Genomic DNA, 72,089 nt, shown 5'->3' on the forward strand with positions numbered 1-72,089 from the left:
CATTTTCCTTTTACATGTTATTGAAAACATTTATGGAGCTACTTTACAATTAAACTTATAATGACACTCCCAAAGGTAGGGCATTAGTGGGATCCCCACCTTGTTGGGCCCTATAAGGGTTCTAAGGGATGTATTGATTATTGAGTTGCTAATTACGTCCATAGTTTTAAAGTTCCATTTGGTCAATTTGACCATGCAAACTATGGTTAGTATGAGCTTTAAGTGTGTGTTAGTAGTAGTTTAAGAGCTCCTAATGTGTTCAGGGTTTAAGTTTTTGTTTGCTTGTGGAGGTCCTAAATCTTCTTGGCTTTTTTTTTTTGAGAGTAAAACAAAATTTATTAAGAGTAAGATTTTTACAAAGAAAGTATAAAGGCGCCTTTAAAAGGCTAAGCTAACGTCATAAACGGCTGAGCGCACTGTATGGCTCATCTCGAGTTCCAAAAAACTTAACTATTCTTCTAATCTCTTCCAGTTTGCTCTCTACTGGTAACCTTTGAAAGGAAACATCATTTTTGAAGTTCGCAAGATGCATCAATACTAAAGCTATGAGAACTTGCATCTTTTTGTGTATGAGATCATTTTGACCACCCTTGTCCCCAAACAATGCCACCTTCCACTTCAGCTTCATCCTGATATTTAGGTTGTATAACCCCTCATCTTGTACATTAGGGCGAAGCGTTTTAAATAACAGTTTATCTTATTTTCCAGTCTTGACCAGAGTTACTTAGACACTAAAATAGGTGCATGTGGGTTTCTAATATGGCGATACTCTATGGTTCCACTTTGTGATTCTGGATTTCAATGGCATTTTGCTCACCAAAACTCTCCACAGTAGTGAGTTAAGCCTAAACGATGGAGTTGCTTTCCATACTTTGGTGACCTGAGCCACCAGGTCGTGGATCTGTCTATGGGGGTCAGAATTCCAATTGGTCTCGGCTCATCCCTGAAGTCTTTGAGTGTCAGTTTGGTAAAGGTCTTACCATTTCGCCAGATAAATCCCTTGAAGTCTATTGCCTCTCTGTATATGTGACCAGTCGACCAATTCTCCATCACTCTTCTCAAGATGTCTCTAATCAGCTGCGTCTCTGACCTACTAAGATCAAATAATTCTTCCACTTGCTGTGGCGTCCTCCATTTGCATCCCCCTGGGTTCCATACTTGTCTCTGATTGAGGTATTCTGATGACATTAGGACATCTTGCTAGGGGTCTGATATACCTTTCGGGGCATTCCTACAAATTAATTCATTGGGCTATAATGGCCCATGGCTAATTAGTTCCAAGATGGAGTAGACTTTTAAAGCATAGAGCATAAAATTTTGATTTCATACTAGATAATCCTATTCGTCCTCCTTGTTTGGGAGTAAATAACATATCTGAGCTAAATGCACGCCATCTCCCCTCTCAGATGAAATCAGTGACTTTCCTGTCAACATTTTTCAGGCAGGCACTAGCGAACGACAACAAAGATAAGACATACACTAGTACTAACTCAAGCACATACTTCGCCATCGTGATCCTCCTTGTTAGAGAGATTGGCTTGCCACTCCATTTGTCTATTTTGGAAGTAATCCTCTGGAAGGCCCAGTCAAACTTGCTCTTAAGTGAGGTGTCCACCCCTAGGGGCATCCTAGATAGTGAATCAGTTGCCCAGTAGGTATCCAATTGGTTAGGAGGCTCTTTGCCCAGTCTGGTTTCAGCCCCAAGTCTAGCCATAATGCTTCAGTCTTGGAGTTATTTGACTTTCGAGTATGAAAGTAAAGCAAACTCATTGAACGTCTTAAGGAATTTGCCAACGTTTTCTCGCGAACCTTTCAGAATACTTGTGTTGTCATCCACAAAAACTGTGTGCACTTTTATGCTTCCTTTGCTTAACTGATGGTCGATTTGACAAAGGAGGGGTTCTGTCACTACAGTAAATAAGAGGGGGGCTAGTGGGCAGGCCTGCCTCACTGACCTTTGCAGAGTGAAACTCTGATAATGATAACCGTTTAGGGACACCGTTGCCCTTTCATTTGCGAATAGCATTTTAGTTATGTTGCACAATTTATTGCCTTGAAAGCCCAGCATTTCCATCGTTCGAAGGATGAAGTCCCAGCTTATCCTATCATATGCTTTCTCTAGATCCATATTCAGCATGCTATACTTTTCCTTCTGTGTCAAGGCATAATCAATAGCTAGTAATGCATTTAGGACCGCATCCTTGATAGTCCTTCTCGAATGAAACCGTACTGTCTAGGGTGAATCAATCTGCTAAGTAAAAATTTTACCCAATTTGCATGTATCTTGGCTACTGTCTTATAAATATTGTTAAGCATGGTCAGTGGTCTCCACTGGTCTAATCTGCTCCTATCGTGGCTCTTTGAATAAGTTTTATGATTCCAGTATTTAGATCCCACGACATCTCTTTTCTGTTACAAACCCACTGGATTAAGCACAGTTCCCAATAGTGTTGATAGAATTCCACTGGAATGCCATCGGGTCTAGGTGATTTATCCTTAGGCATTTGCATTACTTCATACTTGATCTCATCCTCTAAGATGGGTCTTTGCAACTTGTTCTTCATGTATCATTACCCTTCTAGGCATATCTTCTTAGGTATTCATTCATTCTGTCCTCATAGTTCGTGGGGTGAGAGGGCTCTGAACCTGCAATACGTTCCAAATACTCAGCAAATGCCTTAGCAATTGGCTTATCTCTTGTAATCAGTCTCCCATTATCCTCTTTGATTACTATGATGCACTCTCTCTGTTTCTTTTCCCTTATAGCTCTGAAGAAAAACGCATTTGGTTTGTCCCCATCCTCAAGCCAAACCAGTCTTGATTGAACCTTTGCTGCCTTGAGCTTTTCATGTTCCTAGAGTCTCAGAAACTATTCAACTTCACTATAAAGAGTTGAGAGAATAATGTCCTTGGGGTTCTCTCGAATTGCTCTTTAAATAGAAAGCCTAGCCTCTCTTGCCATGTTTTCTGAGAGTCTTCTGTTCTTTGCTCGTTGCCTACCGTACTCCTTCACAAAGGCAATTGCTGCATTTATGATGTTCTACCATTTCCTGACATCGCTGACTTCCTTGCGTCCCTGCTCCATGCATATGATATTCCTGCGTCAAACTCCCTTTTTCTTTTATCATAGATGTGTTCATCTTAAACGGTAATGGGCCCTTTTTGCCTTGTTCGATTCCCTGCAAGTCAAAGAATACTACCAAAGGAGAGTGATATGAGTCGAGTGCATCTCTCAGGATCTCACCCTATATGATAGGCATAATCCACGCACCCATTCTGCTAAAATAAATTCTATCTAATTGGGCTACTCTCCATGAAGCTGTTGTGCCACATGAAGCACTTCAAGTCTTGCATCCCTTCAAATTCACTCCATTCAACCAGTTCACAGCTTGATTCAAAGAGCCTCCAAGCTAATTTCTCTTGATACAGCATCTCGATTCCCTCACGGGATCTATCGTGCACACTTACAGCATTATTCCAGTCCCCTAAAAGAATTTCTCTCTTTAGGCTTTCTTTGTCTCTTTTAAGAGACCAGCTTTATATTACTCTTGCCATAATAGACATGTCCCCCTTTTATTTAATGGTCCATCCACCCCACACCTCTTTCACTTCTTTTCTCTCCTCTCTTTTACTCATAGACCTTTCCCCCATAGTCTTCACCTTCACTTGCTTTTTCTCTTTTCCTTTCCTTCCAATTTACACCTATCCTTTCCTTTTACAAGTTATTGAAAACATTTATGGAGCTACTTTACACTTAGACTTATAATGACACTCGGATCCAGACCTTGTTATCTCAAATAACCATGGCTCTAGCCTCGACGTATTCCTCACGAGTCACACTTTTAAAGTGTACACTGTACCTCCTACCTTGTTATCTCACCGACCTTGTTATCTCAAATAACCATGGCTCTAGCCTCGACGTATTCCTCACGAGTCACACTTTTAAAGTGTACAGTGTACCTCGTGGGCCTGGCACCTGCTTTGGACAAATGTTGGCTCATTACGCCAGAAGCAGTGCGGGGTATTATATGATGGATGACTTCGTGGACTTCCGGTCAACTTAGAGTTTATGAACATTGATCTTTGCGACGGACCGAGCGAGAGAGATGCGCCGAACACGCAACAGAAAACCTGGCGTATTGTACGGCATGTCTATTGCACATCAATCGATCAGATGATCAAGAACATGACGCTTACCGCAGCAGGATGAACTAAGGAGGGAGTGGCAATTATCGCGGGCTCCTGAAAGCCGAAATTAATGGACTCTTTCACCATCTGCACCGAGCCCACAGACTTGTATCTGCTGGCTTCTGCTGTTCGATCATTCTTGTTGGTGATCGGCACGCATCTGCTAGCTGGAGAAGTCGATACTACCTTGGTCGATGTTTCGTTAATCAACAAATTATCGTGGCTGCTCAGATACTTCAATCCCGTGAACCTTTCATGGCGATATTACTCCATCCTTGCATACAGAGTGGCTGCCAAGGAATGGGGCGAGAAACAAGAGGCGCTGATTAATTACGAGGCTCATCCATTCAAAACGCCTGTTCCTTACATCGTTACAGAGAAATTGGAGGGCTACCACGTGCGACGGCTGGAATCCTCCGGCGTCTTCAGCTCACAAGGATTGCTTACCGTCAGTGCTGCATATCAGGGGGTTCTTGCTGTGTACTACACCATCTCCACGGCGGGCATTGCATTTCTTCCTAACATGGGCATGGGCTTCGCAATGATGGGTCTGGGCAGAGTGATAGTCTTCCCCTGGATAACAAGCAAAATTTACGTGGAAGTATATGCATACCCCTCTGACGTGGAGGGGGAATCGGACTACAAATCGAGCAAATGGGTGATGGTGTTTTGGATTTGTGTTCTGGCAGGTCTACTGTCTCTCTCTTTCTGGCCATACATCGGATATCCGGCCTTTCATCTGCCAGGACAACTGCTACAATTCGCGATTCAGGTTTTTTATCAGTATGTGGCGGTCTCAGAAGTTGTGTTTCACGCAGCCCTGCTCTCATATGGCCCAAGGGCATGGGCGAACAGGATATTGTATTTCGATCACTGGCTGTATAAGCTGCAGACTGTGGGGTTTATGGGTCTCCTTGCATGTCTGATGGTGCTTGGGGTCGCCGACTTTGTGAGTAACCATTTCTATAGATCCTGTCTGTAGCGATTCGACTCGGAATAAGTTGTGGGCAATAAGCATCGAGAAGATTCCGAGCAGAATTTCCTTGACAAGTCAGACAATTCATAGGCAGAAGTTTACATGCTTACTGATTATACTGATTATATATATATATATACACTGTACATCACATGATTATGTAATAGCTTAGTACTTTGTTAACTAGCTGTTGTCAAGTATTGTGTTTGGGAAAGAGTGTTACTAGAACATGATCCTCGATTGGGGAAGCATGGGGCTTTTACAATTGCTAGTTTCAATTCTTTTTTTTAAAGAGCATGGTGGACATCCAAATAAGGGTTGGTAAAAATCTTGGAACTACCATCTATCTAAACGTTGGTATCCTAGTCCTTTTTCATTTTCCCTTTCTTTTGTCATTGGAGAAAGTTAAATACATTACACATTTTTATCAATAAATCTCTAGTAGGGTGCTCATGGGTATGCATTAGCTTACCTTCATTGCTACTTTTACTTGTACTTGCTCAATGGAAGTCCTATAGTCTACCAATATCAACACACCATTTAACATTTCAAAGTAGGAGACAAACATCAAAGAAGGAGACACACCATTTAACATTTCAAAGAAGGAGACAAACATCAAAATTTATGAGGAGTTTTTACCAATCCCTAGAGCTTAACACTTAGGAAAAGGGAACAAAGTCATCAAATCCATCAAACACACCTTGGGGTGAGGTTCTACACGATCGAGCAAGCATTTGGATTCTCATTACTTAAGAGTTGAGAGTTATGGTGCACACATGTTCTACATTTTAGGACACTGCTCATGTAGTCCAAGGAGGTATTCTTATTTTCTTGATCTTCACCTTTATTCTCTATTTTTTAAACATTTTTTGGCCACCTTGGGGGAAGGTCTAAGTTATGGTTTGAGCTATTCTCAAAGGAAAAATTAGGGTTTTTCTTATTTTCTAATCAGGACATCCTCTTCCCCATGTGCCTCTACAGTTATCTTGGTTCTCAAATCTGATGGTTCTTAAAGGTTGTGCATTGATTATAGAGATTTGAACAAGATTATAGTGAAGAATAGGTATCCACTTCCCAGGATTGATGACTTATTGGACCAAGTTCAAGGAGATTCTTATCTACTCCAAGACACATGAAGAGCACTTGGATCACCTACAGCAAGTATTTTCTCTACTGCAACAACATTCTCTTCATCTCAATCCCATTTGGCGCCACTGTCGAGGAGACTAGCGTCTCAAGTAACGAGTAAACATACGCAAGTATGTGTAAAAAACTAACTACTATGAGCTTTCATGAACATAACACTCAAGGGCAAGGAGAGTAAAATTTCTTTTCCAACTCTAACCAAACATATCAACCCCAAGCATCAACCTTGGGTTACTACCTTAAGAAATTTTGTTTATTTCTTAAAAAGAAGCCATTTGAAAAACAAAATAGGCTAGGTAATGGACATGAATGCGTAGAGCTTGCAATTTTAATCATTTCACCTTTTTACAAAAGAGCGATCCGAGCTGACCATGAAAAGTTATGGCTCGGGAAGAGCTTAGGGTTTGACCCTAACCCTACACCCATTCCTATAAAAACCCACTCCACCCCACATATAGCCTCCATCCTCTTCCCCATTCCTAGCCCTATGCAAGACCTTCCTCCCTCTCCATCGACCACCACTCTACTCCCATCCTCACACGGTGAGTTATTTCAAGCCCTTCTCGTAGCGATAACCTAGCCATCCGCCCACTGTCCATTCGCCCTCAACAATCTTGTTACATCAAGAAAGACTTGGAGAGCGTTAAGGTGACCATCTCTTCCTCTCCTTGGATTTCCGTCAAAGTTTTTCGTCTGTCAAGTTTCCTCCACTACCATCCCCCCCCCCTCTCCATCCCCCCCCTCCACCCCCTCCCTCCCCCTCCACCCCCCCATCCATCCCCTCCACCCGCCCCCCACCCCCGCCCCCTCCACCCGCCACTCCATCCCCTACCCCCCCCCCCTCCCTCTCCACCCCCCCTCCATCCCCTCCACACCCCCCCCCACCTCCCCCCGCTCCATCCCCTCCAACCCCCCCTCCTCTCTATCCCCTCCCCCCCCCCCCCTCCCCCTCCACCCCACCATCCATCCCCTACCCCCCCCCCCCCTCCATCCCCTCCACCCCCCCCCTCCCCCTCCACCTCCCCTCCATCGCCTCCACCCCCCTTCATCTCCTCCATTCCCTCTCCCCCCCCCCCTCCCTCTCCACCCCCCATCCCCTCCACCCCCCCCCTTCTCCATCCCCTCCATTCCTCGCCCCCCCCTCCCCCTCTTCTCCATCCCGTCCATTCCTCCCCCCCCGCCCCTCGCTTCCTCTCCACCCCCCCTCCATCCCCTCCACCCCCCCCTTTCCCCTTCTCCATCCCCTCCATTCCTCCCCCCCCCCTTCTCCACCCCACATATAGCCTCCATTCTCTTCCCCATTCCTAGCCCTATGTAAGACCTTTCTCCCTCTCCATCGACCACCACCCTACTCCCATCCTCACATGGTGAGTTATTTCAAGCCCTTCTCGTAGCGATAACCTAGCCATCCACCCACCATCCATTCACCCTCAACAATGCTGTTACATCGAGAAAGACTTGGAGAGCGTTAAGGTGACCATTTCTTCCTCTCCTTGTATTTTCGTCAAAGTTTTTCGCCCGTCAAGTTTCCTCCACCATCATCCCCGGCCCCCCCTCTCCATCCCCCCCTCCATCCCCTCCACCCCCCCCTCCCCCTCCACCCCCTCGTCCATGCCCTCCACCTCACCCCACCCCCCCCTCCGTCTCCAACCCCCCTCCCCCTCCACCCACCACTCCATCCCCTACCCCCCCCCCCCGCCCTCCCTCTCCAGCCCCCTTCCATCCCCTCCACCCCCCCCCTCCATCCCCTCCACCCCCCCCCCACGTCTTGCCCCTCCATCCCCCCCCACCTCCATCCCCTCCACCCCCCTACCTCTCGCCCCTCCATCCCCTCCAACCCCCCCCTCTCCATCCCCTCCCTACCCCCCCCGCCCTCCCCCCGCCCTCCATCCCCTCCACCCCCCCCTCCATTGCCTCCACACCCCCACCCCCCTCCATCTCCTCCATTCCGTCTCCCCCCGCCCCCTCTCTCTCCACCCCCCATCCTCTCCACCCACCATCCCCTCCACCCCACCCCTCTTCTCCATCCCCTCCATTCCTCCCCCCCTGCTCCCTCTCCACCCCTGCTCCATCCCGTCCACCCCCCCCCTCCCCCTTCTCCATCCCCTCCATTCCTTCCCCCCCCCCGCCCTTCTCCATCCCCCCATCCATGCCCTCTAGCCCCACCCCTGCTTCCCCCTCCACCCACCCATCCATCCCCTACCCCCCCGCCTCCATCCCCTCCACCCCCCCCTCCCCCTCCCCCTCCCCCCCCTCCTCTCCCTCCCCCCCCCTCCACCCCCGCCTTCCCCCCCTGCCCACCCCTCCCTCTCCACCCCCCCTTCCCCTCCACCTACCCTCCCCCCCCTCTTCCACCCCCCCTCGCCGGCTGCCCTTCTCTCCCTATCTACCCGAGTAGGTATAGGTTACCTAGATCTCGAGTGTAAGATAGAGATGTGTACTTGCCCATGTGATCTAATTTTGAATGGATATATGACCTTTTGGTTGCTAGGATCATACAATTTGTATGCTTTTCTTTCTTCATTGTAGCCAACCATGATGCATTTATGTGACTTAACATCCAACTTTCTACAATGATAATCATGTATGTGGCCATATGCTATGGAGCTAAATATGTAAAGATGCCTAACACCTGGCTTATATGTAGTGAATGCCTCATAAGGTGTCATACCTTGAATCAATTTGGTTAGAAGTCAATTAAGCAAATAGTTTACAGTGGCAATTGCCTCTATCCAATACTGATTTGAAAGATGCTTATCACTGAGCATTTCTCTAGCAGTGTCTGCTAAAATACCATTCTTCCTTTTGGCTATTGCATTCTGCTGAGGAGTATTTGCACAAGTGAATTATCTTTGAATGCCATTACTTTTGCAAAATTTTGTGAATGCTGAAAACATGTATTCACCTCCTCTATCTGATCTCATGACTTTGATTTTTCTTCCTATCTGGTTCTCAACCATGGCTTTGAATTCTTGAAATCTAGGAAATACTTTAGGTTTCTCTTTTACAAAGTAGACCCAACAATATCTAATGTGGTCTCATCGATGAAAGTCAAGTAGTAAAGTCAACCATTGATGCTATGGGTCTGTGCATAACCCCATACACCTGTATGTATCAAATCAAGAATTCCTCTTGCTTGAGAGGTGCTTCCGCAAAAATTGCTTGTCTTGTTTTACCAAAGCAACATGCTTTGCAAATTTACTAAATGCTAAAGTTTTGGAATTCCAATTGCCATATTTTGATTTCATAGCTACAGCTTTTGAAATTGATGTGTCCATATTTCTTGTGCCATACTGTGGAAATTGGCATCGGTTGCTTTTGAGCTGACATGGCAACAAATCGGTACTAAATCTAGCATCTTGAATAAGCCTTCTTCCTTGACTTCTTTTCCCACTGGTTGATATCCTCTAGATATGTCTCTGATTGTGCATTCATCTCCATCAAAGATGACTTGATAGTTGTGTTATGTCATTTGCCCAACTGAAAAGAGGTTCTTACTGAGCTTTGGATTTTCACCAATCCTTTTGTACAAGTGAAATTATTCATAGGGACAATGCCTTTCCCTTAAAGTGGATTCAGTGTGTTATCTATCGTGTAGATAACATTCATCGGTCCTTCTAATGGTCTCACCTCCATGAACTAATTTGGCTTTGAAGGTGTATTTATGTGGGTTGCGAGAGTGCAGACTCCCAATTCACTTAGAGGTATGGCCTAACTCCCCATTCACTTAGAGGCATAGCCCTGAGTTTTAAAGTGATGACTGCTTAGGGGGAAATATTATAGATGGATTTTGGATGGTATGTTGATGTGCATAACTTAATTTTATGATTTGGTGATAATTTGGTGCACATAGAATAAGATATTCTCACCACATGAATTATGCATCTCTCTATCTTTCTCTCTCTCTCTCTCTCTCTCTGTCTCTCTCTCTCTCTCTCTCTCTCTCTCTCTCTCTCTCTCTCTCTCTTCCTTCTACCTTAGCAACTATGACACCCATCCATAAATCTCAAACATGAGATAAAAAAGCAAGAAAATTTTTTGGTTAACATTTGACAATCCTATTGGGGAAGGGTAGGGAGAGTGTTTGAGAGTGGGCATGGAGAGGATATACAAAGAGTCCTTTTCTGGAGAGTAGGCTAGGAAAAATGAATGGCAATCATTGGAATAGGTAGATAGATGTCAATGGAAGGAAGTGGGCTATGATAACTAGTGGAAAAGGAGCCCAAATCAAGTTCACGAGGCACTCTAAACTACCATTCCTCCAAAGCAAAATAGAGCCAAAGTTTTTGGAAGCAAGGAGATGAAAAGGGGGGCAAATTGGCCTAAAATGAAGGAGGAATTAGAATTAGCCAAGGGAATGCATCACATATGAAGTGGTTCTAGGGCATGCAAAGTAGCCAAGAGGGTGCAAGTCATGCACAAAATGATGAGGGCAGACAACAACATATGAGCAAATATGAAGAGGGAGAGGAGAAGGGTGGAGATGAAGAGATAGGCAACAACTAGGGAGCAGACCATAAATGACTAACTATACACTATATTAGTTGAAAATAATGAATATATGCATAACCCTTTGGGGGTAGAGCTATGGTTTCCAACCCTTTTGTCTTTGAGCCTTCTTGGTGTTAGTGTTATGCACAATATAAACAGATGATGTTTAGATGAATCCTCAATGCCTTCCCTCAAGATTAACATCATGAAGTAGGCCTTCTCTCAAGGTGATGATTATGGGGAATGCAAGAGGGACGGAACATTACATTCCATCACACCCCTTTAATGGGAATTTCTATCCTTTGAGTCAAACCAAGATCTTGTCAGAGTTTTCTTTCCTTAGTGTGGTTTGGTGAAGATGTCTACAACATTCTCTTTGTTGTCACAATGTTGCAATGTGATGTCACCAAGTAACACTCTTTCTCTAGTGAAGTCCTCTCTGCCATCAATGTGCTTTGTTCTAGAGTGATATATTAGACTCTTTGCTAATTCTTGAGCCAATTGATTATCATAGCATATTCTTGTTGGATTTGTCTCCTCAAAGTAATCGATTTTTTAAAATAGTATTCTGAGCCATATAGCCTCACGTGCACTTGTTGTGCCCTGTATTTTGCCTCTATTGAAGACAAAGAAATAGCTGGTTGTTTGTTTGACAACCTTGATATAGCACCTTGACCAAGGAAAAATTCATATCCTTATGTGGATCTCCTCATCTTAAGATCTCTTGCATAGTCATTGTCACAGTATCCATGCAACCTTGGATGACTTGCTCTATAATCTATTCCAAACTATCTTGTGCCTTTGACGTACCTTATAACTCTCTTGACTGCATTTCAGTGAGACTATTTTGGATTTGACATAAATTGTGCTATTGAGAGTACTACATAATAGATACCTAGCCTTGTGGTAGTTAGATATATAAGAGATTTGATGAGTTGCCAATAGTAGTTATCATTGGCTATAGTTTTTTTGGGATCTTTGGTGGTTTCAAGGATTACTGCTTTTATTCCAAACACAAGGCTACAGTGTGTGCAATTGGTCATGACTTTGTATGCCTTGCAATGAACCCGGAGTGCAACGAAAGTAAGTTTGTGTTCCCAGTCATTCCAGCTAGCCTCTATCACGTGAGTCATTGTTAAGCACACAGTTTGTTGATTTGTTATCTTATTCTTGATTTGTTGTCTTATGTTGATTTTTTGGTGCTATGGATACTTGGTTGTACCCAGAGAATCCATCCAGGAAGCTATAAGCTTCCTTCCTCATGACTCTCTCTAGCACATGTTGTGTAAAGGGCAGCAGTGACAGCGACGGCAGATAATGGTCCTTACGTGTGGCATCTCTGACTTTTTTAGGATCGACACATACTCAAAATTTGCCATTCTTTTTAAGCACAATGACAATGGGGAACACTCGGACTGTATGTTTGATCTCATAAATCAATTCGCATTGATCAATTTTTGCATTTCCTCTATCACAATCGCATATTTGGGATTCATGAGATAGGGCCTTTGCCTCACAGGTCTCATGTCATCCCTCAGTGGGATGGTATGTGGCATGACTTAAAGGGGCGTGCCCTTCATGTTGATATAATTCCAAGCAAAGCGGTCTTCATATTCTTGTAGGATGGCAATTAGGGCCTCTTCTTGCTCGACTATGAGGTCATTGGCTATATAGACCGGTTTCGGTGTTCATCCTCTGAAGCAAGGTCTACTTCCTTGACCACAACTAGACCATCATAACCATATTGGTCTCCCTCCTTGGAAGTACTCTTGGCTTGCTCAAGAAGTATCTTGCAGTCTTGAACCATGTAGGCTTTAAATTGCTTAGGGATTTAGTGGAGGTTAGTCTCTTCTTCTTCTCTTCCTCCAAGCCTTTTAGTTTGGGTTGCTTCTCCTTAGGAGAAGTCTTCTTGCTTTGGCCCCTTAGGGCCTTATCCTCATGCATGGTTTTGGATTCTAGAGGGCTCTTTTGCCTTTAGAGATACTATGGGGGCCTTAGTTCTGTCTAACCTGGATCCCTAGTTGGAAGAGAATTCATGGTGCGCCATCACAGCATCGACGTATCTCAGCCAATGGAGATTGGACTTGACCTTCCTTACCCCCTTTCTATCCTCAAGTTCCCTCACACACTCAGTTGGGTACTCGTCTTCGATAGGGTGCAATTGAGGGGTAGAGAGTGCTTTCTAGGGCTCCCACCCGAGCTGGGTATAGAGGAGGGTGAGAAGCCATTATTCATGGAAGCATGTTCCCCTCAAAGTCCATTTGTTCATTCCCTTGCATCTCAGGACTCGACAACTAGAAGCTAGGTATTCTGGGGTCAAAGATTCTAATGAAGGATGGCTCTCCCTCATAAAACTAAAAATGAGGCCCCATAGGATTCACTGTTGAAGTGGGCATTGGGATACTCTTTGCGCTTCCTGATGCAAGAGCTGTGGGAGGACCTTGTGGCTCCTCAAGCACACTAGTTTGCCTTACAAAGGGATTTACCAAAGTGGGGTCAAACAAACCAAACCTTCCCATAAAGTTTGAGAATGATTCCCTTAGCCATTAGGCTATGGTTAATGCTCGGTTGATGGTGTGGGAGATTGAGGTCTGACGGAGCTAGACTTAGGAGCCATGGAGGCCTTGGGATTTGAGTTTTCACCTGCTGTTGTGTCAAAGCTCATTGTGTCCTCCGAGCTCAAGGTGTCCACGTATGTGGGACCGTGAACTGAATATGAACTTAAGGTCGAGATCCCAGAAGGAATTGACACTGAGGTGGATAGAATATCATTAGAGGCATTGTCCTCTAGCTCTAGTTTGAATCCTAGCACTCTACCAGACCTCAAGTAGATGTGTTGGTAACCCACATTGGCTGTTACAATCAATTTTAGTCACTGTGCAATTCTAGCGTTAAAGCAGCAAGTTGTTGCATTAGCCTTAAATCATCGACTTGTAGATCGTTGCATTATCTGGTCACTACATTGCATTAATGGTAAAGTAGCCTGTTTTTATAGAGCAGCGACTTAGAAGTCATAACATTGTCCTTAATGTAGTGACCTCAATATAGTAATGAATCTTAACATGACGAGAGCCTTAAAGCAGTGGGTCAAACATAGCAATGACTGTTGTAGTAGTGACTTGGTGGTCGCTGCATTAACCCTAAAACTACAAGTTGACCTTGGATCTGGCACTTGTCAGTTCATATAATGTCACATGGCAATGAGTGGGTGAGGTGGATGAGGTGTCAGTGGTAGTTGATTGATAACAATCAAAGCAACAGGTCACTGCGTTATTAACATAGCGACTTTGAGACTTGTTGTGTTAACCTAAACACAACAACACACAGACATGCTCTGTTGACAATTGGTTTTTGGTGATTGTTAGATATTTGAGTTTCTATGCAGGGTTTGGAGGCTGTAGAGGACACTACTCTATCTATTCTACCTACTCAAAGTAAAAAATAACAATAAACAACAACTTGAAAGTGCGAAATAAGATATTTTCCCAAAGTGAGTGTCCACGCACTTCGAAATCTGCTTGTGGCTTCATTTCTTAGTGTTTTTTGTGAGATTTGACTACACACACCACTTAGCAATCATCTCTACTACCTATTCCTATGATTTAAATAACCAAAAACAACCTTCAATCAATCAAAATGCTTGAATGATAAAAAAAGACAACTTCTTCTTTTCCACACCCAACTTTCCACCACACCACCTATACTCCAGAATCAAAGATCCTAATTAAGCTAGAAACATTGAGCAATGGGTGGAAAATAAGAGAAAGCTTATGCATTGCAAAAGCATACCTTGAACTCCTCGGCAATAATGCCAAAAATGTGTAGTCCTATGGTGACTCCTTTGTTGTGGGGATCTTGAAGGAATGCGGAGGGAACCTCTCCTCCTTGTGGGAGCAATGCAAGCATGAGCCATCCTTAAGTGTCACTGCTGAGACTCCCGGATTATCACAATGTGTTTCCATGCGAAGGGGAAGGGGAAGGGGAGATGGAAGAAGAGAGGGAGGAGCGAAAACAAGAGGGGAATGAAGGAGGATGGAGTGACAAACACAAAAAGAAAACAAGAGAAGACTCAAAACGCTCTTAAAAAGAAAGAGAGAGATCTTATTCCAAACTTGTGCATACAACATTGAAGAACAAAGTCAACCATTTGGCCTTTTATACATTCCACTTTTTGAAGGGAGGGCCAACCCTCTCTCTCTCTCTCTTTCTCTCTCTCAATTTTTACAACATGGATTCTCTTCTATGTTGTGATTCGATTCCATGTAAGAAGCTTTTTCCTTGTGAACATGGTAAGCCATGTGTTAAATCACAATCTTATGGTGAAAACAATGATTACTTGTCTAGCACTAGATCATTTTATGAAATTCTCAAATCCATGTGGCACATTCTAAACCATTAGATCAATGGGGCCATTATGAGCTACTTTTCAATGCCCATACTAATATACTTAGTTATTATTAGTTCATGGAATCACAAGGATTTCTGTCCTCAATAGCATTTGGAGATATAAATATAAAGGTAGGCAACTAGTAGAGCGCCAACACTCAAATGTAATGAAGTACATTCAAGTGATTGAATGGATGAGGTGGAGAAGCAAGGAGAGTACAAACAAGTTGTTTTCCAAATCAAGAAGTGTTTTGCTATGGGATTAGGGGTATGTGTGTGCGTGTTGGGAGCTTCAGAGGGCTTGAGGAAATCATATTGTTGGAAGAGCCTTGCCGATGCCCACCATCTTGCTCTATTTTGATCTTGTCAACCTAAATTGAGTCATTTGAATTGCAGAGTCCTTTTTCTTGTTGGACGCATGGAGTCCTTTTTCTTGTTGGACGCATGGGACACTCACCTGTGGGTTTTCTCCACAAGCATTGTCTTCTTTGTTTCATCGCCTTGTTACATGGGGATGTCCTTGCCAACTCCCTGCACCAGGGCTCTCCATTGTTTTGGATTGCTTGTGAAAAAGCTAACACATGACAATCTGTGTTGAGAGCTTGAATATTTGTATTTTTCATTGCAACTCTCATAGTGTCAGTAGCTTCTAGATATCTCTTCTTGTGAGTTCTTCTTCTTTTCAGATGCAGTCATTGTGGATGAGCCACACACAATTCATGCGTATACATATACTTCACTCGCATGACATCCTGAGAGAGTAGTAGCAATCGATCTTGTGCCAGAGATTTAGTGAATACATACATTTTGGAACCCTTTGCCACCCCGCTCCAAGCTGAAGAGAAAGTGTCTATTGTGTGAAGTTCTTCCTAATGTATTCATTTTCTGCTTGCATGGATTGTTATTGTTCTTAGGTGAGCACTCTCTTTTCTACTTTGGACATTCAAAAATGCTCCAAGATGTTTGTTTCTACACCTACATTTGACTTATGGAACTTTCAACGCCTATTTTAGATGTCAATTGCGTCTCTAGCACACATTTTAGTAATGGAGTCAAATCGAATGTAAGCAGTTCCAATGTGCGAAGAATGGGTGGGTGGTGCACCTATACATCACAATTATTGCCAAATTAGCTTACAGTTAAAAGGAAGCTACGAGATTTACTGCAAAATATTTCAGCAAAGACCAGCCAAAGAGACAAAAGAATTCCACACCTGGTAAAGCCACGTGAAAGTAAAGCCTTGCGGGGCTACCAAAGCTCCTTCAACCCCAAAGGCATGTTGGTAGCATGCCATCTATTGCCCCCCAAAGCACTAGGGGTCAGTTGAGGCTTGAGAGGTTCTAGTGTCTCATTAGGAGAATTGTTACAATGCAAAAATCATGCTGCATTGGCTATGGAAAGTGGCTTATCAAGTGTTTGTGCTTTGTGCCTATCAGACTAGCGGTGAGCATTGAGCATGGCACTGGTAGACTAGGCTTACTTGTTGAGGAATGAATGAGCAATGACAATGGCATGTATGTTGAGCAGTTTGAGCAACACTTGCACGATTCACCCATGCTCGTCATAGGCCTCTTGCCAAAGGTCTTATTATTAAGAAAATTTTAGAAGAGCAACAGTTCCTGTGGGCAAAGTCATGGAATGTGTACATAGGAACCAACAACATTGCATTGCTAGTACCAAAGCCCCTCTCCATATTTTTGTGCGATGGTTATAGATGAGTCACTCAATAATGTACGTGCAGACTCAATCACTGTAGAGTGCAACTATCATCAAGAAAAGGAATAGAACAATGAGTGAGAGAGAGGTTGATACCTCAAATTTTAGAGGGTTTTTGTTAGGGAGGGAAGCTTCCACAAAGATGTGTAGGAACCCAGAAGCCCAAGAATACTCCTAGGACGACCTGTGCCCGATGCTACTACTATGCTACTCTAACGTCTACAATTGCACATGCACATAAAGGTAATTACTATTTGCCTTTGCAATATTATAGTTCTCATTAGGTGATCATAAAAGAGTAGCTCAAACAAAAGATAAAACAAAAATATCAATAAAGTACTCTTTTTTAATTTGCAGGTACACTCCTATAGCAAAATTTGAGCAAAGCGAACTTGGAAACCAAAAGATGCAGTTGACACTCCACGTAAGTATGACATTGCAAGATTGCTTTATTTTTGTGCAATGCATCCAACAGTGGATGTGCTCTCCCATGTGCTACACCTCCAACACTGGCGGTAATCATTTTAAAAATGGAGGGATGGCACATTCCCCCATGATTGTGAATTTAACGGAGAGAAATTTATCAAGTCTTCGCCATACTTTATGTATGGATTTTCTACTTCCCCCTCCCCCTCCCTTTCCCCTCTCTTCCCAGTCCTTGTGCACACATTCTAATGAGCACCTTTTTCTCATGTGTGTTTATATTACTTAAGCATTGTATGCCTAACCCACTAGTTCTTTTTGTTTTTCTTCATTTTTGCTAGAGTTCGCAATTCGCTACAAACATCACTCTTTGAATGAATATATTCTTCAAAAGGTACACGTAACACAATGACTTACCACTTGACAACAAATTAATTTCACTTGCTTACATCACTGGATTCAATAATTATGTGGATCTTCAAGACTTTATTGAAAATTGCAACAACTTACTATTAGTGAAGCAGGAACCAAAAAATTTGAGATATGCAAATGGCACATCACATCTATCATTTTCTAGAGAAATTACACAGCTTGATCCTGTTGGGAATTGGTATCATCCTAAAATCTAAGGATGAAAGAGAAAGGAAAGGAAAGTACACATGATAGAAGGCACAAAGATCTAGATTGATTTATTCATGATGTGACACTACAATATATAGTGCCAAGTACAATGTACCACACACTAATCTATATGGGATAAATCCCTAGGTGCCACATGGCACACCTACACACTCACACACAAAGGACCACACACAAAGAGCAGTCCTAGTGGAGCACTTACACCCAACAAACCCTCCTTAAGTGATACACTAGGAGGACAAAAACCACAAAAGAACCAAGATCCAAAGAATCCCTCCTCAAGGAATATCCTCATACTGTGTCAAGGATAAATCTAGGCTTATGGTTTCTCATGCCAGTGTCTCTGGTCAAGGATAAATCTCATAGCACTAGTGTCAGTTATGGGTTTCCAAGGGTAGAGACAAGAGAAGGATCTGGTAAACACAATCACATAGAGAGAGAGAGAGAGATGGACCTTGCCACGCAACCCTCCTCAAGGGACATCTCTCCTGCTGGTCAAGGATAAATCTGGTACTCATGGTCCAGTTTCTCATGCCATGTCAGGGGTGCCTCATGGGTAGGGACAAAATAATAAGGCCCACAACTCATTACACATCAAAACACACATAAAAGAGAGATCTTCCACATGGCCTACATCATGTGGTGGCCAAAGGTGTGTACAAAAGGAGAGATTCATTTTAGGCTGTACCAGGGCAGAGTACCCATAATCATAAAATATCATCATGGAGAATACATCTTTTTATGCACAAGGCAAGTGCATAGAACCCAGCAGAACCATGAAGAAAATGGGAAGGTCTTACCACTTTTCGTGGCAGTGTCTAATCCCTTACATGAGAAATAAGATTCAGTTCTTTAATATCTTTGAGAAGAGAACTGAAATAAAAATCTGCAGCTCATAAAAAAATACATCTTTTTGTATGGCAAGAGAACGCAACAAAGAGCTGAGATATCAGAATATCTGAGTGAAAACAACTCCCTTTGGAACCACATAATCAAGAGCAGAAAAATAATTTGTTCTTCAGCAAGATATCCAAAAAGAAGCAGAACAATACTTTCTTGCTGAATATAACAGAGGACAGCAGAACCTTGAGTAGAGACCAATCACAAAATGAATGTGTGCAGCGCAGCTTGAGAAGGAAGTGTGGCGCACTGCTGCAGCATCACCTTATATCGAAGATAATGAATAAAGAAGAGATGGCTGTCGACAGCTTGAGCAGCCTTAGAGAAGCCATGAAAAGCAACATGTTGATCAGGAACAAACCCCTCCAGTAGAAATGTCACGCAGTAGCAACAGGGATATGCTTCTCAGATAATGACGGCCAGCAGTAGCACAACAGAGAAGGATGGCCTTCTTCTGCGACAGTAAAATGGAAGCGACCAGCATCGTATCATGAAAGAAGACGTGGGCACATCGAGATGGAGAGAGGGCATGTGCACAGCCCAAAGTTTTCTGGTCAGGAGCAGCTCATGAGATGCACACAATCTTGGAAAGGTGTTCGCAGCCAGCAGCCTGAGAAAGATTGATGCAGGGCGTGAAACATCTTGACACGAACCAGAAGGGGTGCGGGCCTATGAAGAGAAGCATTTCCGTGCTTAGCCAGAGGTAGGTGTAACCAGAACCATGGCGGCCTGCAACCAGAAATAGAGGAGTTTGGAGAGGATAATCTCGAGCTGAGAGGGAAGAAGAATCTACGTTAGGCTAGGTGAGCTATGACTGAGGTGAAGGAGAGGAGAAGAGAATAAGATGAAAGGGAGCTAGGAGATAAGCTAGAAGAGGGAGAAAAACTAGAGTAGACTAACTATGAGCTAGGAAGAGGGAGCTATGGATGAGGAGTCTATGGCTCTGATACCAATTGTTGGGAATTGGTATCATCCTAAAATCTAACGATGAAAGAGAAAGGAAAGGAAAGTACACATGATAGAAGGCACAAAGATCTAGATTGATTTATTCATGATGTGACACTACAATATATAGTGCCAAGTACAATGTACCACACACTAATCTATATGGGATAAATCCCTAGGTGCCACATGGCACACCTACACACTCACACACAAAGGACCACACACAAAGAGCACTCCTAGTGGAGCACTTACACCCAACAGATCCTATGGTTGTTATTACCAGAATGCATTTTTCGAAACGCTTTCCTATTTTGTCATGCGTAACATTGATAGATAATGTTTCAAAGTCCTCTCATCTAAAAAATTGATTGATCCATGTGGTTAATTTCTAAGGTCCATCTAAAACCATATTTTTAGCAAGCAACACAATCCATACCACTCATGCGCATGTTTACATTTGTGGTGGTCAAGCATTCTACTTCTATTTCAAGTACTATTACATGAGAGCATTGCCATATGCATACATACATCATGAAAGCTATGGGCTTATGAATTTACATATTCATCATAATTCGTATATGATATAAGTTGCATGTTTTTCATTAAGGATTACTAACTAGGGTTGGATTCATGTACACTTCTAGCCCTAGGTGCTAAAATACTCCCTTTCTATATTCATAGTGCACCATTGCATATGACTCCCTTTTTATATTCATGACAATGCCTAATAGACATAGCCAAGCAAGAAAGAGAGACTATAATAGATCTTCTATTAGACATAAAGCATCCAATAAGGGGGGTTTCAGATGTGTCCAAATTAGTGCAGTGTGAGTATCCTTGTCTGGGTGTATATTCTTTACACACCTAGGCAAGTGGATGCATGTTTGATTCTATCGCCTGGCTCACCATCTCACTTCAAGATTAGATGTGGTTGTTTGAGCATGTTGTGTGGCCCACCATAATTTTGAACCTCTATGGCCCCTTACCCTCGAATGCATGCACATGCGCACGGGACATCTATGCACATTGCAGGCGCCATATTGCAGGCGCCATATGAGATCCTGCCATGTGTAGGACGCCCCTGCTAGTTCTCTTGGGTGTGAAACCCCCCCAAGCATGCAAAATATGTAAAATTAAAAACTCGCAGATGTGAGAACAAGAGTGCACAAGTGCACCTGTGCATTGCCTCTTAGTATATAGTGGTAAAGCAAGTGCCAAAAGAGAAAGCAAATGACTTTTTAAAAAGGGCATTGGGCTATTAAAAGGCATTTTTTGTAGGATCATCCAATTTGAAACACACAACTTAATCGATTAAAAAAAAATTACATGTGGAAATTCACAAAAGGAGTCCAATGTAGCACTACCTAAGGAAGCAGTGCTAAGAGGCCGTCCCCATAGAGCCCCTAGTAGGCCAATGGTCGTCCCCATACACAATCTTCATGCATAGGTACTATCCCACCCACCATCTTTCGGCGACAGTCTAAGGTACCCCCCAGACCTCGAAGTGAGAGGGAGATTTCACCACCGACACGTGGTGAGTCTGCCGTCGTTAACTGAGAGAATGTCCACCATAGCTTGAGGGGTGCTCGAGCCATCGGCGACTCTGAACTGCTATGGGGATGGGGTGCACTAGCGAATGACTAGCTGACAGCAGCGCTACTAGGAGTGGGATGGGGCCTCTTATAAACATTCTTTGTTGAAAGACACGAGTCCTAGGGCACGTATAGGTAAGAGGAGAATATCCCCGAAAAGATTTGAAGCTCCTCTAAAACAACATAGTGGGTTTTAGCATTTTGATGAATTCTCAGCAATTCACTAGAAAAGGAAAGAAGCAGCGCTTGCTATTGGGAGGCTTTCAAGGTGAATTGTGCGACCTCGGAATTTTGTGTTTCCACAGTCGCTATGGCTCCCCCCTCTGCGGATGGTGCTGCTTCTGGCGGTTTAGTACCAGCAGTTCGCGCCAACAATGGTCGCCAGCAGCCTCAGCAGCAGGGCTTTGGACAGATGATGACTGGCATTTTGCGAATGGGCCTTTTCTGGTTCATCGCCACACGTATGTTTTCTGCAAAGAAGCCTTCCGACCCCGCCTTGCTCATGCACAACCTCATTTCCAAAGGCGAGAACCTGGTAACATCCTCCCACCTGCTTGCGATCTGGCCGTCGATGCGGTTTCTTATTTTGGGCTGCGTTCCCGACGTGGTTCCCGGAATGACCTTTCACAATTTAGTAGATCTTTGTTAAATTGATAAAGACGAAGATTTCTAAGGATGGATCCTTGACGCGCTCCCCGTGCCTTTCTAACTCCCATTTTGAAAGAAAACTATGAAAAGGTCGCGTTTTGATGGGTTTTCTAACGTGTTTGAAAGGTCGGGCGGCTTAACGGATCTCTTTCGTCTGTGCTGTTGCCAAAAGTTGAAGGTAGGTCGCTTTGCTTTGAGCTTAGTGTCCGGTTTGTCTGCACCCAGGCCTGGAGAAATTCCACATCAGCAATATCTTTGGTTGGGATCTTGCAACTCAGGATTAAATCTGATGAAAGGAATTTGGGATAGGCTACCTGACATCATGGAGTAAAATATCGACTATGCATGAAAATCAATTGAGAACGAATTTAGGCATGAGATTTCAGCATTTGCATACAAGCTAGCATAAACATGTAGAGCATCAATATATAACAAAACCGCCCGAGTGCTTGCTGCTACTTGCTGGAGGAGCTGCTGCTGAAAGACTTGATGGTTGGCCAACGTCAGAGCCTGACCAGCTTACCTGGCCAATTGCTGCTACTGGGAGTAGGCTGATTCCACGTGCAGCATTGCCAGGTGGTGTTGCTCCCTACAGGTCCTTGTCTGTGTGGATGTTGCAGCCCGATGTCTGCCTTGAGGCTGTCCTTGCCACGCCAAGCGTCAGGGCTGCCCCCTTGCTCCTTACTAGTTTCTCTTCTTCGCTGAGGCTATGACATACTACCTTCGGGCGAGGTCTACTGGGATCAGGGGTGTTCGCCTTCCACTCCGGGAGGACACGGAGCTCCTGGACTCGGAGTACGCGGATGACACAGCACTGTATGTCCAGGATGATGAGATGATGCTGGAGAGAGTGAGGATGGCCCTAGAGGTCTTCTGTTCGGCTTCCGGTGCGAAAATCAACTGGAACAAATTAGTTGGTTTTCTCACAGACCCCGGGGCGTGCTCTCAGTGGGGGAGGTTTTTGGGTTTCAGGTGGATTCCGCGGGGACAGACAGCTAGATATCTCGGTTTTCAGGTTGGCCTGGATATCACGCCAGCTCAGCAGTTTCTCTCGGTGCTAGATTCCATCCGACGGAAGCTGGCTTTCTGGAGCACTGCTAAGCTCTCCCTTGCAGGTCGTGCCCTGGTAGTCAACCAGGTCCTCCTAGCCACGGCTTGGTATGTGGCTTCCTGTTGGTGTTTCTCGAGATCCAGCGTGGCACAGCTTAGGAGGTTGGTTCGGAACTTCCTTTGGTTCGAGGAGGATGGCCTCAGAGATACCAGAGCCAGGGTTGCTTGGCAGACAGTCATTCTTCCGTCGCCTGGGGGTCGCCTGGGGGTCATCGATCCAGAGCTTCAGAGTCAGGCCCTGTTAGGCAAGCTAGTCATCCGCGGTTTGACCCCGGGAGGGCAAACGTGGAAGATGTTACTTCAGCAGGGGGTCGGTTCTTGTGTCCCGCACCAAGGTGGAGAGTGGCTTCCGTCCCTTAGGTGGATCTTCACTTCCGTCCCGCTCACTCAGCCCCGCTCCCCACTTCGTTCGTAGCCTCCTCATGGTTTGGAGGCGGCTCCGCCTCAGTCTCATTCAGTCCCCTCCTAGCTGTCAGGAGGAGATCGATTGCCAGCCGCTTATCTGGAACGATCAGGTCAGAGATGCCGAGGGCCTTCAGTTGGGGGAGAGATCACACATCAGGTGGGACGGCTGGATGCGGGGGCCAGCCCGGTCTCTTCGAGTTTGGAGGGACACGTACAGACATTTGGAGACGGCTGATCTTGCAGACGTAGTTGGAGGTGCCCGTGGAGCCCAGGCGAGACATACGGAGATCGACGGTGCGATTTCAGCTGATTGGTTGGTTCCACCTGAGCTTCAGATCCTCATGCCTGGTGATGACCGTTGGCTGGGACAGTTCACCCCCCGTGGCATCCCACTGGTGGTCACAGGGCGGATGGACGACTCCTCTGTTTCCTTCTTCGCGGTTATGGGGGATGGACGACTCAGGAGAGAGGATGTGCTCATCGACCCCCTACTCCCATGGCAGAGGGTTCGGGTCGTAGGCCTCGTGGGAAAGGTTTGGCGGACCGATCCTAGCATAGAGCAGGATTAGCTGCAGCTTTGGCGACTCTGGCTTTGGGAGGGGCGGGCCTTGTCAGAGCTTGATTGGGACCCAGGAGAGTGGAGATGGCCAGAGATTGTGACAGGTCAGGGGCCGACCTCTTTCTTTGCCTGCAGCACGACATTGGGCAGGCGAGTTCTCGGGAGGATGCAGAGCTGCCCTCCCACCCAGCGGCCCAGTTGGTATGCACAGGGTATTTCCAGGTTCTTTTTGCAGGCCTTCTGGAAGGCCTTGTGGGAGAGCTGGCGGCTCGGAAGATCTCCTACTTCCTGTGGCTTCTTGCCCACAAAGGTCTTCTAGTGGGGAGCTGGTTGCGGCAGATAGGCCAGGACGGACGTTGTCAGATCTGTCATGAGGACGAGGAGTCACCAAAACACTGCCTATGGAGTTGCACTCGCGCCCAGGAAGTGTGGAGGTGGACTTTCGGGATCCTTACTCGCGCAGCACCAGAGCTAGGATTGATCACTTGGGGCGCGTTCTGCTGGTGCAGCACCGCACCTGGTTTTTATCACTTATTCGAGACATGTCAGCAAGACCCCACATTCCTTATCACACAGGGGACGTGGGGGCCGCTCGAGAGTATCCCGCAGCACCTGGCAGAGGCTGACACAGGAGCTCAGGAGAGGCAGTCAGTCTGGGAGATTATTAGCAGCATCGTAGGATGGCACATTTGGACCTCGCGCTGCGCGCAGATCCTCGGTGGCACCTCCTTATCGACTGCCCAGATCATGACTGACGTCTGGAGTGAGATTATACATACCCTCAAAGGCCAGTGGGACCAGATACAGGGGGACTCCCGGGCCGGTCGGGAGAAGCGGAGACGTTTCCTTCGGGTTTGGGACACACAGGGCCTCTTCTTCGAGCAGGCTTCGTAGGGCCTTCAGTGGCGCTACTCACCACCTCTCTGGCTGTTCATTCACACTCGCCTTATCCCTCCGTGAGAGAGAGCTTTACTTTTGTTATCTTTTTGGGCTGCGTCCGATTTGTGAACGCAGCCCGTCAGCTGCAATGCTGACCTCTTGTATCTTGTTTTCGAAGTAATATAATTAGCTCTGTTTTTTTCAAAAAAAAAATTGCTCACAAGTTGCTGCTTGCAGTTCTGTCATACTTCAAAATGTTTTAAAGTTTGCATTTAAGGGGAGCTTCTGTTAAGCAGTAATAGATCTGCATTTGAGGGGAGCTTCTATACAGTAGTAAGAGATCTTTAAACTCACATGGCTGTGCACACATTACTGACTGGATCTTGTGTATTTAGGATACGTGGCTGTACATATCCGAAGAAGATACTTTTAATGACTTTGGAAATGAGAAAGCACTGGCTTGGCATGAAACAAATATACCATATGCAGTGTGGGGACCTGATAGTGTTCGTCGTCATCATCTTGCATACCACCTATCTGAGGTAAATGTGTGTACCCATTTACTACTTTAGTGAGTATCCCATCATACTGTCATTGGGGAACTTCTGATATTAATCATATGATTGCCTTGGTGCAGGCAGTGAAGCACAATGGAAGCGTTTATGCCCATGTTTTCTTAAGTCGCTCTGGATATACTCCTGATCCAAATGATCCGGAATACGACTCCTTGTCTTTCAATAGATCACATCGTGAGTGATCTGATATAAAAATTCTGCTCGTAAGTCATACTACTAAAACTTGTGGTGATTTCTGGTTACTGATAGTTGTTCCTCATTTTCTTTGTTTGCTGTATGCAGCGATTGTGATTTTTTTCCCAAAACCTAAGCTGGACAAAAAGAAAAGTCTTCTGGCCGGTGTAAATGAGGAGCAAGCACTTCCAGATCCTCCGGTAACATAAGTTGTCTCCTGATCTGCTGAAGAGACTCTATCAAATATCTGTGCGTTAGGTCACCTAGATTTGATTTGCTGAGATAAATCTAGTTTCTCTTATATCTGACTTTTTAGTTTTAATTTTATTTTAATGAGTCGATTTTTCACTCTTTTAGGTCCCGTCTTTTCAATCAATGTAAATTTTTTTCTCTTAGCCTTCCCTTTTTGTTATTGTAGTGGATTTGTTTCTGTGGAAATGTTATTGCTTCTATTTATCAGGTGAAAGATTTCAATTAAAGTAGGAAACGTTCTTTGCCATCTATTTATTTTTGTGTGGAATGGTTATCCAGGTAATACCTAGTAGCATGGAAGAGGTGGAGCAGGAAAGTCAAGTGGAATATGTGCCATTTTGGAAGCCTAATGTTACTATCAGTTTGGTTGAAGATTTTACTCGGTGTGTCACTCACTGCACTCTGTGTGCCAGCAATACATGCAGATTCTCATATTTGAGTGGTGGCGAAGCTTATTTCGTTGCATTAAGCTTGAGTATGGGATGACCCGCATAACTTTCCCCTTTTTTGGATGTTCTGTGTTATATTTTTTGTGCAGGTATTCCAGGAATGGTCTTCCTCCTCACATTGCAGATAGTATCCTTATTAGCACTGTCTATACTACTGGATGCATCGGTGTGATAGTTATAGGCCCAGTATCTGTTGTGAAGAGACGTGTAAAGGCCACAGTTTCTCTGAGTAGCGGATAAAACATAACATTCATTTATGATACAAATAAGCTGAAATTAGAATGTGAGCTATATCAATCCATAATCTTGTTTAAGGAGAGAAAGAAAATGCCCAAATTGAAGGGATTCATGCTTTGGAAGGTGTGTTCATACTTCTGCTGAGTTGAGCCCACTGGATGAGGAGTTATACCCTTTGTTCCACACTTTTTTGGCCTGCCTCTCTGTAGGCCCTAGTGAAGGCTTCTTCTTGGAGATGGGCAAAATTCCGAATTTGTTTTTATTTTTATTCGTGAATTGTTTATTGGACCAGGTGCCTGGTTTTTGTTTTTTATGATTGATTAAGGGCATGTGATCTCCACCTATTCTTCCCTCTTTCTCTCTCTTTCTATTTCAAGGCAAGCCCCCCCCCCCCCCCCCCCCCCCCCCCCCCGCCCCCCTTCCCCCCCTGCCCCCCTTCTCTCTCTCTCTCTCTCTCTCTCTCTCTCTCTTCCAAGCTGCACATCTGAGGCAGGCCTTATGAATGCTTTATGAGCATTCATCTTGTTTCCCCCCTTTTTCTTGTGTGGGCTTGTTGCACAATGGATCCTTCTAACTTTAAAGGCTAACTCAAATTTTTTGTCCCAAACAGAGAAATTCGGGTACCTTCAAGTTTCTGATTTGGTGTTTTGAAACAAACGTGTTTTCAAAATCTCTCACAAATCCTTGATTTGGAAAACAGACTTGATTGTTGATAACAGGACCGGCAACTACTTTCCAACAGTTTATTTTAATGAGTTTTGGTTACTGAGGGACAAACTTGTACCTGTTAATGAAAGTGTGAAGGAGCTAGAGCTGAACCTTGAAATAAGTCCTATTAGCTTAACAAAATGGCAGCTCTTCTTGCAAATAGATCAGTCTTTCCAAATCCATCGAAAGTATGGAAGCATGCTTGAAGGAGAAGCTGATGAGCTCAAAGTATGTTTCCTGCTACTTCAGTTGATTGTATGTTGGACTAATTCTGGTATAGACCATTGATACATGGTTTTCTGTGTACAGAGAGTATTCTTGGAGGGAAACCCTTATCTGCTGGCTCTTACGATGTGTGTGTCTTTGTTGCATTCGATATTTGACTTTTTGGCTTTCAAGAATGGTATGTTCTATTTGTGTTTCTTGAATTTTATAATAGCTAGGAAGATTTTACTAGGTTTTACGTTGTTTCTTTGTACACATGCTCATATTTCTCTTATATTTGACTCTCCTAGGGTCATTGTGTACTATTGCACATAGACCATATAGATCACAGCGTGGGGCTCAGTAACTTGGTTGAGCACAGCTCTGTTACGATAAATAGACTGTATACTCATGTATATATATATATAAAATGTATACTCATGTGCTGAACAGAATAATTTGAAAATTTTCATTTTAAATACTTGCAGACATCCAGTTTTGGAACAAGAACAAGTCCATGGAGGGCTTATCAGCAAAGTCTGTGGTGGTCAGCTTTATCTGTCAGCTGATTGTCTTTTTATATCTGCTGGATAATAAGACCTCTTGGATGATAATTGCAAGTTCTGGAGTTGGATGTTGCATTGAATTTTGGAAGATTGGCAAAGCCATGCACATTGAAGTATGTTCTCCTCTTCCTACGCATTGCAAGTAGGGGCATTCTTACTGCACAATCTCTTGCTTACTTCATTGAACAAAATTTCACCCTTAAGCTTAATCGAAACTATACAACATGGGGGCTTGCATGAAAGTTATTGATAAAAAGAAGCCTTTGTGACAATATGAGAATGGAATCAAAGTGTGAACATATATCGTTTTGTGCAAAAATTTATTGTTAGAACAGCTTGTGGATGACAAAAGCGAAGCCCATGTCACACTGTGGTTGCAAATCTGTCTGAAACTTTTGAGCATTTGATCTAAGCTATTTTTGAAGGTTGCGGTTATGAATAGTATTTTCAATGTGTGCCCAAGTTTAACCCTGTAGTGTTGTGGGAACATGCACTAATTTTCTTTAATTAAAAAGTTTCACTTGTTTTCTACTGGGTTAATGATGTATCAGTCAGCTACGATAATATGACTGCTAAGATTAGGGTGAAGAGGGGCAAGAGGAGCTTGATTGTCACAAGTAGGTCATCTGTGGGGTCTCACCTGCATTTATTTTGCCTTTGGCAGATTGATCGCAGCAGAGGGTTCCCTCTACTCAGGTTTAGGGATCGGGATTCTTATGCAGGAAATAAAACTAAGGAGTATGATGATCTGGCAATGAAATATTTGTCTTATGTGTTGTTCTTGTTGGTCATATGTTTTTCTATTTACTCTCTCGTATATGAGCGCCACAAGAGCTGGTACTCATGGATATTGTCTTCTTGTACAAGTTGTGTGTATACTTTTGGTATGTGTTCCACAACTCCCATCTTGACTGTTTTTTGTTTTTGATGACTCACAATTGACTTGGAGGCTAGAGGCTTGAATTGTGTGCCTCTTAACATTTCTATCTCTAACAGCATCTTTGAAACTGAAATTGCAGGCTTTATAATGATGTGCCCACAGCTATTTATAAACTACAAGCTCAAGTCAGTTGCACATTTACCATGGAGGCAAATGACTTACAAGTTCTTGAACACAATCATAGATGACCTGTTCGCATTTGTGATCAAGATGCCAACACTTCATCGATTATCTGTTTTCCGTGATGGTATGGCAATATTCAAACTAATGTGTGCATGTGTGCGCGTGTGTGCGTGCACGTATGTGTGTCTGGAACCAGCATGTATGGGGCAGGCAGATGTAGTCATAAATGTTTTCTAGATTACTATGTGCGCATTTTTGTGTGTGTGTGTGTATGAGAGAGTTTGTGTGTGCGTCTATCAGCAGCTAGTGCAGAAAGTAACTGAGAGAATCCATTTGTGAGCGTGAGCCTTGGGAGGTCATCTGGTTATTGTTGAAGCTGATCCTGTGGGTAGATGGTGTTTGTCTATGACAAAGTATCAGAAGAAAGGATGGGGTGGGTGGACCCTATGCCTTGTATTTGTTCTCAAGATTGAGTGTCTGACTGTAAAGCTCATCCTTGGTGTTAATAAAAAAAGGCAATGATAGGTGCATGCTGAAACCTCTTAGTGCTCTCTTGAAGGGAGTGATCAGAATACCAAATTACACTACAGAGTAGCTGTTTGCATGGATTACAAATAAAAAGATCATAGACTTCATTGATGCTGCTTTCTGGTATAAAGTACACATGATTACTCCCCCTTCTTCAGGGACTCCTTATTCCATAAAGGAGGTAGAAGACCAAAGGACTGAGGCTGGCGGCTTCTCAATACTAGAAGAATGTTAGAAACCGAACATAATGGAATTTCATGCATGAATGACTGTAGAAACAAGTATAAAACTAGGAATAGAAACTCAGACATACTTGAGTAACCACTCTATGTACAACATTAGCCAACAAAGCTATACTTTTCTCTCTTGGATATCCAAGGGTTCTCCAAGATGCCTGCACCATGCTCACTGGTTCCACTCATTAGTAACACCAAATCGATGTACTTAGAGAATTTAAACTCTGCAAAACTGCAATCAATAAATGAATAGTTCCTTGATGTAACTATGGGTTGAATGGAATCCAGACCTGTGCACTAGGCATAATGTTAAGACACAGATTAGATGAAGAACTGTGCATATGGACTGGTTCAGTTTGAGAAATGTCAGAATGGTGTCCAAGAACTAACAGTCCTTGGTGAAAATTTTGGTGATGGTCAGAGAGAAAATTCTCATTTCGAATCAGAGACTCAGCAATATTCTCAAGCTGAGATGAAAACTTCAAGAGGCAAGTATCAATCTATCTTATAAGCTATGAAACAAGCAGTTCCAAATTAGTACAACCAATCGACCAATCTAATGAAAGTCAAACTACTAACCATGAACTTAGAATAAAGACTGTAGAATGGGTCTAGATAGGAAAGACAATATACAGTAGTTTAGGAGTCAAAGCGCCAACAAAGAGCAACACAGGGTTGAAACCCAACTGTAGGGACATGGTCTAAAACAAATCGTAATTTCCTCTAGGCCTGTCCTGGAGCAAAACGAACAGCTGGGAATTAAGCTTGGGTTGGATCAGGATGAGAGCAATAGTTCAACCGTAGGGATCAAGATGAGACCAATAGTTCAACCGTAGGGACAAGGTCTAAAGCAAATTGTAATTTGATCTAGGCCTGTCCTGGAGCAAAGCAAACAGCTGAAGTAAGCTTGGGTTGGATCAAGATGAGAGCAATAGTTCCCTGTGCTTACCGCTGATGAAGGACATTCACGACTGCCCGGAGCAGACGATAGTGAACAGGGATGCCTGAGTTGTAAAGCCAGTGTTGGTTCAGCAAAAGAGGGTTCAGTGACTCCAGAGAGCTGTATTAGGAAATCACAGCAACCTACAGGCTCAAGATATAGTCAACTGGAACTGAAGGGCTGAGTGGTGAAGGCAGGCTGCAAGGACTTCGAAGTGGAGTAGAGCAGGGGTAGAAGGAGGTGGCAGGCAGCAGGAGTAGAGGGCTAAAATACACTGAAATGTTTGTTAGTCCTGGAGATCATATCCGTCTCACAGTTAATTGCTAGGTGATCTCAGTCTATCCTCCTGAAGCTAAGCATCATCACCTAGCACACCAAGACTCACTTTAAAGGCTAGACGGAAGGTGTTAGGTTAAAGAATATGTCCTAGGCATGTGGATGTGCGAAGCATCTTAGTCTTGTATGGCATACATGATAGTGGATTAGGGCAAAATAGTCTGATTTTTTAACTCTTGATTCGGAATTTTAATTTCATCTTGGTTAAGAAACTGTGGAGGCAAAAAATAAAAAATCGTGGAGGTTTAAATTTTGCTTCACTTTAAAATGATCAGGTCATTACATGGCTCCAGAGTTCTATCGTGGAGAAAACTATGACAAGAGCATTAATGGTTTTGCCTTTGACATTATTGTTGTGGATGTATATTTCATTGGTTTCCCCTTTGTCTACGCATAGGCATGCACACACATACATGCTCTCTCCCTCCCCCCTCCTATAGCCCTGCATTACCAGACTGATGATTGCCTCTGTCCCAAGCTCCAACTGTGCCATTTTCTTGTACCAGAGGGTCCAGCTGACCCCATTTCCGTACAAGGCACCGCATCTTAATCCATCTTACCAACCTTGTGTTAGAAATGACCCAACAAAGGGTACGCACAGCGGAAGACTTATAGTAATGCCCAGGAGCTCACACAGTGTGGTGTGGGTGTGGAATCACAAACTTCTTTACTTAATGTGCATAAAATAGATGTGCAGACTCATCAATAGACAATGAACCGGCCAGATAGAGAAACCACCAAAATATATATTTCCGTCCAAAACTATGGACACAATACAAAAGAGATAGATCCAGAGTCCCACCAATGGTGTGGTCCTCTGATCTAACCACAAGGTCCTCCTCCTATCTGCCGGCTATCTCTAGACTCGAGCCCGCATTTAGCCTTGGATGGAATTTACCACCTGCTTAGGGCTGCATTCCCAAACAGCCCGACTCGCCGACGGCGCCTCGCGAAGCAATAGGGTCCGAGCTTGACGGGGCTCTCACCCTCTCTGATGCCCCTTTCCAGGGGACCTGGGCCCGGTCCGTTGCAGAGGACGCCTCTCCAGACTACAATTCGCGCGGCAAGGCTGCACGATTCTCAAGCTGGGCTCTTTCCGGTTCGCTCGCCGCTACTAGGGAAATCCTCGTTAGTTTCTTTTCCTCCGCTTAGTGATATGCTTAAACTCGGCGGGTAGCCTTACCTGATCTGAGGTCCAGTGTGTTCTTCTCCACCTTACGCCTGTGAATCAGCCTAGGTGGGCAGCCCCTGCCAAGCTTTGTTTGCAGCACACAGGTCCGTGTTCCACTGCTCCAACGTGCTTGTGAATGGCTGCTCTAGAAGGTATGATGATCACAACACCTTGCTGCCCTAGAAGACAGCCAAGGTCCCAGCCCTTAGGGAACTCAGTCTGCAGCACTCCTTCAACTCTCCTTTACCTCCAAGATGAGGCCAAAGGGAATGCCTTCAGGCTGCTCCTGTCTGCTCCACTTTCTGCTGGATGTTGGATGAATAATGGGCCATGAAGCCCCTCCTTTTATAGGCTCAAGGCCTTGCTGAGAAAACCAACCAGCCAGCCTCATACTGGCCGACCAGTCTGCTGCTGGTCCAGCCCTTTAAGGGCTCACAAAACTAGGCCCATTCAGGGCCATTTGCAGGGCTGACCTGCCACGTGGCATTGCGCCACTGGCCAGGGCCCTACTGCCCTAGATTCAGGGCCTTTTTGCAGGCCTCACACCTGCCCATAGCCTCTGCCATCTGCCCTGCATCTTTCCTGCTGGTTCTGCCCTCTGTCAGGCTCTCTCCAGCCACGTGTGCAGCGCCGTACACATTCGTACTGCTGCTGATGTCATTGTGCCTTTCATAGGGTCCTGCTGCAGTCCAGTGAGTGCCTCATGCCAGGCCTGATCCAAGACACTGTGTCCCCGCCACCTTCCTGCACATGAGCTGCTCTTGATGCAGCCTTTCATCCTTGGGATACCCCACCAACCATGAATGCTCCAGATCTGTCCCAGATCCACACATCCAGGTAATCTCTCTTTGGGCACATCCTGCCCTAGGTCTCCCTCCCCCACGCTCTCCTCATTTGGGGGCTTACAGATGGGGAGGTGACCTTTCCAACACCTTGTTGAGGTAGCGGACATGAAAACATACATTGTCTCGACCCATCTTAGCCAGTAGAATGAGTAGCTTGGTTGTAGCTTGAGACTTTCATCACCTCTAACGAGTGCTCAAGCTCAAGTCTGTAACCATTGAGAACGACCCATCGTGTAGGATATAACCTGACAATGAGTGACCAGGTTGGCCCACTTTTTCTAGATGCCCTTCGGTATCAATCCACGCACTGGGGGATCATTAGTGACACTGAAGGAGTGATGGTTACCTGACAACTTTCAATGCTGGTATATGAGTCACTGCGAACTATGGTGACACTGAAGTGTTACCACTGTGAGATCTGTGAGTGGTGGTGAGACAGACAGACAGACACACAAGACAGAGAGAGAGAGAGAGAGAGAGAGTCTATTAATGTCAACGGGAGACCAAAGGTCTATTGGACAATAGAAAAGACCATCTAGTACATCAGCTTAGGGAGGGCACATGGCAGCTCCCAAGGAGTGCAGTACTCCAGTTATTTAGAATACTTAGGGAGAGAGAGAGAGAGAGAGAGAGAGAGAGAGAGAGAAACATTAGTGAATTCTAGTTTAGAAGGAAGTTAGGTAGTGGGCCCTGTTAACCTAAAAAAGGGTCTCACTCATTGAAAACACTTCCGTATTTTCTTGTACATTTAGCAGCGAGAGAGAGAGAGAGAGAGAGAGAGAGAGAGAGAGATTAGTGAATTCTAGTTTAGCAGTTAGTGAGGTAATGGGCCCTGTCAACCTAAAAAAGGGTCTCACTCATTGAAAACACTTCAGTGTGTTCTTGTACATTTAGTAGTGTTATTGGGCTTGTCACGTGGCACCCCTGTTGTATTATCCCATATACACTAGTGTGCTGGCTCACTTTCCTAGGCCTATGGAAAGGGGCTGAGCTGTACTCGCACTTCATTCATGAATAATACAGTTCAGATTCCACGTCTTTAACTGTTCAGTGCTTTCAAGCATCAGCCTAGCTGGGCTGTACACGCAAGCATGACTGACTCTAGCACCAAGCTAGCCAGCCTCATGGAGCTGTCCTAACCCATGCCCTCTTCGATTAAGAGTGACCTTTTTCCTTTCTTTTCCCCTTTATTTCTACGTCTGCTATTCAGTCTCTTGGCTTTTCCTAAACTAGTTACTGCTAGCTGAGTTTAGTAGAAGTCATGAGAGAGAGAGAGAGAGAGAGAGAGGTGCTTGGTTTGTTTATTGTTGTTGTGTGTCATGTTTGTGGTTTGAGTGATCAACACATATTCCCTAATTCTTTGTGCTTAATGCAAATTTCAGATGTTATTTTCTTGATTTATTTGTATCAACGCTGGGTCTATCCTGTTGACAAGAGCCGAATAAATGAATTTGGTTTTGGAGGAGAGATCAAGAAGGAAGACAGCAATCAGAGTAGTCCTGAAGCTGAACCGGTTCCTGCTATTGACGCTAAAGCAGAAGATGATAGGGCAGATCAAGACATAGTAAGCAGAATGGCAGCTGGTAGAGCTCAACAATCTGATAGGGTGGGGACAACAGTGGACAGTTTGAAAGAGAGCAAGAAAAGCAAGTAATTTCCATCACGTCTTTGTCTTCAATGATGTGGTAATGTCAGTATTGCATGGTTGGCATCAGGAGTCTATAAATCCTGATTTTCTATCATCCTATTTGCTCTTGTTCAGAGCTGCCATGTAGCATTATATCTCCTTGTTTTCAGAGGTGAGGCCAGCAAAGAGTGGCTTGAGATTGTGGTTCTTTTAGCAAAGATGAGGTCAAGAGAAGTAGACGTCAGCTAAGGTGGGGTTTTCTCACACAATTTTGGCATCTCTTATCTGTTCAATCCTATGATTATTTATGAGGTGGTCCGAGGAGTAATGTTTCTGGGCTGCCTAGAACTGTTTTGAAAATCGTACAAATGTCAAAATACACAGCAAAAAGCATTTGGAATTTCTTCTCTTCAGATGTCTCTTCCAAGGTCTGAATACCAAGTATTTCTCATGTCAGGTTTGTCACGTAATGTGAGCCATGATTTCTGGTTTCAGAATTTCCCTTCTCTCTTTTTGGAAGAAAGATCTCAATTGATTATATTATAAGCCCGTTCTTGGTTAGTGCATTTGAAAGTTTGCGTGGTCTTCCATTGAACAATTAATCTTAAAAACATTTTCTTGGAGTACAGCAGCTAGTCACGCCAAGTTTGAATAAAGTTATCATTCCTAACAAGTAGTAATTACAACCATAATTAGTTGGCATTGTGTGACCTGCTTTTTTTTTTGAAGAGCTTATTAAGGGCTTGTGTCATGATATGCTTATGTATGTTTATGTCTGTATAGGTGTATGCTTTTATGTTTTGACATTTGTAAAGTACTATGGCCATAATGATGCAGGAACAGATACATCACACTTGCGCTTGTGCATGTCTACCTACCTTCTTCCTACCTACCTACCTATATACATGTAAATATAGCATGAATTATATGCATCTGTATGTGCGCGTGCTTGTGTACACAATGCAGTATGAGTGTGCACATACATGCATGCACATGCACATGTCGGCATTGACACTTGCATGCTCACACGGATGCATGTAGTACATTAGTGGATTATCTAGTGCATGCACATGCATAACACACACAAGCACGCATGCCCACGTGCTCACATGCATGTAGATTGTAAGTGGGTTATGTAGTATGTTGGCACATAAGTGGGATATGTAGTGCATGCACAAGCACGCATGCACGCCCATGTGGTATCTTAGTGAAGATGGATACTTGGGACACGGGCCCCCCAAGGACATGGTGAGAATACACTAAGTGTCTCTTGCACTAATGCCTACCTCATATGGCCTACTATAATTTTGTTGAAATAATTTGGATGCTTCATAAAAGGGTCTCTATTATTGCTCATCCTATGCTTTCTTGCTTATGCAGATGCTCTTATTGTTAGCTAGGTTTTTTCTATGATTGTCTTTGTTGTTTGTTGTTTGTTGCTAGAAACAAGATGGGACGAGTGGCCATTTTGTAGGATTTCATAGTTTTGTGGGTCATTAATTTTGACTTGTTGACTCAATCAGTCTTGTTGGATCAACCATCAATGTCTTTGCTTAGAATGTGGTAGTTTACTTAACCAATCTTGTTGGATCGACCATTGATGTCAGTGCTTACAATGTGGTAGTTTACTCAACCAATCTTGTTAGATCGACCATTGATGTTGTTGCTTACAATGTGGTAGTTTACTATGTTGATATCAATCATATTTAGGTATTTAGGAAAAAAGGGAACTCATTTTGGGGTCCTGAAGGACAAATTGATGTTATGGGATCTAGAGTCCTAAGGTCTAAGGTTGTGAGTGTGTGAACACATGGTGTGCCTTGATAGGTGTCAGTAGGTGTGATTGAGTGAATCCAGGTGTGGTGTGATTGAGAGATTTATGGAACTGATTGAGAGATTTGTGGATCTAGATGCTCTACTTAGCTCATATGTGATGTCACTATTGGATGTAACTGGAGCCTCTTGTCTCTTTTGAATACACTCTCTTTTGCTTCACCGGCTTAATCCTTCTTGCAACTTTAACATATGGTATCAGAGCATTGGTTCACTCTCCTTGAGATCTCCTTGTCATGTCATCATATTCTTCACCATGAAGTTTTTGAAGCTTTTTCTCTCCTTTTCACGAAATTTTCAAGTGCTTGTTCTCCTTCATCTCAGAATCATTGCACTTGTCCTTTTAGTTGTGGTTTTTCTTGGTTAGGACGCACTTACAGATGGAAGGAGTTGAAGAAATAAGGTGTTTACAGCTCGTGTTGGTTCTCGCTTCATTCTGCGCCTTTTCTTTAAATCCAGCTTGTTGGAGCCATCATTTCAAAAATGGTCTGAGGTGCACTTAGGGGATCCTATGGGCAACCTGTTGGTGAATTTTGAGGGCAAATGGTCAAGGGAATGAGGAGAAACTAAGGAAAAATCAGTCGGGTTTTGAAGAAATGGTTTTTGGAGGTGGAGAAAATGCTGCTGTCCTTGGTGGTGTGAAGCTTTATTTGGTCTGAGACTTGCACTGAGTCTTCTACTTCTAAGTACCTTTTATTGTGCAGCAAATGCCCTCTGCTTGATGCTTTGTGGACTGAGGTAGCAATCCTCCAAGGTTCCTCTGCTTTTTGCAAGCATGTCTAGACTATTTTTGAAGTTTGATGATACACTAAATGCTAAGGTGATGCTTGAGGAGTTAAAGTACAGATCAGATATTCCTTTTTAAGTTTAGTTGAATGCATTTTTCACCTTTTATGTTGAGGATTGAGGTTATGATACTTTGAAGTGGATTTCAAGTCATACTATCTTGTTGACTAGTGTGGATTGACCATGACAAGAGCTTACATGAAGGAAGAATATATCATGACTTGCATGATGATTTCCAATGGATATGATTGGAGCAAAGGTTTCAACTACAACCATTATGATTCTTATTTTGAAGATGCCTTAGTTATGGTTTCAGTATCTTTCAAGATGTATGAAATGTACTTGCATTTGGTTGACTATACCTTGCCATATAATCATGACCACCTCTTGTACAAGAGTAGACACTGCCCTTGCATGACAAGTGGTAAGACTCTCTTCAGTCCATATAATTCACAAAATGGTCATAAAGCTTGGACACTCAAAGAAGGTGAAGGACTACAAGGATCTTGTATTGCAGAATATGGACAAGATACATTAAAGAGTGTGGAGAAGGACAGAGAAAAGGAGTTACAAGATAGCTACACCAAGAACCTCTCCAATGACAATGAACCTCACACTATGGTAGCTTGGAAGAGAAGGAGAAAAAGGACAAGATATGCCATCAAAGGGGGGCAATTTCTCACATCTTCAATTTAGAATTTTTGTGTGTGGTCAATAAGGGTTCTCTGCCTTGGGATGTCCCCCTCAAATGATTGTGAGTCTTATCTGTTACCTTGTTGGATCTAAGGGTATTCCCATGCGGTCATTGTCTATCTCCCAATTGTAAACCAACAAACCAAAGTCAGAGTGAGATCATGTTGGGATGAGGATGCTCAAATGAGTCTACTGCTGATGCAACTAGAGTGAGTACCAGGTTGTGGATCATGTGTGTTGCCACTAGAGGTGGGCAAGCCATAAAGTTTCCCATGGACTACTGCTAGGGTTGAGGTCATCAATTTGTGGGGGGGAATGAAGGACAAATTGATGTAATGGGATCTAGAGTCCTAAGGTCTAAGGTTGTGAGTGTGTGAACACATGGTGTGCTTTGATAGGTGTCAGTAGGTGTGATTGAGTGAATCTAGGTGTGTGGTGTGTGATTGAGAGAATCATGGAACTGATTGAGAGATTTGTGGATCTAGATGCTCTACTGAGCTCATATGTGATGTCACTACTGGATGTAACTGGAGCCTATATATTGGGCCTGTCTCTCTTGAATAAACTCTCTCTTTTGCTTCACTGGCTCAATCCTTCTTGCAACTCAAACATGTCCTTGTAAGAAATTCACTATTTTCTCAATTTTCTTTGCTCCAAAATCTACAAAAATGAGCTGGCATTAAATGCTTCTATCATATTCTGTCTGTAAAGCGGGTTTTGTGTCATCTTTACTCATAATGGCAGTAGATTTTCGTGTCAGATTCCCAAAATTAACGACTAAGAATTTGTGTTTTTCAAAATTTTAAACCTTTACACGGAGTTATCGCGGTAAATATGGACTTATCATGGTTGAATTATGTAGGCCTCGAGATTCTGTGGTCAGAAAGTCATAACTAGCTTTAAGAATCTTTGTTTTTAAAATTTTCAAACATCCTTGTGAAAGATTAACATGGATTTAACGCGGTAAGTCCATTGCTAACACTTTGTTTTATAAAAGTTGATAAGGGTGTAAAGGCAACATGTGACCACGTCATTGAAGAACAATCCAGCAAGAAGAGACTTTACCACCTCCACATTGATTTAGAAGAAGAGTATGCACCTGTGCAAAAATAACAGAAGGGTCCATAAGTAGGTGTAATGCAAAGAAAGAACATGAGGATAAAAGGCTTACAGCATATCGATTTATGGTGTGATGAAAGCATTTACTCAAATTGTCCAATCAGTAACTTTACTCCTCCATTTTTCAATCTGACAACACTATTGAAGTTTGTGGGTGATGGTAATAAGCGCCTACTTGGATATGTAAAAGCTCACTCTGTGGCCGGCTGTGGAAATGTACAAAGGCTTTTTACCACCAAGAGATGGGAATGAAATTGTAACAGGTAGCAGAAAGCTCTAAATTGAAAGAGTAGCTACAAAGAGAAATTGAAGAACACATGATGACAAAGAAGATGTTGAGGAAAGCCAGAAGAAAAGCCACACCCTTGGGAGACTTAGAAATAGAAAAATGCGTAACCTTGCGAATTTGAAAGCTAGCAGCGGAGGATGGAAGCACCGAGTTCAGAAAAGCAAGGTAAGTCTTCTTTTGTTTTTGCGATTTTGAATGCAATAGAAAGACAATGATTACTTGATGATAATAGCAATTGAGCTTAGAAAAACTCATTTGTTTGTGCTTGTTGTAGGAAAATTCTTGAGCCTCGGAAAGAAAATGTTGATCCGAATGCCTCTCCAGTAAAACAAATGAAAGGTTTATTGTCAATTACAATTGCGAAAAGTATGCTAGAGGAGAAAAAATTTAAAACAATCAAACGCACTTGTGTAACAGATTGTAGATAGAAACAAAGTTGATGTATCCAAGGGGTACTCGATGAGAGTGGAGTGAGCAGGAAAGGTTACACTTCCATTTTCAATGCAGTATCAACAACCTTGAAACATCAGAGGATAAAACCTATGCGCTTACCGAAGCCTACGGAAGTATGGAAGTTAAGAGTCCTACTCAACTAACAAGTAAATGACTATATTGAAAGTTGTATGCATATTAAAGGAGTGTACAAAAGTGATAATGGGACCACTATATATAACGCTTTTAACAACATTTTTGTCGATCTTCAACACGTGCAAAGGAGAATGGTTGAGTTTTATGATATGACATTTGAAGAGTGTCAGGGCTTCTGAAATTTGTTATAAAAAAATATTGAATGAGTGACCATCACTCTAATGAACAAAGCTATTGATTGCTCAATTACAATAGCAGACTCAAAACACTTCAGTGTGCACTCAAAAAAGCACATTTGGTGGCTAGGCACATTTGAGGTAAGCACACTTAGATTGAAAGTGGTTTTTTCAAAAGTATAATGTATTTATTAATGTTTGAATCTTCAATTGTATTTTCAATGGCAAGTTAAAACAGAGGACCACCAAACTCTTAATTGGGTATTCCAATGCATAGAAATACCTGCAATTATTAAAGATCAAGTTCAAGGAGGGTATCTACATGTTGGCGACAAAGGTGATTTTTAGGTTGATTGGCATATGGTAGGTGACCTCAAGAACCTCAAGTGTATGTTCAACATATGTAAAGGAGGTAATTCAAAATCTCCATGCTTTTACTACAAGTAGCCAGCATATGTTATGGACCCCAAATGGTGGAGGAAGGCACCTAACAGAGATAAGATTGATCCAAATTTCAAAGCCATTCTTGATATCCCTTTGTTTAATGTACATATATACACATTACAGGCTTTATGTCGAATCATTGAGAAGTTGGCATTTTTGTATATTGGTTTTTCCTGGAAGCTTCATCTTCAAAAGTGTAGGAAGGACGCACGTTAAGCAATCGAGAAAGTATTGTCGGATATTGGGCTCCATGGAGGAGATGTTCATATCACAACAGATCTAGAAAAATAAAAAAATGGAACGAAAGTGCCCATCAAGCCATCTATTGGTGGAGCGAAGGCTAGAAGGTTTTTATCACAGCCATAGGGCAAGAGAAAACCAAGCAAACAATCATGCTATGTTTCAAGAGTGCAGTATGGCGTTTGGAGGCATGCACAGAATGCAATTAAAGATCACGAAGTAGACAAAATTGCACGAACTATTAAAACAGGAAGTATGAAAATCCTTAGACAAGCTTTTCATACTTTTTGATCAATAGACTTGGACCAAGAATTATCACCGTGCATTGGAGGAGGAACTGAAGACTTTTGGAAATTCAATGAAAGAAGCTTGGACAACTTGCAACATTACATGTTAGATGGTAATAAAATTTCATTCTTTTCTTATTGGCATTTCCTTATGTTATCTCTTAATTGAATGCGACTTCTTGTTTATTGTAAATGCTACATATTATCTACAACCATCTTCCATATTTTGTAAAAGAAGATCGATGCCCTGCAATTTGGTCAACCTCAATCAAATGAAAATGATAGCAAACCAAAAGACAAGATTACTCACCTTCATCGACACCCAAATAAAGCCATGCCAAGAACAAGTATTCAGAATGGCAGTCTAACTTGTAAAGCTATGCATGATCGCTTAATCTTGAGAGCTACACAGATACCTCATATATTGGCCAACGGAGTCTTCGACGTAAAAGGTGAGTGCGCAAAGATACTCCAAGCATCTACATAGTTGCGCTGCAGAGTCACGGGGAGTACGCAATCACTTTGTGCCCAATCAAACTTTAGTTGGAGCACTCAAGCCAGTAAGAGGTGACTACTGTCTCAAATTACATGATATTTAACACTAGTGATAGGGTAGAGCACCATTTATAGCATGATAATAGTGAGTATGATGCAAATATAGCTCTTAAACATCTACCATTTTTACGTGGGTATATACATAAATGAAATTTTCTTGTTCCAATAATGGAAATCAACCAGGGATTCACTTGGATCTTAGACGGTGCCCCTATACATTGATACATACATTTAAGTATTTACATGTGGCATTTTAGTTTAGTTCATTTCTTCTTATTTGTTGTCATAAATCTATAGAATCTTCCACTATTCAAGATTGTGAGACTAGATAGATGGCTTAAGTGTACTAAATGTATGAGAATGCTTGAGGGGTAGATTTATATTTAAAGCCTCTATTGACTGGCAAGTTCTTTGCATTGTGATAAATTTCTAAACATATAAATGCATAGAAGTACATGATGAAATTAAAGTTAGATTTTCACACACACACACACACATACACACAACTAAATATAAATGCATAGAAGTACATGATGAAATTAAAGTTAGATTTTCACACACACACACACACACACCCCCCTATGTGTGTACTTTTTTGGAAGAAGTATTTCCTGGACTTACCGTAAAAGCTAGACCATGACTTTTTTTCAAACATATGCTAGTCTGTGGGGAATTGCTGTTGGAGAATATTAATTTTTAATTGCCCATGGGACTTTGCATGGAAATGCACATATAAGGTGAAACGTTGCTTGTTGAATATGGACCGACTGGGTCGGCCTGAATACGTTGATGGCTATATAAAGCCTCCCACTCAAACCATTGGGATTCACCTTGCAGCTTCGATTCCCACGGATAATGCATGGTGCTTGGTCGTTTCTCCTTCTTTTTCTTTTGCTCTACGATAGCTTTTGAGCTATATTACCGCCAAAAGTTCTTGTCCATCCCGTGGTAAGATTGATAATAGGAGAGGCTAGCTGTGTGGACTCATTGTAAAGGAAAGAAACTGCTGATATAGACTTCCACTAGACCTCTTAGCTTGTATGACTGTAAGGAGATTCTGATCGACGCTCAGTCCAGGGATGAGACACGGCTCTTATACAATCATTGATCTCTGTCAGTAACTATATTGCCCATAGACTGATTCGGTATTGAGCGTAACTCTGCACGTAGAGATCGTGCTATTCTCCTTTGCATGGAGAGATGATAACGAGGTGACTGAACGATCGAATTATGCATCAGTTTATTCCAAAGGCAAGGAGGGATATCACGGCACAACTAAAGGCCTGAAGACCACGCACCATTGATGGATAGTTTTCTACAACGGAAGCAAGCCAGGTATACAGTGATCGACACCCAAATAAAGCCATGCCAAGAACAAGTATTCGGAATGGCAGTCTAACTTTTAAAGCTATGCATGATCGCTTAATCTTGAGAGCTACACAGATACCTCATATATTGGCCAACGGAGTCTTTGACGTAAAAGGTGAGTGCGCAAAGATACTCCAAGCATCTACATAGTTGCGCTGCAGAGTCACGAGGAGTACACAATCACTTTGTGCCCAATCAAACTTTAGTTGGAGCACTCAAGCCAGTAAGAGGTGACTACTATCTCAAATTACATGATATTTAACACTAGTGATAGGGTGGAGCACCATTTATAGCATGATAATAGTGAGTATGATGCAAATATAGCTCTTAAACATCTACCATTTTTACGTGGGTATATACATAAATGACATTTTCTTGTTCCAATAATGGAAATCAACTAGGGATTCACTTGGATCTTAGACGTGAGTTGGTGGAGACTCAGGAAAGTCATACACTACTACTGGCCTAAGAGCTTAGCCTTGTTGTCGCTTATTCTAAAGGTATGATGATTTTTTCACTAAGCATATTATTGTCATATTCCTATAGACATGAATCGGGACCACTAGATGTCTATTACTAAATTTTAGTAAATAGTAATCTATATGATTAAATCCCTGGTCTCTATAAGATTCTTGTTTATAGCTTCAATAGAGATAAAACTTTCTCCATGTCAGACTAGACTAAAGTTTCTTCTATCCTCCGTCCTGGGATAATTTGTAAAAATATGTTTTAGAAGGTGTGAAGAGCTCACACCGTAAACATGGAGCATTTGGATGCCTGTGACTCAAATATTGAGGTGCCACACGGTGCACCACCATCCAAGGTCGATTCGATTTTGCTATATTATAATAACCTATGATATTGTGACATCGATAACAAGTGGAGCTATGCATTGAAGCCTGTAGTCCCACAAATAAGGGGTCTTGTTCTAACTTGTCCTTGTTGTGGATGGATGCAGGTGAGTGGAGCTCCTTCAATATCATCCAGTATTTTTTTGAGCAAAATTATATGATCTTTTTCATAAGCTTTCTTGGTAGAGAATATCCTATCACAAATTGTCTTGATTGATAAGTCTAAGATGGATAATGTTTGTCTTGTAATTGCACACACACACACACACACACACACACACACACACATATTAACTAAATATGTGACTTACTGCATATTCACTACTCTAGCTCTATTCATTAATTTAGTTGAATTTTTACCTACTTTTTGCAATCATAAATTGTGACTAAAGAAATACTTAAAATATCTAACAAGACACCTTCTACCAGGCCATTATAGAAAATTTCATTCTTTAATTTTGTGTCATTTTAATCATTTGATTATTCTTGCTAAGAATCTACTTGTTGTTTCTATTTACCTATGTATGTAGTGTCCTTCCATGTTCTTGTTGAAGATAGAAGCATGAAGAGATATATCCCTACTATATGACTTGATGAGGGGTAGACATATTGCTAATGATGGGCCTACCATAGGCTTAAGTTAGCCAAATGTACACTAGATATAAGGGCACAAGTCTTCTTTTGGTGCTTAATTCTATAGATCTAGCCAAAATTTTAAATTGTATATATAATATGTTGGCAAAAGTTTCCAAATATATTTATTTATTATATAAAACTTTGGTAAATTTTCATGGACTTTATTTATACTTTTATAATCTTAAAGGCTAAACCTAGCTCTTTTTTTAATTTTAGTTTCAAATTATGGCACATATACCAAGCTTTTATTTTTATAAAAGCATATAAACTTTCACAAGCCATATAAAACTTTCGCTTATTAACAAAATTAACGCAAAAAAATCATCCCTACATGTGATGATGTCCTTTCCTCGGGGGTACTTGATACTCTTGAACCCCTTTTCCTTTTCCCTACATCATTTAGAGCTCTTCATCAATATCTACTTGTGTCTAGACATCAACACAAGAAAATCAAGATACATGAAATGAGAGTCTACCATGTTTAGGATGCTCACCTCAGAAGGGAAGTTCACAATTCTCTTAAGGGAAACCTACCCTTATCTTGTGATTCTAATAAAGCAATCATATTTTAAAAGAGAGAAAACTTACACATTTAGCTGAAGACAAATATAAATTCAACTTGATATGAGGCATCATTTTGAGAAAATTTATTGAAGTGATGCTTCAGAATGTGCTCAAGAAGGTGATTTGGCCTATTGGAGGCTTGCTCAATAGGCTAAATCACTTTGTTAAGCACTTTTCTTAGTAATTCTCTCAAGTGATATTTTAACATGTTGAGCACATTTTGAACCATCACTTCAATAAATTGTCTTTAAAAAAAAATTGTACCTGGAATAGGATGGTCCTTGACCCCAAAATCAGAAGTTGTTACCTTGGTCTCCATTTGGAAGCTCTTACCCTTGTTTGCTAGATTAGACAAAGAAAAAGTATTTCAATGGCATGACCAACCAAAAAAGGAGGAGAACTCGACCAAAATATGTCCTTGAAAGAGAAACTGGCACACATAAAGAGAAGATAGAGTTTTTATGAGGGCATTAAATGTATATAGCTAAAAATGCAAACATCTACTTAAGAAAGAAAGAATTCAAGATGTGTGCCCAAGAAAATGATTTGGGCTGTTGACCAGTAATCCAACAACCAAAATCGCTTTCTTAAGCACATTTTAACATTGCTTTGCATCCACATTTAATAGAGGCCCCACACTTCTTAAGGACATATGACATTGAAAAGCACACATTGAATGATGCACATTTTAACATTGCTTTGCATCCAACATGGTGTAGGCGCATATACATCTCCCGGTACCTCAATCGTCTGCTTACTCGAGCTCTCTACTGTCTCATACCATCACTTGCACTCCAATCCGCTCTTTACTATCTAGTTCCGTCGCGTGCACTCCACATCTGTCATCTGTGCTCTAGGATCTGTTACCACGCTATAGAAACCAAGCTGCATGCAAAGGGTCTATCACACCTAGAGCTTCATATGATGAAGTCCATCCCTATTTTGAACCTACTTTGTTTATGCATCCATCAAGGAGTAAAGTTTGCTCAAGAAAGTGATTTGAGCTATTGTGCTAGGCTCCGACACTCCAAATTGATTTCTTAAGCACAAATCATAAATTTCTTTGTAAAGAGCACAAAATGCACATGTGTTTGGAATCTGGTAGGTTATATTGGAAACGTTCTCAAGAAAGAGATTTGGTTTGTTGGTCTTGTTACCAACTCTGCAAATTGCTTTCTTAGGCACACTTCTATAGAAGGTTTTTATTTTGGATTCTTGCTGGTGATATTCTTTGCAGTCTTTTGAATGTATTTGAAAATTGCAACATTTTGTGAAAATCTGGAGACATAGCTCTAGTGTGCTTAAGAAAGAAATTTGGGATCTTGGGCATCCCCTCAACACTAAAAATCGCTTTCTTAGGCACATGTATGAAGTTTGTTCCAAGGGTATTTTGTTTTAAAGTAGGAGCATCCGTTGCTTTTTCATTTGGAATTTTGGTGATGCTATTCTCTTCAGGCTTCTAAAAGGTAGTTGGAAATTGAAACAATAGCTGAAAATATGGAGTAATAGGTATAATGTGCTCAAGAAAGCGATTTGGGAAGTTGGGAATCCTCCTAAACCTTAAAATCACTTTCTTAAGCACATGTATTAAGTGTGTTATGAGGATAGTTTGTTCTGAAGTAGGGGCACCAATTCCTTCGGATTTATTTATGTTGGAAGCATATATGATTGCGTTAATCAATGTTTTGAAATGTGCTTGGATACTGTTGATTTGATACATTGCTAGTTGTGTCATCTTTTAGCTGTGTTGGCCTTCTTATCAATTTAATGGAATGTGAGGGATAAACAGATTGTGTGGGATAGAATTTCAGTTATGTGCTTAAGAAAGCGATTTGGCCTGTTAGACTTTTCCCAACCCTCCAAATCTCTTTCTTATTTGCATATGTTTCTTGTTGTAGTTTTTGTCTTGTTCTTCTTCCTCTACCGGGCCAATAGGGACTACTTTAGATTTTCTACATTGCTGGTTGTGTTATCTTTCAGTTGTGTTGGAGTTCTGATCAATTTAGTAGAATGTAAGAGACAAACAGATTGTGTGGGATAGTTTTTCAAGAATGTGCTTAAGAAAATGATTTGGCATGTTGGACAATTCCCAACCCTCCAAATCGCTTTCTTAAGCACATTTTTGCATATGTTGTTGTTGCATGTTTTGTATTGCTCTTCTTTTTCTACAAGGCCAATAGGGACTACTTTTGATTCTCTACATTGTTTGTCGTGTTATCTTTCAGCTGTGTTGGAATATGATCAAATTAGTGGAATGTGAGAGACAAACAGGTTGTTTGGGATAGTTATTCAATAATGTGCTTAAGAAAGCAATTTGGCCTGTTGGACAATTCCCAACCTACCAAATCACTTTCTTAAGCACATTTTTGCATATGTTCTTGTTGCATGTTTTGTCTTGCTCTTCTTCCTCTATAGGGCCAATAGGGACTACTTCTCTAATGAAGCCCTTGCTTGCAGGCTGGAAGACTATCATGGCGAGGACAAAGCAGACAGCCCTATGGTGGTTGGTAAGGGGCCTCCCATTGCTCAAGCTGCTACTGCGCCTACTGCTAGTGCTAATGTCAATGGATCTCATAAGAGAAAAGGGAAGTCCATGCATATCCTTAAATAGGAAAAGAAGAGGAGGTTTTCCCAAAAGGTGTCAGTGCTTATGGAGATAAGGAAGGCACAAAAGGCCATGGGATATGCAATACCAAAGGTTCCCTTTCAAAGGCTTGTGAGGGAGATTTGTGATTAGAATCAATTAGGTTATAGATGGCATAGGTCTTTAATGTTTGCCCTCCAAGAGTCAGTTGAAGATTGAATGATAGAATTTTTCTAGGATAGCATGATTGTTGCTGCTCATACTCATAGGGTCACCTCAATGGTAATGATTTTGAGATACTTAAGAGAGTTTGTTATAGATATAATAGACTCCTTCATCCTTGTGATTCGGTGGACTTGAAAATGAGGGATATTCTATTTGTGCCACTAGCAAGGAAACCAAAGGATGCAGGGATACATATAGAGGAGGTAACACACAAGGACACGAGGGGCAAGGGTGCTTATGAGCAGGCCATGATAGAGCAGAGGGATGCTTCCAACAGGCAATTCATTTAAGAGACTGCCTTAAGGGACCTTGGAAATAATCAAAGGATAACTAAGTTGGGATCAAATATTATCCTCAAGTTTCAAGATGCCACTTCTATAAGAGATATAACATTGACCCAAGACTGTTTGTGAGCTTTGAGGTCACGAGTAGAGTGGATGACTGATGCAATTCTTTTTTCTATTCTCAGGTAATTGATCTTCATGATTAGGTGATGAATATGGGTTAAGTTTCTTGATTAATTGATGATATGGACTGAATTTCTTATACAATGCCCTAATAACAACATTTTTACCAGCATGTATAGAGCAAGGTTAAGAGAGAAGCAACAACTTGAGATTCATGTACTAGATCCCTGCATGTCTCCCTTACTAAGAAATCCAAAGGTTCCTACAAGTGATCTTGTCAAGTGGTTTAAACACTGTGACTTCACCTTGATCACTCTCATCCTCTTACCTTATCACTTTGAGTAAGTGAATAATACATTTTACTTTATTTCTTCTATCATTTGTTATTGTAATGTTGACTGATGTATTTGTCTTTTTTTGCAGCAACCATTGGAGCCTAGTGTGTATTGATCTTCAACAAAAACAAGCCTTTTGTATGAATTCTCTCCATGGAACACATAGGGAGCTTGATCTGTATGTTTCCTTTCTTTAATATAGCCCTATATAAATAAACTTGTCTGAGTTGTTACTTCACCACCATTGTGAACAATAGGAATTTATCTTGTAGAGGCCTAAAAAGGTTATTGGATGTCATGGATCATTGTCCTCCAAATGTGGACTTGCTAGATAGTGTTCAAAATTTTGACTTAAAGGTAAGGACATTTCTAGATGTTCAATGACATTTTTGGCCTCCTCAATTATAAACCATATCTTAAGATTGTTAAGTTTGTGTAGGCACCACAACAGGATGATTACAATTCATGTGGGTGGAGGACAATGATCCATGCCAAGTATTTGTTAGGTACTTACTTTATAGATGCGCAACTAGATAGAGTAAATATCTAAATCTATATATTCATAATGACTCTTGTACAAATATCATTGTAAAACAAAATATAGTCTAATCTTTCTTATTAGTATTCTTGATTTCAAGTTTCAGAGGATAGCTTTCCATCAGTGTATATGGATGGATATAGATCCATGGTCATGGAAAAGCTCCTAACTTATGCTCATAAATTATCCCAAGAGAGACACAGAGTGAGATCTAGAGCTAGTGCTTTCGGAACCAAGGAGCTTGTTGTTTGCTAAAGGGATGGAGCCTACCACCATAAGTGGTACGAAGGAACAGGGGGGTGAGGAAACCATCATAGTTGAGGATAGTCCCAAAGAGTGGAAGAAAAGCTTTCCAGTGAGGCCCGTCATCAACATACGGAGGATCCACAATAGCTTGATGAGCAAACTCCTTCAGAGCAGCCTTCATAGTAGCCTTTGACTTCATCTATATAGGAGTAGATATTGTCATCATAGTTGGACTTTAGATTTTGATTATGACTCACTCATTGTATTGATACAATACCTATAATATGAGTTTTTATATATCTCAACAATCCCATTTGGGATGTCTCTACTTATGTATCACTAATTTTTGTATTGATACAATTGACATGTAATATGAGTTTTGATTTGTCTCAATGATTAATCTAATGAGGGATGTCTTTACATTGAATTATTCTTTCTCTTATTGCAATGCATATAACATGTAGCATTAGTCTATGGTAGAAATATGAATTCAAATCAAGACTCAAGGGTATCTTCTTACAAGGCTTTAAAGATAGCATATGGGAAATTAGTAAAATTAAGAAAGATCGAGACCTTATCACTTGTAAAAACCATAAGCTTTCCATTATGAATAATTCATGTACAAAAGTTTTATATAGGCTAACAAAATTCAGTTTGCATTACTGTTCGTTACAATTGAAGGAGGAATGTTACAACTCAAAGTATGTATACAACTTTAGAGCTAGACTAGTAGTATAGCTTCTCCAGTATGTTTCCCAATAATTGAGAGTACAAAGCTAGACTAGTAGCAACGGTTCTTTGGTTGCTCCTTGATTAGCTCAAGAAGAGATGACGATGAGATGTTGGAGCAGACATTAGAGGAGCAAATGGTATAGGAGGAGCTGGTGCACGAGGAGAAGATAGAGGATCGTGCACGTGCATCACATGCTCTAATTACAATAGAGTCCTCCTGAGGAGCTTCCATGTATAGTGGAAGCTAAAAGTCTCCACTATTGCCAACAATAGAAATTGCATTTAGAATAATATCCAGAAAAGCAACAGCCTACGAATGAGGATCAGCCTTCCCTATGAGTTGGACCATGGTAGATATATATACATGTACACAATCACTAAGATTAGTGTGGTTGTGGGTCACTAAATCATTGAGAAGTACTATACATGTACAAAAATAATGAGAAATCCTATACATTGTTATTGAGAAGTAATATAAAGAGTCTCTCCCACAATGCTTTTGCATTGAATTGTGCTCTCCCTCCTACGCAATAGTAGCTGTTGTAATGTTTTGTTAGTAAAAAATAAAGACAATGAATGAATCATGTGAATAAAGCAAATGAAGATAATAGAACCAATTTCTAAACATTCTATGCACATTTTTGTTGTTGATGATGAATGAGAATTCTTTCGAAATACTGTCCTTTGTCTCCACATGAATGTCATGACACAATTGGGCTAGCATATAACATTGTCCTATTGAGATTACACTTGCCAATATTCCATCTTCATAGACCTTGATCTCCATTACTTTGTTTTTAGGGCCAAACAAGTTAAGGTATTTGTCCATTGGAGCTAATTTATCTTCAAATGAACCTACTGCGTTTGTAGTAAAAAGAAAATATATAATTATGGCTTGCAATCATATACTTAATGGTAACCATACTTGGCACCACCTCACAGTAGACCTTGTTCGATATTGATTTATCCCAACCATGATTCAAGAATTCAAGTTCCTCTTCATTTCTAGTTGCTTTGTAGGTGAACATTTTTTTGCACACCTTGACTGGATACTTGTTAAACAAGTCAACAAAAACAGTGATTGGCATGCATACATTGATTTTTACAATTCTTGTAGCAATGCTTGGATGTAAAAACATTGAAGTTCTACAAATATCTTAGCCCTGTATGTCTTTGTCACACTACTAGGGGGTATTGGCAAGTCTATTGTATTCCATGGCAGAAGATCTTGTTTCCTCAACACATCGTGAGTGTTTGCTTTGTCCAACAATCATTAAAATGGTCATAGAAGAAGTTACTTGTATGCTCTAATTGAGTTGTAGATCTACCTTGATATTGTAATTCTCCTATTGCTCCATGAAAGACATCCAAGAATCCCAAAATGCACTCCACCGGCTGCCATTCTTCATATGATAATGGATATAGATCTGAAAACCAAAACACATTTTAGTTTACATAGAAAATAACAATGTTCGAAACTACCATTTCGAAATTGAAAGGGTTATACAATCACAATTGGGCCTGTGCCATGGAAAATAATCTGGATAATCATGTAGCATGATTTCATTGTGCATATATACATGCTCAACTAGTATTTGCTTGATACCTTTCTTACCATTTATTGTTATGAAATCTTTGACCCTGCCTTTCCAAGAGGCTAGAAATATATTATTCGACTGTGGTTTTTTCCTCCTAGTTGGCTGCATTAGCACCCAAATTTCTTTTGAAGCAACCATCTTTTGCCAGTGAGCATCCGCATTCACCCTATTGGCAAAATTTATAGATGATATGGATGTTGTAGGTCACCAAGAAACAACTCTCACCTCTATGTCTTTTTGCATTATGAGTTACACACTGCTTCGCATTGGGATGCCTTGGGTTGCCTATTGCCTTGGATGATTTGTGAAAGAGAACCAAACTTGCAAATGGGTGAAATGCAAGCGAGAGAACTAGGAGGAAAAGTAGGAATGCAAGCGACAAAGCTCGTTTAGGCAAGAAAGATGCCATGGGGTGCCTATTGCCATGGATGGAAAGTGTGAGTAGGAGAACTAGGGGGAAAATAGGCCCAATCCTAGATTCAAGAAAGCACATTTAAATCTTTGATTTGTACAAGCGGGAAAACTTTTTTACAAGGGAAATCATATTTGATTCTGTGATCTTTTTTTGAAAATGACTCCTTGTCAGGGTTATACATTTGTACATCTGTAAAGTTTTGTGTCTTTCTCTTATTATGTGAACTATTTTGTATTTTCTCTATATTCTCAATGTTATGTTGGCCCTCTTGTGATTGGTGGAGAGGGATTTTTCATTTTGGCCAAGGCCCAAAAGGCCCAAAAAATGATTCCTTTTTTTCCTAATGTGCTCTCTCATGCTTGAGGGTATCCTATCCTTGAACCCTTAACATCATTTATGCATTAACATTAACACATCCTTGAAATCCACTAAACATTGTGCACAAATCATGTAAGATCACCCAATTGTTTTCTAATTCAGTAAATGACTTTTGCCAATTTTAATATCGGGTACACGGGTCAATGAGGGGTAAGGGAAAAAAACTGTCAACATCCTGCACGTGTTGAAATTACGAGTGGGGAACTATGTTGATTGAGCATAGTGGTTCTTAGAATCAAGAGCATAGATACTAAGAGAAATATTTCATGTTGATTGGTAACGAGTATGACAATTGCTTGGTCTAGCTTATTATTACAGAAAATATCTCAGAGTGGTTGAAGACAATTTGTAGACTTTGAAGACCTTTCTGATAACAACTAATGTTCGTGTTGACATGACACCTTCTAGATTCTTCAAGCTTTGATCAATGTTTGATACACGCTCAAAACACCACCAAAGGTATGTAGCTAGGAGAAAGAACACCTGTGCTGAGATGGAAGAAATTGGTCAAATATGGATTGATGGGGCATATAGAATGATCTCAAAAATGGGAATGGATAACTGACATGATTGGATACGGGTAGTAGACAGACCTCAACAATTGAGGGCCTAGGGATGGTGACGACTTGGCCCCTTCTAGTTGGATTGGTCACCTCCCCACCAAATGAGGAGAGCATGTGAAAGGGAGACCTAGGGCGGGATATGCCCAATGAAGAGAGAAAGAGGGGGTTGCCACTTGGGTAGCACCTCACAAAAGATGAAGTCTACAATAGATGGCACCAGTTATAGTGCAGATGGCAAGGAATACAAGGATGGAGTGGGCCTACATGAGGGGAGATATGGAGTAGCAGTAGGTACAAAGAGAATCCCAGGCCGGAGGCCCTTGGGATGAGAAGGGCTATGAGTAGGTCAAAGGTATGCATGAGGGCCTAGTAGCATATGTTCCTGGGCTTGCTCCTCCCCCTAGAATGAGACCTTATATGCCAATAGAGGTGGTGGCATGACAAATTTTGGTATGCATGCTATGGAGGATCCCTCAATGATGCCTCAGGACAATCGTATGATGGGATTGGATACCATGGGACAGGTGGGAAATTTAGGTCCAAGAAATGGAAGACAAGATTCTTTTGGAAGGCAAGAAACCCCTGTAAAAGATATGGATTGTTCATGTGAAGAATTCTAGCACTTGACGGCTGTAAATCATCTACTGTGTGGACAAAACAACATAACTCCAGCCATAAGGGAGCATGATCCAACAATTGAAGAGAATAGTCAACCCACAAATTACAAGTGAAAGCATCAAACTATTGAGCATTCAATAAATACCATTAGTCCAATCTTGCCCCGTAATTGGATAATGCATTATGATGATACGTGAAGCCTAATGTTTGATAAAAAAAGGGCCATGTGTTATATAGAAGGGAGGGGCTACAGTGGGCAATACCTTGCCCTTATAGAGGGCCTCAAGAAGGTTGGTCAGCCACATATGGCCCAGCCCAAAGCCCCATACATAGGGGGGATTTTGATCTTCAAGTTCCTTTCACATCTTTTCTAGCTCCTTGTCCACCATCACTTCTTTGAGCTTATCTCGGAGCTCCTTCATGCACTTCTTTGCTTCTTCTCTTCTATGCCTTTCCATGTCGACCATTTTTATAGCGGCCTCAGCTTGCTCTTATGCCTACAAGGACCTCGTATGTGCTTACTCTACCTTAGCTTCTGCACCTTCCTTGAGACTTTTCTCAGGTTGCACTGCCTTTGCTGCATTAGTGGCTTTCTCTTGAAAAGTCACCTTCTGAGACATCTGCTTATCGTATTGCTCAAAAATCCCTTTCAAGGTAGATGCCATCAGATGCATTGCAACTCCAGTGAACTGATATGACAATTGGGATTTGCCATCCACGTAATTTTTTAGGTTGGTTAACACGCTCTTGGAGATCTCCCTTGAGAAAGATACATCACATCCTTTCAGCTGCTCTACTGCTGCTTGAACCTGCCATAACTTCATGGTTCCTCTCATATCAGAAAAGAAGTGAATGGTCTTCTTCAACACATCTTGGAGGTCTATTAACAAGCTAGAAGGCTTGACTCCACCATCTTTACTAAGCATTGGGGTATACCTCTAGAATATCCTATCTCTTCCACTGCTTCTCGAAAAGGTGTGCTTGCAAACTACCTTTAGACATTCCTAGAGCATTTTTAGTCACGCTTTCATTGATGGTAATCTTCTGACCTTGACAGACTAGTTGCCCCTCCTTCACGTTCAGCTCTTGTACCAACCTGGTGAAGTTTTGGAGAACATCCAAATTGGGCTTTTGAGGGGCAAGAGAGAGCTCCCACATGTCACGATTTCAAGATTAGGGGAGGAGGGGCTCTCGCACTATGCTGTAGAGGGGGAGGAAAGATTATGTGAGGAGCTGTCGGGCTGTACAAAGTCCATTACAAAAGGGGATAGAAGTTGCAGGAAGAGTGCAAGGGAGATAGAAATGGTCGAGAGTGATAGAAGATGAAACAATGAAGGAAATGAAATGGTGGAGGCTTGAGTTTGCAGTCCGATTGCAAGGGAGAAAGAAATTGTCGAGAGGGATAGAAGATGAAACAGTGAAGGAAATGGAATGGTGGAGGCTTGAGTCTACAGTTTGATTACAAGGGAGGACGAAACGGTCGAGAGGGATAGAAGACAAAACGGTTAAGGGAATGGAATAGTGGTTTGTAGCCTGACTACATGGTCAAGGTGAGAGCCACCATGTTGGTTGTAGCCCTGACTACACTATCAAGGTGAGAGCCATCACGGTGGTTGGCCTGGACTTTGATTAATTCAAGGCAGTAGTACTGACTTACATGGTAATGAGTGATTAGAGGTGGTGGCATCTAAAATTCCTAGCCACATATGTGGTGTGGCAGCTAAGACCCACCGGGTTTGCAATTAATTACCAACCACCATAGTCTCCCACAATTACTCACCTTCCAGTTACCACCACCGAACTTGCATGCATGATTACTACGAGTGCAGTAAACTACCAGTCATCGGGCTTACATGCTCAGGAGAGTACTAGAGTGCATGGTAATGAGGGATTAGAGGTGATTAGGCTTCATGATTTACTTTTGTGGGAATTACTGCCTAGTGGTGGTGGCTCTCATCAGCCATGTCTATCATGGCTATGATTCCACCGGGCTAGCAGTTAAAATTACAAGCCACTGCTCACCCACCATTAGGACTCAAGCATGCATGATCACTACGAGTGCAATAAAAATTAGCAGTCACTGGGTTCGCATGCTCAGTAGAGTACTAGATTGCATGATAATGAGTGATTACAGTAGCCACGTCTATCATGGCTATGATTCCACCAGCTTGGTAGTTAAAATTACTAGCCACCACTCACCCACCATCGAGATTAAGCATGCATGATCACTACGAGTGCAGTAAAAATTACCAGTCACTGTGCTTGCCTGCTTAGTAGAGAACTAGAGTGCATGGTAATGAGTGATTAGAGCTTCATGATTTACCTTTGTGGGAATTACTGCCCAGTGGTGGTGGCTCTCATCAGCCACATCTGTCATGGCTAAGATTCCATCGGGCTGGCAGTTACTTTACAGCCACCAGAGTGGCCTGCTCACCCACCACATGGCATCTGCTTCATGATTACCAACCCATCTAGGGTGGCGCCTAAGATTCCACCAACATTGGCTTGCAATTAATATGGATGGAACCCCAGGCTCCAGCCACCACGGTGGCTCAAACTTTATAATATATAAGATTCGTGGCATTTGGCATTTTACTACGTTGCTTTCATCCACCCCCTGCTCTACTACTTTACTCCACATGCTCTGCTACTTTTCTCCACACCCCTCCTCCAGCTCTTTTCCACCCTTGCTCTACTTTGCTCTCAACTCTCATCACTCATCTGCTGCTCACCCACTCATCTGGCCACTCACCCACTCATCTGGCTGCTTACCCACTCATCTTCACCATGCCTACTACCACCCCCCCCTTGATGCTCTGTGATCCCAATGTCATATAAGGTGATTGCATTGCACTCACTTGGAGTAGAAATGCTAGCACTATTGAGACCCTTCATTCCCACAGTCGATTCCCACCACATTTGCATGTCACCACCTTAGATGACATGCTCACAGAGGGCCTCTTTATGGCTGTGCTATATGGGTTCCCCCTAGATGTCATTGAAGGCCTCAGTATTTTCAGAGCAGAGTACTCTAGACTTGTTGGGAGGCTATAATCTGAGTCCTGGCAATGTGCATGGTCTTCGGCCTCTCCATCATATCCTCCTTTGGTTCCCTAAAATTTTTTAATGCAACAAGCTAGACTAATAAAAAACCGAGTTGTACGAATTCCCTCTTGCTCAAACAAGGCTCTCAGCAATGGCTGGATGTAATCTTTTGGCCTTTAAGGCTCCCAATGATCTTTTGGCCCACTGGATGTAATGTTTTGGTCTCTAAGGCTCGTAGCAATTGCTAAGTTTTTATAACATTTATGTAATCTCTTTTTGTTCAATTTGAGGCTTTCAATATGCACTGTTGTCAACTTTTATATTTTGAATGGTTATGGTCGGTATTGGCTGTAATCTTTTGGCCTTTAAGGCTCTCAATAATTGCCAAGTTTTTATAAATGTAAGATTCTCTGTTCAATTTTTGCTCGGTATAAGTTTTTCATTTTTATATAACCTGTTATTGGATGTAGATGTAAATTGTAATCTCTTTTGCTCAAATTTAACTCGATAAATTGTACTTTTTTCCTCATTTATATTTACTGCAACAAGGACTAAAATACCAAGAAATAAGGACTACAATTTCCTTGGTTTATGACCAAAATAGCGCTAAAGTAACTCCAATGACCCCACCGTTGTGGTTGCATGGAGATACATCTAGAAAAGTACAATTAAACTTTCAGAAAATGCAATTGACGATATGGCCCTTGAGGGGTCCCCTCTAGGGGCAAGGGCCATATCGACCTGCATTATTTAATATCTAGGATGCCACTGGATAGAAAGGGCATGTCGATATGGCCCTTCCCCCTAGAGGGGACCCCTCAAGGGCCATATCGTCAATTGAATTTTGCTTGGTTGCACAACGGAATACATTTTCCTTGGTACACAAATAAATAACTCCAAGAACTAGCACGGTGGCTGTCATGGATCTCCTTCTATTTGCGAATGCATTGGTTGTCATAGTCCTCCTCCATAATATATGCAACATGAAACCAAAGGAGAGAGCATCATCATGTATAGCAAGGGTCAAAGCTTTACTCTCGAGCATGGGTCTACATGGGGGGAATGTAAAGCTAATCAAAGACGCACAATTGTCAAGAAAATCAGGAAATCTTCCAAATAAAGTGTCCATGGGAGGCTCTAAGGCACGAAGGTTTTTGTCCAATCATGGAAAACATCGATTAAATCTGCATTGGAATTATTGGAAAAAGCTATGTGATTGCACCACTAATTTGGAAGCTAATCCTCATGTTAGAACCTTGAGAATACAAGTTTGGAAAGAATTGGATAATATGGTAAAGATCTTGAGGAAGCCTTCTATAGACAATGATGATGTGCAACTATATAAAGTCATTGTGAAAGAGTTCATTGAAGCCATGGTAGATGGATGGGGTGAATCACACATTACTCACTACATGGTGTGTTTGATCTTTGCTTTTTTCAAAATTTTAATTGCAATCAATTTATTCTTGTTTACCTCATGTGTTTTTTCTATGTATGCAACACATTCTTTATGCTCATGGTCCATGGTTTCTTTGCCAATATGGCTCCTTGAATGCTTGGAGTGCCCAAGGGATGGAGAAGTCTCATTGTAGAGCTCGAGGTGCTTATTTCAAGAGTACGTGACATGGAGGGGGGATTAATGGAAGCAATGCTCTTCATGAGATGTTCGAGTGGTTCTATCGTGGTATAGTCGGGTGCTCCTATGCAAGGAATAAAGCTTTGCAAATGGAGTTAGCCCAAGTAGTTCATCGAACTCAAACGAGTAAGAAGGCATTCATGGATATCTTCACAAGCTTCCCAAAAACATAGAAGTTGGATAGCAACTAGACGTCGTGTTGGAAAGCATTGGATCGCTAAACCAAATGTACTTTGATGTTAATTAAAATTGCACTTCAACATTTCTTGTGGACATTTGATTAATTGGCTCTTTTTAAAAAAAAACAAGCATTAAATTTTGTGCTTGTGGACCCAACAAGGGCGGGTGATGAGAAAAGGTTGGGGGAGTGACAAGAAACCCTATGTATCACAGGAGTTCAAGGGGAATTTCAAAAACCCCTTAAATAAGTTTTTTTCCCCAAAACGAACACCCCTCTTTACGTAATTTTTTCCTAAAGTTGAATAAAAAAACCCAATGTTTTAATGAACTAAGTAATTTTTTTGAGAAATATCCCTTCTTTGCAATGCACGTGGTATGCTAAAATTTTGTGAGGTCAACCCTCGAGGGGGCGATGACAAATAGGGGGGGGGAGGAGGGGTTGAGGGGGGTAAAGGGGGAAAGGGGGGGGGCTAACTAATAATGATGCACAAAATAAATGTATCCCTATATATATGCAGACCCATCGACATACTCCCATTTATCCTGAAGTACAAGAATGGTCTCCATTCGGTATTTCCATGTACCATAATTGGAGTTGTCTGACTTAGCAGATGCCTCCAGATTGAGGTTGCTAGTCGACATGGTGCAAGAAATGCACTCAAAAAGTGTCGTGAAAATCTCTGTATGAATCAACTGCAAATATACTGACTATGCCAAGTGAAATCTCTATACCGTCAGTGAAGATAGAAGTGTAGTATATAAAATCTGATCTGTATTACAAGGCTTGTGGCAATGATGCCGGGAATAGCCAAGAGGCTTTACAAGGCTGAAATGATGTGCTTGGTGCTGTGAGATAGCCAAATAGGCTTTACAATGGTGGCATGTGTGTGTGAAATCAAATGCTATCTGCCCACTGAAAAAATCTGCAATGCCTTTATACTCTCTGAAGTCTACTCACTGAACTGATGAACGTAAGGTTTCAGGTAATGTAATGATGTGAAACCGTATGTGAGCATATGGACTGACTCCGATGAGTAGGTACTAGTCGAGAATTTTGGGCATGGCTTAGATTGGCAACTTGGGGAAATTCAAAGCATCCCCTCTATGGCGATCTAGTCTAATCTGATTCAGATCTAAACCAACCGTCGATCAATGAAAGAATAGCAATTAATTTCTTTTCTTTTGTTCTTTTTTAGTGCTATGTCAGATGCATTGATGTAGAGGCAAATGTGCGTGAAGGAAGTGGCTTTGTCGGCGAGGCTCAAATGTGAGTGTAACTTGTGCCAAAATGTGTCATGATGTGACGAGCGCGTAGAGCACAAAAAAACGAGCGACTTTCCTTTTTGGAGCACCCTCAAATTCTTCCTGGATCAAGAGATACGACTTGATCTAGATGGAGGGGAAAAAGGAGTGCAAATGTGCTCAATGATGATGTGTCACTATGAGTCACATGCAGTGATGATGTGGCACTGTGCCTAGCAAGAGGTGTGCCTGTGAAGCCCTATGCTGAGGTGGCAGAAGTGGTCATATGAAGTGACTGTGAAGCACTGTGTGCGCTTGCAGAGGTCAGTGCTGATTGGATAGCTGAGGTGGCACTGTTGATGTGGCTGATGATGTGGTAAGATGATGTGGCTTGCTGATGTGGCAAGATGACGTGGCTAGATGATGTGTCTGTGCTGACGTGGATTGTTGATGTGGCATTGTGGATAAGATGATGACATGGCAAATGATGATAAGGGTGCCACATGTCACAATTTTGACCACACCCACTTTGGTGACCCAATCGGGGTTAACTTGACCTTGGGTTATGTAACCAACCCTATCCAAAAGGATGACTCAGGGTCAACCTGACTGTACCATGCAATCGGGGTCAACTTGACCTGACCCAAGGTGAAGCTTATCTGCCATGTGTCCAATTTTGTGACCTTGGGTGATAAGGTTGGCCACGTGTTTCTTGGAGAGCTACCGGAATCTTCAAAGATTTCATTTCTTACTGAAGGTAGATGATGAAGCTGATCGCGAGCCAAGACATTGCAGCTCATGATGTCGTTGGTCATCTATAGCTCTGAGATGAGCTGTAGGTCGTGGAGCCGTCAGGCTTTGAGCCACAATCTCCAAGCTTCCTAGCAACGCAGCCACCTTCTTTACTGCAACCATAGCTAGGAGCGATTCGGGAGCTTCGTTGTTGGGCTGTTGATGATGCAGGGCTCAAGGGAATCCCGTGGCAAAGTATGTCAAGTTGGCTGAGCTTGCAGGAGATTGCAGATCTTAGCACCAGCAATAGCAGCTTAAGCGAGGTCTCAGAGTAGACAAGATCTCAGCAAGATTGGGGTGCTAGGGACACTTTTGGAAATTTTCAATTTTTTGGAGGGAAAAAAAGTCGTGGATTTGGGGGCCTACCAAGAGAGCCTAGGAGGGTATGGGGACCATCCAAAAATAAAGGGGGGGAGTAAATGCCTCAAGAGGTGGTGGGGGCAAGAGAGGTGCAAGTGGAATCCTAGTGGGTACCAAGGAGGACTCTCCACCAATGAGAGGCCAATATGGAATCCTCCATTCTTTTAATGCCCAAGCCTTCCCAGTGGCTGGTTTGCTAATCACAAATCTTAAGGGACTAATCCAAGAGGCCCTTTTTGAGTCCAAAATTCCCCTAATGAATGAGATGCAATCTATCATTCTAAGCATCGCCGCCATAGTCTCTGGCCTGCTGACGACCTGTCATCGCCCACAATTTACGGTTGTCTTGGAGAGACCACCGCATTGGTTCTTGGAGTTATAGCTCCGTTACCTATTTTTATGTATTACAGGAGGAGGTCTATGATGACCAGTGCGCTAGCAAACAAAAGGAGATCTATGAAAGCCATCACACTGGTTCTTGGAGTTATATATTTGTGTACCAAGTGTATTCCGTTGTGCAACCAAGCAAAATGCAATTGACAATATGGCCCTTGAGGGGCCCCCTTTAGGGGAAAGGGCCATATCGACATGCCATTTCCATCCAGTGGCATCCTGAATATTGTATAATGCACATCGATATGGCCCTTGCCCCTAGAGGGGACCCTCAAGGGCCATATCATCAATTGCATTTTCTGAAAGTTTAATTGTATTTTTCTAGATGTATCTCCATGCAACCACAATGGTGGGGTCATTAGAGTTATTTTAGCGCTATCTTGGCCATAAACCAAGGAAATTGTAGTCCTTCTTTCTTGGTATTTTAGTCCTTGTTGTAATGAATATAAATGAGGGAAAAAATATAATTTATCGAGTGAAAATTGCAAAAGAGATTACAATGTACATCTACGTCCAATAATAGGTTATATAAAAATTATCGACTTATACCGAGCAAAAATTGAACAGAGGATCTTACATTTATAAAAATTGGGCAATTGTTGAGAGCCTTAAAGGCCAAAAGATTATAGGTAGCAGCCATAGCCATTCAAATACAAATATAAAAGTTAATAACACTGCATATTGAACAAAAAGAGATTACGTAAATGCCTTGGAGACCAACATTACATCCAGTGAGCCAAAAGATCATTGAGAGCCCAAAAGATTACATCCAGCCATTGCTGAGGGCCTCATCTGAGCAAGAGGGAATTTGTACAACTCAATTTTCTGCCAGTCTAGCTTGTTCCATTCAAAAATTTTAGGGAGCCAAAGGAGGATACGATGGAGAGGCCAAATACCATGCACATTGCCAGGACCCAAATTACAGACCCCCCAGCAAGTCGAGAGTTCTCTGCTTTGAAAATATTGAGGCCTTCGTCGACATGTAGGGGGAACCCATACAACACAGCAATAAAGAGGCCATCTGTAAGCATGTCATCTAAGGTGATAACATTCAGATGTGTGGGGAATCGCCTGTGGGAATGAAGGGTTTCCACTAGTGCTAGCATTTCTACTCTAGGTGAGTGCAACGCAATCACCTTATATGAGAAGGCAGATATTATTGGGATCATAGAGCATCGAGGGGGGGGGGGGTAGTAGGCATGCTGAAGATGAGTGGGTGAGTAGTAGATGAGCAGGGGAGCAGATGTAGTGATGAGAGTTAGAGGAGGAAGCATGGAGCAAAGTAGAGCAGGGGCGACGGAAAAGAGCTAAAGGACGGGTGTGGAGCAAAGTAGCAGAGCATGTGGAGCAAAGTAGCAGAGCATGGGCGGATCATAGCAACATAGTAAAATGCCAAATGTGACGGATCTTATATATATTATAAAGTTTGAGCCACTGCGGTAACTAGAGCTCGGGGTTCCATCCATATTAATTCAGGCCACCACATGGAATCCCCCAGATGGGTTGGTAATCATGAATAAGATGCCATGTGGTGCCACTCCGATGGCTCTGGTAATTAACTGCCAGTCCATTAGTCACGACAGATGTGGCTGATGAGAGCCACTACCACGGTTTGAGACATACAACCACCGGGCTAGTTTAGGACATGTTTAGGACATTCACAATTTCAACCACCGACATGGTTTAGGACATTGTCATAGTTTCAACCACCGGGATGGTTTAGCCTGACGGTCTCAACTTCACATATTAGGCAATAACAAGCATATTGCTTTTCATTTCTGAATTTCACCATTAGATAATAAAAATATATTGCTTTTCATTTCTGAATTCCATAATTTAATAGTGGTATATGACTCGAATAGTAGGAAATTAAATTTAACGAATTTAAGTACTAAGAAACACAATAATTACAACCACCGGGTTGGTCAATAACTAATGTTTGTTCAACCACGCTGGTTCAAGACAATCACATAACTGGTGATTAAGCTGAAGCAGCCACGGTTGCATGATGTTCCAACCACCGGGATGGTTTAGTAAAATAACAATATATTGCAAAATATATTGCTGTTAATTTCTGCTCAACCATGCCACTGGGTTGGACAAAAATTAATGTTTGTTCAACCATGCTTGTTCAGAACAATCACATAACTGGCAATTGAGCTGAACTAGCCTACAGTTGCATGATGTTCCAACCACTATCCTGGTTTAGGACAATCACATTTAGTCCAAGCCTAGTTTAAGAAATGAAACAAGTAAACTATCCCAAAGCTCAATCACAAACAACCATTGGGATGGTTTAGGCACCATTGACCTGCGTTGTATCTAACATGTGTATCATGTGCTCCTTAAACACCTTGCGTCTCGTCTGCTTCTTACAGATGTCATTTCTATTTGGAGAAACTCTCGTATTTTTGTGCCAAAACATCATTACTATAGCAATGACTTCCGCACTTAGGCTGTCTCTCCTTTTCTTGCATTCTGTTAAAGCCCACAAACTTATCGGATCGGGATGATCGTGCATTGCTATTGCTCTACGTTTAACCGATGGAGCCATGTTGGTCCCTCTGATTGACAACATCTTTGACATTGTGCGCCTAAGCCGTTTCTCCTTTGTTTCAGGGGACACCAACATAGCTAATGTCGCCCTCTTTGCAAGTTGATCTAAGTTGTGCACCCCTTTTACTTTCTGTAGGCCATTTCTCAGGTTAGAGAGCATCGCCTCTTGGGCGTGCATCTCTTGAGGTGTTGGTAGGGTTGTTACTCTACAAACTTTAGGGTGCAGCAGATCAAAGCTTATGAAGATTTGGGACTAGTAATCACCCGAATGGCCTGATGTTGCTGCCTCGAATGCTCCCACCAATTGTGACACCACAGCTCATGTTCTTTGCTCCGATAGCAATGATTGAATGCATGCATCTGCAACCGCTTCTTGCTATTGCTCTGTAAGGAGTCTTCTTTCTTCTTGTTGTTTCTCCCTTCACAAATGTTGTAAAAGTGTCTTCCGTTACTGATTCGATACTATGCTAGTGCTTTCCTCAACCCGCACTATGTTCCTTGTGCCTTGACCTAGCTTTTCGGCTTTCCTATCTCACAGCCTCTATCCGCTTCTCTTGCAAGCCATGGCAAGCTGCATGTTTCCATTGACGTCATGGCCACGATCAGTTTAGAATAGACCTAGAGAAGCTAGCTGGTGAGGCAAGCAAAGAATAGAAGACAACTTACCCAAAAGAAGACAATGGCAAACCAAAGTCTACTGTGCAAGGTCATGTCGAGGTGCGTGTGGGTTGTAGGGCGTTTGGAGGGCCGGGGTAGGTTGCAGGTACTTAATCTTCCAAGATTTGATGGACGGGAGGTGTGAAAATTAAAAATTCATAGAAGTAACAAAATTTTAGCCACCACCGATTTTCCTCCCTCTGGCGATACATGTCAGCAGACTTGGATATTCCAAACAAGTGCAATGTGGCCTAAAATGCTTCAAAACACGAATAGACAAAAGCGGGCTTGATGCTATGTATTATTAAATGCAATGACCTTTGGCATGCTTATGAGCCATATAGCAAGCAAGTGCATGGAAAAAGGAACAATTCAAAATTGTAAATAGTGTTGGATTTATTAAAATATCTTTGCACATGCACAAATTACTCTTTTTTAACTTCTTCCATTTTAGGGTAAATCTAGATACCAATACCAACAACTATCAATATTTTAAGACCACCATGCACTAGTCCCAATAGCTTGGATTCCAAATTTTCAATTCGTTTTGGTTTTCAACAAATCAAAAAAAAGTTATGGAGCATGTCCTCAAATGGGTATTCATCACTTTAGCACAACATTGGAGGCCCATTAACCCATGCATAATGATCTCATTTAGGTGTGTCCTTGGGTTGAGGAGAAGCTCACAATGTACTTTAGAATGAGTACTTGGCTGCATGTATGTATAGAACAAAATTTTGATGTTTTTGAATAAATTGCTATATCCTATAGTTTTCAGGATGCATGCTTCACATGCAACATAGCACTTGTAATGCTTTGATGGTCTCATTCCAAATCATTATTCCATAATTTTTTTGCTCTCATGTTCAAGTTTGGAATGTGTACTACAACTTCAAGACAAAATTTACCGAATTTCATTGAGCAATGCATAAGTTATGGGTCATGCAAGACACCCATTTACAGAAAAGTCCCTCAACCTCACCAAAAATGGCTACACCCAAGCAAAAAATGACCCAAGCTTGAGATCTTTTTCCAAGTAATTTAGTGGTTTTGTGAAGAATGGGTCTTACAAGGTCATAATGCATAACTTTTTGCATCGATAAAATTATAATTATTGGTAGATTACCAAGACAATCTTATTTAAATATAAAGTCCAAAATTTATGGATTTACCTAGGCTTTAATCGCTAATTTCTCTTATTTCTATTATCAAGCACGGTAAAAATGACTTGCAATCAATGATTTTTTTCTCAAAATAGATACTTTTATTTTGAGGTTTCCATATATGGATGAAAACTCCTTTGTATAGCAAAGATAATGTTACATTTTTCAAGTCCTTAAATTGGTTAAATATAAGGGTTTTATAAACTCTTTTTGGGTGTATTCAAATGATGAGTTATCATAAATTTGCCTAAAGAGTAATGTAGTGTAAAGGTTAAAGTAATATATTGGTCAAGAAAAGTTTCAAGTCATGCATGGCTACAAATGATAATATGGTCTATATAAGAACTATTCCCACACTTTTATGGTAATATAAGAGCATTAGATGAGATACCTAAAGTTTTAATGGAGAATAAGCTCCATTGTATTGAACTACGAGTTTTTGAACCCTAATTGAATGGTCAAGAAATCATTACTCATGAATTTGTGTTATATTATATATGTCAAACAAAAGTTCAAGGTTTAAGCTTTCAGTGTGTATAAAATGTAGGTTTCATAGGAATATAACTTTGAGTATAGGCTATAGCCAACGATGACATACACATGTTTATTCAATTTTAAAGACCATAAGATATTCTTTAGTATTGAAAGTTCCACCCAATTTTATTCTACAATAAAACTATGTTCAAAAAAATTGATCAGAACAACAAGTAGATTTTTCAATAGAGCTATATGGTTGAATTTTGCTCAACCAAACATTTTGTAGGAGTTCAAATAGCAACCATGAAATTATTGCAAAGAAAATGAAGGCTTTGTTATAGCTTTTGGTCTATGGAAGTATTTTTCCCATGTTCTTGAACAAGTCAAGAATATATATCTTGAAGGGTACTTAGAATGGAAAGAGGTTCAAACTATTAAAAGATAAATTTAGAACCCTAAAAGGACACTTTATATCTTGTAACATTACTAAACTAGTGTTAATCTTGTGATGGGTCTACATAATCACGCATTGCATCGGGTTTTGTAACACTATAGATAATCAAATGGAGATAAAGGCACATTCTGATGCTCCAACTGAGCTACAGTATCTGCCACTCACCCACTCTCTCAAGGCGTGTGACTCAAATTGCACGTAGGGCCAGTAAAGAGATGAGCTTCGCCACCCTGTGTATACTAATAGCATGCTCACATTCAACTGAGCCATCATTATCAACCAATCTCTCTCTGAAACACACTCACAAAGATTCGTCTCTAGCCGATCTCTATCCTTGTAGGTTGCCCAATGCATCGCCGTGAATTGGGTCATTAGACCTTGCACAAGATTAGCTTTTGCTATCATAGATTCTTGGGTCTTTGCGTCTGGCACTGCAGAGTCCATGGTGTACACGCTTAGAAGCCTTAGAAGGGCTTGCAAAGCTGATGCCCCCTCTTTCATTTTTACCCTTCTCAAGTTATTGACCGTAATTTTGGCAGAATTCATCAATCCAAGAGCTATCGCCCGCCTGCTGAGCTCTTCCTCCAATGGTTCTAGATTCTCGTCTGCTGGACGACGTACTGTGAAAAATGAGCATGGACCATGAATTTCTCCCTTTGCCGCTACAATCTCCTCCAAGTGCGCCAATACCTCATCCAACCTCAATGTTTTTATGCACTGCCCATGGTTACACGTCCTCTGGGCTGCAAGGGCCGTCTCAGCATTCAACATCTCAATGCCTATGCTCCTTAGGCCTGGGAAAAAGGGCACTAAGGAGAACAACCAAATGAGGGGAGATTTCATTTTTTTGCAGATGAAGCTAACATGGTCTCCTAGTCCTGCATTTTTTATAAGCAAAGCTGGGCAGTAAAGGAAAAGTTGCCCTGATATTGTAATCAAGCCAGTAAAGCATACATAGATTGCCAACTCAATACCCTCCAAGTGATTCAAAAGATTCCAGAAGAGAACTGACACCTGAGATCCTAAAACTGTAGTTTGGTATCCGAATGGAAACCCTGATATAACAAGCAAATCTAGAAACCTCTTAAGTTCAAGATAATATGCCTGAAGTTCTGCCCACCAAAGGAGACTGTGCGGCTCGTTGCTGTCTGTCATTATACGTACAAGTGTATTCAAAGAAATGACAACTGCCGGCAAGCTTAGAAAAGACATCAGGATTAAGCATTGAAAGTGCAGGAAAGATCCAATAAGGACCTTCCAGAACAAAGTGCTATCTTTGGCCATGGCTACCCGAAAGAATCCACAGGCTGCTGTAAGCATGCTGGCGGATGCCAACAAGCCTGATCCGTTGATCAAGCCTAGCTGGCATTGGACGTTGTGAAAGGAAGAGGTCGACATGCCCAGCGAAAAGGAGGACACGAAGATACCGGAGGACTTCAGTCGCTGTTTCAAGTCACCCATACGGGTATGAGTAACAGTGGGAAAATCGGATGGCCAGGGTATTTTCTCAGAGGTAAGAACAATCCTTGATACTTCTTCGTCAAATTCTGACATGGCGATTTTCATTTGCTCGCTCATTTTGCGAGGTGAGCCGATCGAAGCAAGCCATGGATACAACACCTCGTAGGTGCGACTTAAAACCACAATTACAAGGGTTGATACGGCGTAACACCAGGAAATCTCCTTGTATTGCAGAAACATTGCACCGAGCAATGTATACACGCAAGTTCTTGACAGGATTCTCACAAATGCACCGTACCACAGAGTTTGGACATCCGGCGAAGTCGTCCAAGAGCCCCCGAACCTGCAAAATTTGAAACGCATGATGATCATAGCCAAAGCATTAGACAACAGATCCCTCGATCCAATATAACACGTAAAGACTAAACAAAAAGTTCAAAACGAGGATGGAGGCGATGGGTAGATACCTCTGGCGCGCTGAGGCGATGAGGCAGAACAAAACCATGTACTGGTGGTGGGTTTGAAGTTTTCCTGTTCCCCAAAGTGCTACACCGTCTATCTCCATCTTCAAATTGGATAGAAGCCAGTTGGTTAAAGGCTCTTGTAACCATGGTAGGGATTTTCGTGCTCGGAGAATGCACAAAAGAGTGATGTTTGCAGCATTTATGGTAGCGTAGTAGTCGCCATATATGCCGCCATAGTTCTGCCAAAGGTTGGCTAATGCAGCTAGCCCCTGCTGGGCTGTGCTTGACGTGAAACCGATGGTGTTGTTCATGCTTTACGGTGTTACACTCTCGTTCTATGAGACACACACACACACACAACCGGCGCGGGAGATGCTTTCAGGTTTATATTAGCGTAGTAGCTTCCATAGACCTCGCCATAGCTCTGCCACAGTTTACTGCTTCACGCAGATGTGCTTGAATTGAAGATGAGGGTGCGATTCATTCTCTCTCTCTCTGTGTCTTTGTGGTGGAGGCTCTGTCTCGTGTCCTTGTGCGCGTGGTCTGAAGTAAAAAAAACTCTCCTCTCTCGATCTCGACCTCGATAAGGCACATGGAGTAAAAGAATGACCCGTCTTTTTCCTATTCAATGAGTCTCCATGACGTCAGTCCGCCTGACTTAACAGAATATACTATATTGCAGGCCTCATCCCTTTATTAAAGTGTATTCCCACCACATGCCATGCCAGAGTCTGTCCCACCAGCCGCTCTGTTGCATGCGGTGCCAAATCGAAGCATTCCAAAGCTCTGTTGGAGTCCGTTGGAGATGGAGATTTGGGCTTTCTCCTCGGGCATTTCACCGCTATGGTACAGGCTTCCAATCAAAACATTGTGTTTTTATTCGCCTTTTCAGCCAAAATGGTAGCGTTTGCAATCGTGGGAACAAGCAACAGTATTGCCACTGGTGTGGCATCACCATTAGGGAAAAAGGGAACTCATTTTGGGGCCCTGTAAGAAATTCACTATTTTTTGATTTATTTCTCTCGTAAAAGACCTCAAAAATAGTAAAATACGAAAACGTGGCTCAGATTTGTCAGTAAGGACTACAGAACTGTCAATTCAAAAAGGAATAAGATAATCTTTTGTCTGACTAACACGATTTTGTATTAAATATCCTCTTAGATTTTTTTTTGTTTACCAAAGATTCCGCATCTCTTTGGCCGACGTGTGCAGGTCTTTCATTAAGAGTCCATCACTGAACTTAGTGATTGCAAGTTTTCAAAATATTCACATGGATACCGCCACACTTCCACGATTCATGTTACAAAACGACTATGAGATTGAAAAACAAACTTCGCAACCTGAGGAGCACAAAAAATGGCCGATACTAGTGAGTCACTATCTGAGAAGAAGCGATTACACCATCTTCACATCGACTTGGAAGAACAATATGCTCCAGCACAAAAAAGACGAAAGGATACGGTGCTGAATGCTCAACAGCGGGAAAATATGAGAAGAGAAGGGCTTCAACATATTGACTTATGGTGCGACGGAAGCATATATCCAAAATGTCAAGTAAAAAACTCTACACCTCCATTTGTCAATCCCACCACATTACTGAGGTTTGCCGGCGATGGACAAAATGGACTTCTTGGTTATATTTCAGCGCAATCTGCATTTGCGGAAACGTATAAAATGATGTACCTACAAGAAAAGGGGGCCAAGATGGAGGAGATAGCCATTTGTGCAAAATTGGAGCAGCAGTTGCAGAATGAAATCGAGGAGCATTCAAAGAGTAAAAAAGAATTGACAAGAGCAAGAAAGAAGAGAACCGTGCTTGGAGACAGACAACGTAGTAGAAAGATTAAAAACATTGCAAATTTGAAGGCTGGGACTGGTGGATGCAAGCGACGAATTCAGGAAGCAAGGTTAGATTGAAATTTATCATTTTGTATACTCAAAAAGGCTCTCTTCCAGACTATATCTATTTCGTTGATTGTCGCAAAATAAGAATGGAGGTGCTGAATAATATAGTCATATAATGTTGTTATTACAGGAAATTATTGGAGCCTGCAAAAGAAAATATGGACCCGAACCTTCTTCCTGTTAAACAAATGAAAGGATTGCTTTCTTGCGGTGTAGCAAAAGGTTTGATTGAGGAAAAAAAATACAAAACAGTCAAACGCAATGTTGTAGAGGACTTTGTATCCAATAATCAAGTTGATGGCACTATAATCCAAGAGGCTCTTGATGTTAGTGGAGTTAGCAGGAAGGGATATAGTTCGATTTTTCATGCGATATCCTCAACTTTAAAAGATCAAAGGATTAAACGAGTTTTACTGCCAAATCCAGCAACCGTGTGGAGGATAAGAGGTCATTTGAATGAAAGTATAGATGAATTTATTGGGCAGTATATCCATATTGAAGAAATATTTCATGGTGTTAAAGGAACCACTGTGTATGATCCTTGGAACAATATATTTTTAGATCTGCAACAACTTCAAAAAAGAATGGTCGAGTTTTATGGAATAACATTTGAGGAGTGCAAAGGCATTTTGAAATTTGTTATCAAACTGGATGAGTGTGAGGTTGTAAAGGAAAAGAAAATGGAAAGAGTTACTATTACATTGATGAATGGAGCGATTGATACATCATTGACTGAAGCGAGTTCGAAGTATTTTAGTATGCAGTCAGAGAAACACATATGGTGGTTAGGCTCGTTCCAGGTATGATCATGGGCTGTTTTATACTTGATTTTGGTCATTGTTTTCAAATCTGATATAGTAATACTTTTGTTTTCTATAATCTCGCAGGTGAAGACCCAAGACCATGAAACACTAGATTGGGTGTTTCATCACACGGAAATACCAACAATAATCAAAAGACAAGTGCAAGGCGAGAATCTCCATGTTGCAGGAAAAGGTGATTTTCAAGTAGAGTGGCACATGGCCGGGGATCTTAAAACACTTAAGTGCATGTATAACATTAGTAAAGGAGGCAACTCAAAGTCTCCTTGTCTTTACTGCAAAGAATCAGCTCAAGTAATGGATTCAAAATGGTGGAAGAGAGCACCTAATAGAGATAAAGTTGACCTTGACTTCAAGGCCATTCTAGACATTCCACTATGTAATGTTCACATCTGCACATTGCATGGTCTATGTCGAATTATTGAGAAATTGGTATTTTTATATATTGGATTTGCTTGGAAACTCCGTCCCGAAAAAAATAGAAAGGATGCTCTTCAAGCA

The 72,089-nt window shown here is 42.0% G+C and overlaps 3 protein-coding genes and 1 pseudogene across 3 annotated transcripts; 2 read left to right on the forward strand and 2 right to left on the reverse strand.

The window, feature by feature from the left end:
- The first annotated feature begins 4,129 nt into the window (after positions 1 to 4,129).
- LOC147904919 (uncharacterized) lies at positions 4,130 to 5,246 on the forward strand. The gene has a single exon (XM_087398269.1). The coding sequence runs from the start codon at positions 4,259 to 4,261 to the stop codon at positions 5,168 to 5,170; it is 912 nt and encodes a 303-aa protein (XP_087254395.1). The 5' UTR covers positions 4,130 to 4,258; the 3' UTR covers positions 5,171 to 5,246.
- A 16,270-nt stretch (positions 5,247 to 21,516) lies between these two features.
- LOC147904920 (uncharacterized) lies at positions 21,517 to 35,327 on the forward strand. Its single transcript, XM_087389138.1, has 12 exons — positions 21,517 to 21,937; positions 25,399 to 25,545; positions 25,641 to 25,752; positions 25,861 to 25,952; positions 26,284 to 26,387; positions 26,543 to 26,580; positions 27,391 to 27,626; positions 27,708 to 27,801; positions 28,091 to 28,281; positions 28,833 to 29,052; positions 29,188 to 29,355; positions 34,670 to 35,327. Exons 1-12 carry the CDS (start codon positions 21,713 to 21,715, stop codon positions 34,939 to 34,941), a joined length of 1,899 nt encoding a protein of 632 aa, XP_087245264.1. The 5' UTR covers positions 21,517 to 21,712; the 3' UTR covers positions 34,942 to 35,327.
- Positions 35,328 to 50,963: 15,636 nt separating this feature from the next.
- On the reverse strand, positions 50,964 to 51,984 carry LOC147904921 (uncharacterized; annotated as a pseudogene).
- A 14,929-nt stretch (positions 51,985 to 66,913) lies between these two features.
- LOC147904922 (uncharacterized) lies at positions 66,914 to 69,340 on the reverse strand. Its single transcript, XM_087396140.1, has 2 exons — positions 68,866 to 69,340; positions 66,914 to 68,741 (listed from the first exon to the last, which is right to left on the reverse strand). The coding sequence occupies exons 1-2, from the start codon at positions 69,171 to 69,173 to the stop codon at positions 67,043 to 67,045; spliced, it is 2,007 nt and encodes a 668-aa protein (XP_087252266.1). The 5' UTR covers positions 69,174 to 69,340; the 3' UTR covers positions 66,914 to 67,042.
- Between the last annotated feature and the right edge of the window lie 2,749 nt (positions 69,341 to 72,089).

The sequence above is a fragment of the Dipteris shenzhenensis genome, chromosome 2 (assembly GCF_047967505.1).
Source record: "Dipteris shenzhenensis isolate YYH24624 ecotype China chromosome 2, Dip_SZ_1.0, whole genome shotgun sequence".
Classification (NCBI taxonomy): Eukaryota; Viridiplantae; Streptophyta; class Polypodiopsida; order Gleicheniales; family Dipteridaceae; genus Dipteris; species Dipteris shenzhenensis.

Coding starts and splice junctions, on each gene's coding strand:
- LOC147904919 (XM_087398269.1), top strand. CDS start 4,259: ATGGACTCTTTCACCATCTGCACCGAGCCCACAGACTTGTATCTGCTG.
- LOC147904920 (XM_087389138.1), top strand. CDS start 21,713: ATGGCTCCCCCCTCTGCGGATGGTGCTGCTTCTGGCGGTTTAGTACCA. Junction 25,546..25,640: donor TTGCATACCACCTATCTGAG/GTAAATGTGTGT, acceptor GCCTTGGTGCAG/GCAGTGAAGCACAATGGAAG. Junction 29,356..34,669: donor ATTATCTGTTTTCCGTGATG/GTATGGCAATAT, acceptor TGCAAATTTCAG/ATGTTATTTTCTTGATTTAT.
- LOC147904922 (XM_087396140.1), bottom strand. CDS start 69,173: ATGAACAACACCATCGGTTTCACGTCAAGCACAGCCCAGCAGGGGCTA. Junction 68,742..68,865: donor ATCGCCTCAGCGCGCCAGAG/GTATCTACCCAT, acceptor CAAATTTTGCAG/GTTCGGGGGCTCTTGGACGA.